The following is a 72,089-nucleotide window of genomic DNA, read 5'->3' as shown; positions in this document are numbered from 1 at the left end:
ATCTAAAAAGGATAACCTTTTTAATGTTTCACTATTTTTATTTTTATGAAATTTCACTGAGGAGGATGGTCCTCCACTTCCTCCCCTAGGAACCTCCACTGGTCAAACAATAGCTTATTAGGTATTGTTTCATTATGCAGACAACGCAGTCTAGCCTACTAGCCTATTTATATTATACATTGAAACTCGGACTCCACGCTGTCAGGGCTATCTGTCTCATCACTCCGAGGCGTATCAGTGTTCACAGAATGGGGGTTGCTTTCATGAGCACCGCTTGATCTCTGGCAGTCATTAGCTTTGTTTTCTGGGAGAGGAGGAGGGGGAGAAGGAGGGCCAGCACTCTCACTAGAGGAACCAAAGACTTTTATAACTAACCCAATATCAACCACAGCCTGTCATTTCCAATTGGAACAAATGACTCATAGTGGGCAGAATAAACAAAGAGGGGGGCAGAGCCAAGCACGAACTAGCGAGATCCTATTGGCACCTATTCTTTGAAATGTGCGTGTGCAGTAACTCAATTCGCCCTTGCACACCTTCTAAACAACGTCATTTCTTTTTTCTTTGGCAAAGGGTTAAATCTATTAAACTTAGTCCACTCTGTTCGTAACAGATTCTTGCTTTGGGAACAGAAAACTGTATTGAGATCAAATATTTCATTGATATGTACATTTGCATAATATTGTCCATTGTCCATCTTGCTCTGTCTTCTCCTACTGTTGGCCACTAGTCTTTTTTTTTCTCTTACTGTCGGCCATCAGATAAAGCTTTTTTGCTGCATTTTTGTGCACCACTTGGCAGTGGCATGTATTAATGAATGCCAAGGGAAGCCAGGCTTCACAAAAAAATGTGCCAAGAATTTTTTTAAATAAAAATTATGTAATTCATCTTTCATCTCTCAGTGTTTCATACATTTCCTTGAATTCGCAAGAGTCTGAATGTATCTCATCGGAAAAAGCATCTGAGCTAAAAAACAACAGCGCCCATCTGTCTCAGTATGAGTATCTGTCTCACTGCAAGGGAAGGCAGCGAGCATTTGGCCTCCCTTGGTAAAAAAAATCAAAATAAATAATAGCAAATCAGCTGTGAATGGTCCTGGCACATCAATTTAAAAAAATGGGAAGGAAAGCCAGTTTGGATTTGGCTTCAGACCAATCACATCAGAAGCCAAACGTAACTGACAGAAGAAAAAAACTTGAATTGTTGCATCTCGTTGTGTCGTTGTCCTCCAGTAGCTAGCTAGCTAGCTAAAATAATCCCTTTCCTAAATTAAACATGGATGGCGATAGGGATTTGGACTTGTGGTTTTACTTAATTTTCCACACTGACCAATGATTTAAACGGAGAACCAACCATAAATTCATACATTGTGCCCTTGGCCTGAGAGGATAGAAGTTCAACATGTAGCTACAGTAGATGTAGTATACTAATTTTAACTAGTTGGACTGGCAATTCGTTGCCCATGAAGAAAGTTAGGCCAGCGAGCAAGCATTTTAGTCAGGTAGCCAAGGACAACTAAAACTAAAAGCGAGGACTGTATGACAGAGTCAAAGACCGTTTAGGGAACATGAAAGAGGAGGATGGCATTGGCGTTTCTCTACATGTAGGGTGAGTCAACATGTTTGGCTTCCCAGGTAATTTTACCCACGCACTGCCACTGCCACTTGAACTTATCTTTTGTTTATCACTCTCCATCTGAGTACGACCTGATTCACGTAAAAAAAAAAATACTTGACACCCAATTGGTGAGGAGGCCGAGGCCTGATGACGCTGGTGCCGCTGAGAAATTGGCTAATTCGAGGCATGAAAACTATATTGCCTGTCTGACTCACCTACTACCACGTAGACTGGACAACACAAACCCTAGTCTTGCTACATGTGGAAATGAAAAAGGAGGATTACTGTCAAAATTATTCATTTAAAAAAGTCATAGAATTTAGACATAGGTGTGAGATGACGGGCGCATGGGCCCCCGGAGTTCGTGGGCCCCCAGCCTTACGTGGGCTGCCGAGGTTTCCCCTATGCCAGTGGTCACACCCTTATGTTGAAGAGGAGTGCCATTAATGAAGACAGTCTGGTACATACAGGCCCATAAAGTTATCAAATTAAATCATCAGAAACATGTAGAACTTTATATCAAATTTGTTTAATTAATAAATATCACATTTACTATAGAATGTGCAGGTTTTCCTTGCAGAACTGCTCGTGGACTAATCTACAATTACAACATGTAAACAAATATCTTATGTTACAAAGCTGTTCATTTTACTCCAAAGAACAATTACTATATTTTGATTAACTTCACTGTTAACAGATTTGTTTATTAAAATTCCATATGCCACATTCCAAACATTAAACCAATTTGGCAAATTACAAGTTCAATACAGTTGATATGATTAAATTCTCAGTTTGTATAGTTTACTGAACATTTCACCTATCACCCAACCTACCTGGCAAAGTAAATACAATATAGCAAGTAAAACACTGGAATGGTAGATGTGTAGTGGAAGAAAGTGCAAAGTAGAAATAGAAAGAATGGGGTGCAAAGGAGCAAAATAAATAAATACAGTAGGGGAAGGGATAGTTGTTTGGGCTAAATTATAGATGGGCTATGTACAGGTGCAGTGATCTGTGAGCTGCTCTGACAGATGGTGCTTAAAGCTAGTGAGGGAGATAAGTGTTTCCAGTTTCAGAGATTTTTGTAGTTCGTTCCAGTCATTGGCAGCAGAGAACTGAAAGGAAAGACGACCAAAGGAGGAATTGGCTTTGGGGGTGACCAGAGAGATATACCTGCTGGAGCGCGTGCTACAGGTGGGTGCTGCTACGGTGACCAGTGAGCTGAGATAAGGGGGGACTTTACCTAGCAGGGTCTTGTAGATGACCTGGAGCCAGTGGGTTTGGCGACGAGTATGAAGCGAGGGCCAACCAACGAGAGCGTACAGGTCGCAGTGGTGGGTAGTATATGGGGCTTTGGTGACAAAACGGATGGCACTGTGATAGACTGCGTCCAGTTTATTGAGTAGGATATTGGAGGCTATTTTGTAAATGACATCGCCGAAGTCGCGGATCGGTAGGATGGTCAGTTTTACGAGGGTATGTTTGGCAGCATGAGTGAAGGATGCTTTGTTGCGAAATAGGAAGCCAATTCTAGATTTAACTTTGGATTGGAGATGTTTGATGTGAGTCTGGAAGGAGAGCTTACAGTCTAACCAGACACCTAGGTATTTGTAGTTGTCCACATATTCTAAGTAAGAACCGTCCAGAGTAGTGATGCTGGACGGGCTGGCAGGTGCGGGCAGCGATCGATTGAAGAGCATGCATTTAGTTTTACTTGTATTTAAGAGCAGTTGGAGGCCATGGAAGGAGAGTTGTATGGCATTGAAGCTCGTCTGGAGGGATGTCTCCTGCACTCCCCTGCAGAGTTCTCTCAGTCACACATTTCTCAGAGGGTCTCTTTATAAGAGGCAAAGAGAGAGAACTAGAAAACAACAGTGGAACAATATTAAACCTCATAATGTATATATATTGTTAATCTGTAGTCTAGGACCCTATAAATGTAAGGAGCGAGGGGTCTTATAACCCCTCCCCTTCTATTAATACAACATAAGCATAATCAATTATTCTAATACATCAATCATTTGGTACAGCCCCAATCATGACCCCTAGGTGAACTCCTGACACGGTCATCAGCTAACCTCTTGCTCGAAAATCTCTTATTTTTCTCCATATTCCCATAATCCTACCGCAAGCCCTGAACCTTTTCACCTGGATCATCGCAGCTAGCTAGCTGCAATCCGAGTTGCTACTCCTGGCTAACGTCTCTGTCCCGAAGTAAGCACCAATTAGCCTGGAGCTAGCCCATGCTAGGCCCATCTCCCGGCTTGCTGAAGAGGTCCATCAGCCACTCCTTGTGCTACAATACCTATTTTGCCAATTGGCCTGGACCCCTTTCACTACACGAAGCCCTGCTAATCCATCACGACTGGACTACCGACGTAATCTACCCAAGGGTTCTTTTTGTAACAGGCCCCTCTGTTGCGACGTCCCCTGAATGACCATCTACTAGCTTGCTAGCCGCGGCCCGCTAGCTGTCTAGAGCATATCGGACTGTTAGCTGAATAGGTCCATTGGCCAAATTCTTGGGCCACTATACCTATTTTGCCAATTGGACTGGGAACCTTTACTACACGGAACCCTACTAATCCATCACGGCTGGCCTGCAAGAGGAGGCTCCGCACGAGGAGGCTACAACAGACTTCCATCGCGACGTACCTCTAAGGCACTTCTGCTAGCTTGCTAGGCCTGCTAGCTGTCGGAATCGCTGTTTAACCACTCACTATGATCACTCGGCTACGCATGCCTCTCCCTAATGTCAATATACCTTGTCCATTGTTGTTCTGGTTAGTGATTATTGTCTTATTTCACTGTAGAGCCTCTAGCCCTGCTCAATATAACTTAGCTAACCCTTCAGTTCCACCTCCCACACCTGGTTTAAATGATGTTTCTAGAGACAATATCTCTCTCATCGTCACTCTATGCCTAGGTTTACCTCCACTGTATTCACATCCCACCATACCTTTGTCTGTACATTATGCCTTGAATCTATTCTATCGATCCCAGAAACCTGCTCCTTTTACTCTCTGTTCCGAACATACCAGACGACCAGTTCTAATAGCCTTTAGCCGTACCCTTATCCTACTCCTCCTCCGTTCCTCTGGTGATGTAGAGGTTAATCCAGGCCCAGCAGTGCCCAACTCCACTCCTATTCCCCAGGCGCTCTCATTTGTTGACTTCTGTAACCGTAAAAGCCTTGGTTTCATGCATGTTATCATTAGAAGCCTCCTCCCCAAGTTTGTTTTATTCACTGCCTTAGCACCCTCTACCAACCCGGATGTCCAAGCCATGTCTGAATCCTGGCTTAGGAAGACCACCAAAAACTCTGATATTTCCATCCCTAATTACAACATTTTCCAACAAGATATAACTGCCAAAGGGGGCGGAGTGGCAATCTACTGCATAGATAGCCTGCAGAGTTCTGTCATACTATCCAGGTCTGTGCCCAAACAATTCGAGCTTCTACTTCTAAAAATCCACCTTTCCAGACCAAATCTCTCACCGTTGCCGCTTGCTATAGACCACCCTCTGCCCCCAGCTGCGCCCTGGCCACCATATGTGAATTGATGGCCCCCATCTATCTTCAGAGCTCGTGCTGCTCGGTGACCTAAACTGGGACATGCTTAACACCCCGGCCATCCTACAATCTAAGCTTGATGCCCTCAATCTCACACAAATTATCATTGAACCTACCAGTTACAACCCCAAATCCATAAACACGGGCACCCTCATAGATATCATCCTAACCAACTCGCCCTCCAAATACATCTCTGCTGTCTTCAACCAAGATCTCAGCGATCACTGTCTCATTGCCTGCATCTGTAATGGGTCTGCAGTCAAACGACCACCCCTCATCACTGTCAAACGCTCCCTAAAACACTTTAGCAAGCAGGACTTTCTAATCGACCTGGCCAGGGTATCCTGGAAGGATGTTGATCTCATCCAATCAGTAGAGGATGCCTGCTTATTCTTTAAAAGTGCCTTCCTCACCATCTTAAATAAGCATGCCCCATTAAAAAATGTAGAACCAGGAACAGATATAGCCCTTGGTTCAATCCAGACCTGACTGCCCTTGACCAGCACAAAAACATCCTGTGGCGTACTGCATTAGCATCAAATAGCCCCCGTGATATGCCACTTTTCAGGGAAGTTAGGAACCAATATACACAAGCACTAAGGAAAGCTAAGGCTAGCTTTTTCAAACAGAAATTTGCATCCTGTAGCACAAACTCAAAAATGTTCTGGGACACTGTAAAGTCCATGGAGAATAAGAGCACCTCCTCCCAGCTGCCCAATGCACTGAGGCTAGGAAACACTGTCACCACCGATAAATCCATGATAATTGAGAATTTCAATAAGAATTTTTCTAACGCTGGCCATGCTTTCCACCTGGCTACCCCTACCCCGGTCAACTTGCCCTGCACCCCCCACAGCAACTTGCCCAAGCCTCCCCAATTCTCCTTCACCCAAATCCAGATAACTGATGTTCTGAAAGAGCTGCAAAATCTGGACCCCTACAAATCAGCCGGGCTAGACAATCTGGACCTTCTCTTTCTAAAATGATCTGCCGAAATTGTTGCAACCCCAATTACTAGTCTGTTCAACCTCTCTTTTGTGTCATCTAACATCCCCAAAGATTGGAAAGCTGCCACGGTCATCCCCCTCTACAGTGGGAGACACTCTAGACCCAAACTCCTACAGACTCATATCTATCCTACCCTGCCTTTCTAAGGTCTTTGAAAGCCAAGTTAACAAACAGATTACCAACCATTTTGAATCCCACCGTACCTTCTCCGCTATGCAATCTGGCTTCCGTTCTGGTCATGGGTGCACCTCAACCACGCTCAAGGTCCTAAACGACATCATAACTGCCATCGATAAGAGACAATACTGTGCAGCCATATTCATAGGCCTGGCCAAGGCTTTCGACCCTGTCAATCACCACATTCTTATCGGCACACTCAACAGCCTTGGTTTCTCTAATGACTGCCTCGCCTGGTTCACCAACTACTTCTCTGATAGAGTTCAGTGTGTCAAATCGGAGGGCCTAATGTCCGGACCTCTGGCAGTCTCTATGGGGGTGCCACAAGGTTCAATTCTCGGGCCGACTCTCTTCTCTGTATACATCAATGATGTCGCTCTTGCTGCTGGTGATTCTCTGTTCCACCTCTATGCAGATGACACAATTCTGTATACTTCTGGCCCTTCTTTGGACACTGTGTTAACTAACCTCCAGGTTCAGTGCCATACAACTCTCCTTCCGTGGCCACCAACTGCTCTTAAATGCAAGTAAAACTAAACGCATGCTCTTCAACCGATCGCTGCCCACACCTGCCCGCCCGCCCAGCATCACTACTCTGGACGGTTCTGACCTAGAATATGGATGCAACTACAAATACCTAAGTGTCTGGTTAGACTGTAAACTCTCCTTCCAGACCCACATTAAACATCTCCAATCCAAAATTAAATCTAGAATCGGCTTCCTATTTCGCAACAAAGCATCCTTCTCTCATGCTGCCAAACATACCATCGTAAAACTGACTATCGGCGATGATTCGGTGATGTCATTTACAAAATAGCCTCCAACACTCTACTCAACAAATTGGATGCAGTCTATCACAGTGCCATCCGTTTTGTCACCAAAACCCCATATACTACCCACCACTGCAACCTGTACTCTCTCGTTGGCTAGCCCTCGCTTCATACTCGTCACCAAACCCACTGGCTCCAGGTCATCTGCAAGTCGTTGCTAGGTAAAGCCCCACTTTATCTCAGTTCACTGGTCACCATAGCAGCACCGACCCGCAGCACACACTCCAGCAGGTATATTTCAATGGTCACCCCCAAAGCCAATTCTTCCTTTGGCTGCCTTTCCTTCCAGTTCTCTGCTGCCAATGACTGGAACGAACTGCAAAAATCGCTGAAGCTGGAGACTCTAATCTCCCTCACTAACTTCAAGCGCCAGCTGTCAGAGCAGCTCACAGATCACTGCACCTGTACATAGCCCATCTGTAAATAGCCCATCCAACTACCTCATCCCCATACTGTATTTATTTATTTATATTGCTCCTTTGCACCCTAGTATCTCTACTTGCACATTCATCTTCTGCACATCTATCACTCCAGTGTTTAATTGCTATATTGTTATTACCTCGCCACTATGGCCTATTTTATTGCCTTACCTCCCTTATCTTACCTCATTTGCACACACTGTATATATACTTTTTTTTCTACTGTATTATTGACTGTATGTTTGTTTAGTCCATGTGTAACTCTGTGTTGTTGTATGTGTCGAACTGCTTTGCTTTATCTTGGCCAGGTCGCAGTTGTAAATAAGAACTTGTTCTCAACTAGCCTACCTGGTTAAATAAAGATGAAATAAAAAATAAAATAAAAAAACGTATTCTCCACTCTCTGGCAGCTCTGTAAAGACCATTGATATATTAGACTCTGGTGTTTCACTTGATGCTGTATCAGAGCATTGTCTTGTGTCAGATTGTGTCACTTCTATGCGACGCTCGTCCCTCAATCAATCCGTCTTGTAGGATGTGGAACTCATATTAAAATTCAAATATTGCGCATCCACCATTCAAATCACGAAAACATAGTTTAACTTTTTTTATTACAAAAGTTGTGACAGTGATTTAATAGTTTGTCATTGTGAGAAATTAAAAACAAAGCGTTGGCTATCTCCTGCAAAAACTATATGTAAGGACATTGGCCTCCAGTGCAGTGACTTCAAGTTGACCAGCTGCTTACTTTACTGTTGTAAACATTAGCGAGCTAATTTACTGACATAGCTCTACCTTGCTTTGTTGGGTCAGCTGATCACAACGGCTGAGTAGGGACAGGAAGCTACTCAATGACTCACGGCAGAACAGCTGCTTCATGAAAACTCTGAATAATTGTAGAATTAGCACTACTACAGTAGCTTGGTAGTTAGCAGGCTTTTGTTGAAAGCATTCAACATTGTGTGTGCAGCACTAAGCAGGTAGCTGGTTGGTTTGCAGCATCATTTCACTGACTGGCTCAGCTAGCACGAGCAGGCTGCTAATGTTGGACACCTTATTATTGATTTATTTTTTACCCTTATTTTACCAGGTAAGTTGACTGAGAACACATTCTCATTTACAGCAAAAACCTGGGGAATAGTTACAGGGGAGAGGAGGGGGGATGAATGAGCCAATTGTAAGCTGGGGATGATTAGGTGGCCATGATGGTAGGAAGGCCAGATTGGGAATTTTGACAGGACACAAGGGTTAAATGGGTGTCCTGACTCTCTGTGGTCACTAAAGATCCCATGGAACTTATCATAAGAGTAGGGATGTTAAAACTTCTTCAGTATTGGTGGGTCCCCTGCGGGACAGTTGAGCTAATGTAGGCTAATGCAATTAGCATGAGGTTGTAAGTAACAAGACAATTTCCCAGGACGTAGACATATCTGATATTGGCAGAAAGCTTAAATTCTTGTTAACGTCCCATTCGAAAGACAGACCCCTACACAGGGCATTGTCCCCAATCACTGCCCTGGGGATTTATTTATTTTTTTTAACCCAGGAAATGGTGTCTCTTACGAGCCCTCCAACACCACTTTCAGCAGCATCTGGTCTCCCATCCAGAGGCTGACCAGGACCAACTCTGCTTAGTTTCAGAAGGAAGCCAGCAGTGGGATGCATGGTGGTATGCTGCTGGCCTATTTATGTTAGCTTTATTGTCAAACTTGAGAAATACTGCTTTTTGAAGCGCACAAATCCTTAGTGAGAAAAAATTGCAAAATGACAGACTGGTTGTTTTATCTTTAATTCAGACTTTTATGAGGCAGAAATGGGAGGATGTCACCTAGATATTATTTTTGAATGTTAGACAGCACATTGTAGCTGAACTACAGTACTTTTGATCAATCCCATTACCCTTTGTGAGATACAAGACAGATCAGTGCAGGCAGAATTGACGCTCTATCTAATGTTTTTGTCCATTAAAATACACCAAATTCATCAGAAATACAGTGTAGACATTGTTAATGTTGTAAATGACTATTGTAGCTGGAAACGTCAGATCCTTTATGGAATATCTCCATCGGCGTACAGAGGGCCATTATCAGCAACCATCACTCCTGTGTTCCAATGGCACGTTGTGTTAGCTAATCCAAGTTTATCGTTTTTAAAGGCTAATTGATCATTAGAAAACCCTTTTGCAATTATGTTACCACAGATGAAAACTGTTGTCCTGATTAAAGAAGCAATGAAACTAGCCTTCTTTAGACTAGTTGAGTATCTGGAGCATCAGCATTTGTGTGTTCGATTACTGTCTAAAATAGCTAGAAACAAAGAACTTTCTTCTGAATCTCATCAGTCTATTCTTGTTCTGAGAAATGAAGGCTATTCCATGTGAGAATTTGCCAAGAAACTGAAGATCTCCTTGAACTTTCATTGCACACACCTGGCCCCTATTCCCACTGATTGTATTTGTATATATGTGCCATTTGTTCACCATGGTGGTGTCGATTATTGTTACTATGTCCGTTGGTTGTGTGAGTACCTGTGCTGTGTGTTTTGGGCTTTCGTGCCCTTGTGGATTGAGCAGATGATTACGGGTCTCGTCCCGTGTGTTAATCATTGTGCGCTTGTGTTATTTTTTTCGAGGTATTCCTCACACTTTTGTTTGTGTTTCAACCCTGTGTTTTGTTACGTGTTTGTTTTTTTTTCATCCCCATGCCTATTTCACAGCACGCCGTAATTTGGGCTGAATCAAACCCCTATTGTGCATTCCTGCCCGTCTCCCGAATCCTTGTTACCAACGTGGCAGAATAATCGACCATTGAGGGAGACAGCGGGAATGACCCGTCCGACGACGCTTCGACTGGTCCATCTGGCGCCGCCGCAACTTCGGCAGCTGCAACTGGGTCGTCCGACATCGCCACAACGGGTCCGTCCGACGACGCAACTTCGGCAGCTGCAACTGTGTCGTCCGACGCCGCCAAAACCGGGCTGTCCGATGACGACGCAACTTCGGCAGCTGCATCGGGTCCTGATCGACCTGCACTGTGTTCCTGTGTTCGTCCTCGAGGACAGTTTCGTTGCCATTACACGGCACGCCGTAATTTGGGCTGAATATAACCCCAATTACGCATTCCTGCGCCTGTCTCCCGAATCATTCATGCCAACGTGACATGTGGAATTAAAAATGTGCCCCTAAGTGTAAGTTGATTTAGCATTAAGAATGTAATTGATGGTTTAATAGTATATGCTGTATTTTTGTGTCTGAAGAAAAAATACTCAACCAGACATCAAAATGATAAATACTGAATATGCACAGCAATCCACTCACCATTATTTCTAATCATTACAAACATACACACATTAACAAAAGCTTACTTTCTTCCCCATAGACCTGGATGACTAGTAAATTCTCGCCTGTTGACTTCACTTGATCTGGTAGAAGGTTATCTCTGGTGTACACAGCTGTAGGTGCCGTAGGCTTCTTTTGTAACATCCTGCATGGTGAAACTGGTGTCATCTTCACCTTTCTCCAGAACTGTCATTCTTAACCCAACTCCATTCTTGCAAAGGTAAACCTGAACCTCGACCCAGTGTTGTTCCAGGCCGACAGTGCTACATTTAAAATCTATATTACCCCCTTCTCTCACCATGAATGTTGGGACAAAGAGCCTCACAGGGTAGGTAAGGGAAGGTTTTGAGGGAAACGTTTACATACAGTAGTATGATTTGATGTTTTCTTATTTTTCTTACAATTTTTATCCTGTTTTAGCATATAAAAAATGCTTGGAAAGATCAGAGGTTGGACCTAAGCAAGTGTTTAAATACTTCCCTACACATCAGAATACACAATAATGAATAACTTCCAAGAATAAGTGGAATCCATTGTTGATATTGTCCAAAAATGTTTTGCATGTCAGCAATGACGTGTTGAAGATATGTAACTTTCAAAATACTGAAATCTGGCCTGTATGATGCATTTTGTATCAGATGCTGCATTTGATGCAAAATATATCATATGGGCCAGATATCCGTATTTTTAAAGTTACATATCTTGAAAACTTGATTGATGACGTGCAAAACATGTTGGGACTACATTAACAATGGACTAATAAAACAAATACCAAAATATAGTTTTTGGGCAGAGTTTTACATCAATATACAAAAAAAAACATACTCTTGAATCTTAAGATGCATTATAAACTGGGTGGTTTCAGCCCTGAATGCTCATTGGCTGAGAGGCCGTGATATATCAGACCGTATACTACGGGTATGACAAAACATGAAATTACATTGGTAACAACTTTAAAATAGAAATAAGTCACCTCGGGGGTTTGTGATATGGCTATATGGTATCTATAAGAACAGCCGTAAGCTGTGGTATATTGGACATAAACCACACCCCCTCGTGCCTTATTTCTTAATTATACCAATAAACAAACTATACATTCTTAAGCATTCTGTCAATATATTCTGAATTAATTCCTTCATAGTGAATGTCACTACCCCATAGCATCAGGTAATGTTACATCAAACTTATAGCAATTAATGCTAAAAACAGTACTATAAATAACCATTGAGCAGAGTAACATTGGTTATTGATTGTAGGTTACTCATTCATTTCCCACATTTTTCTGACAAAAGGCTGGCCCTGTAAAGCTAATTTGCACCTTGGGGTCACCGTCATATTGTACCATTGGACCAGGTTGGCAGATTACAGTACATACTGCAGTAGTCCTTTTTAGCTTCAGTGCCTGTGAAAATGAAACAAAGTCTATTGTTTCAATATCTCTTGTTGTACAACATTAGTATGGAGACGATAATAGACTATTATTAGGCTTACCTCAAGTATCTTCCTTGGGCATTCGCTGCTTGGCTCTTTTCTCTACAATATATTAACACATATTTTAGCATGTTAATAACTTTTTGCCAAAAGACATATAAAAGCCTATTGACAATTTATATTCCACTAAAATATAATAGCATAATCCCTTGTTTTAGGTTAAATTGTAAGGATGCCATGTGTGAGGAGTACAGTAAAACAAAAACTTCAAGAGCAGTTATTAGCTCCTGAAATTATAATGAGTTATGCATGTCTCATAATGCGTTGTACACTGAGTATACCTAACATTATTGTCACGGCTGTCAAAAGGAGCGGACCAAGGTGCAGCGTGTTTGTAGTTCCACATTTTATTAAATCCGTGAAACTTTGCAATACACAAATAAGTGAAAATGACAAAACAACAAACCGTGACGCAGAGAGAAACAAAACACTACTAAAAATATAATAACCCACAAAAAGCCCTACTTAAATATGATCTCCAATCAGAGGTAACGAGGACCAGCTGCCTCCAATTGGAGATCAACCCAAACAACCCCAACATAGAAATAGAAAAACTAGAACTTAAACATAGAAATAGAAAAACACAAAACACCCCCTGTCACACCCTGACCTACTCTACTATAGAAAATGACTTCTTACTAGGGTCAGGACGTGACAATTATGGACACCTTCCTAATATTGAGTTGCCCCCCCGTTTGCCCTCAGAACAGCCTCAATTCGTCGGGGCATGCACTCTACAAGGTGTCGAAAGCTTTCCACAGGGATGCTGGCCCATGTTGACTCGAATGCTTCCCACAGTTATCAAGTTGGTTGGGTGTCCATTGGGTGGTGGACCATTCTTGATACAAACTGTTGAACGTGGAAAACCCCAGCAGCGTTGCAGCTCTTGACACAAACCAGAGCGCCTGGCACCTACTACCAAACCCCATTCAAAGGCTCTTAAATCTTTTAAATCACCCTCTGAATGGCACACATACACATCCATGTCTCAAGGCTTAAAAAACTTCTTTAACCAGTCTCCTCCCCTTCATTCAACTAGGCAGGTCAGTTAAGAACAAATTCTTATTTACAATGACGGCCTACCCCAGCCAAAACCAGACAACACTGGGCCAATTGTGTACCTCCCTATGGGACTCCCAATGACAGCTGGATGTGATGCAGGATGGATTTGAACCAGATACTACAGTGACCCCTCTTGCATTGAAATGCAGTATTAGACCACTGCGCCACTCGGGAGCCCCATCTACACTGATTGAAGTGGATTTAACAAGTGACATCAATAAGGGATCATAGCTTTCACCTGGATTCACCTGGTCAGTCGCTGTCATGGAAAGCTGTTCTTAATGTTTTGTACACTCAGTGTACGTGTGTTTGTAATGCATTATGAAGAGAGTATTCACAGGAAGGGTTAACAAAAGTTGTTATCTGTCAGTAGATCACTACTGTATGTCATCCAGAAAAGAGACATTAATCATCATAATTACCTCTTTCTGAACAGTAGGAACTAACAGCCACCACAGTCAGTAGAAGTATGACCACAACAGCTGAACTTATCAGTCGGATTACATTGACCAGTATCACACCATGTGCAGCCTCTGAAATAGAGACCAAATGTAGATAGAACTTACTCTGTCTAAATGATGATGCATCTATCTAAGTGTATCCATGTGGTCAATGACATGGAATAAACCCCCCTCCATCTGCCACACCCTAAAACTTCCCCTATAACATCAATAAGGACAAATCTTACTTCAACGGAAGGATAAAGTATATCATCGGCCAGAGGAGTAGTCAATGTTAACCAGAGGAGGCTGGTGAGAGGAGCTATAGGAGTACAAGCTCGTTGTAATGGCTAGAATGCCATAGACGGAACAGAGTCAAACGTGTTTTCCATATGTTTGATCCATTCATTCCAACCCTGCTTTTACAATGAGCCCATCCTCCTATAGCTCTTCCCACCTGCTGCTGTTACTGTGACTGTGTAGAAATAATGGGAGATTTACGAAACAGGCAGTAATACAAATAGATAAACATACAACTATTAGTAGTTGACTGACTGCATACTGAGTACGTACTGTATGTATGGATCATTTTGAGACCATGTGCTTACTCTAATCTGCATTTGTAAAGATACTCCCATATCATAAGAAAGATGGAACCCATGATGTGACATGGAGCCTTTTGTGATTCTCTAGGCCTATCTGACACAATAAAAGACTGAGGAGGAAGGTAGGTATCATCGTGTACAGTTTTTAAGTATGAATATCTGGGAAACAATAAGGGCCTATTAGAAGTGTCTTTGATCATGAGAGTTTACGTCACAGAGATCCAATGATCCACTTCGCCCTGCTTATATTAAAGACACACATAGTCAAATGTCTTAGTTCATTTCATCTAGTAGTTATTTAATAATTACCTAGTTGTTACTTCTTTTTGATTCACCATAACAAGCACCGGTACTGAGGTATTACCTTTGAGTTCTCTCCCATGAGTACCACACACCTGTCGTGTCTTTGGGGTACCATTAAACTGAAGACATGTTTATCAATTAACTCCCTGTAAATTATCACGCGATTAAACTGATTAATCGTTTAATTGTAATTAACTAGGAGATCGGGGCACCAAGGAGAATATTCAGATTACAAAGCTATAATTTTCCTAATATAACTTTCCTCTACTATAATATTATATTCTATTATAGTATAGGCCGATTATCTTCTGGTTTAAATGGTGTAATTTACCTCGTGTTCAGTCTCATTCCAAACGTCGTAAATTGTTGTATCTGCACGAACCCAGTCTTTACTAAAATCATCCATACATCAATTGTCTTAAAATCATTTATTTACTACACTAAGTAATTAACAGAAAACATACAAACAGTAATTATCGTCGCAAAGGATTGATAGAGGAATGTGCCCTAATGGCTAACAGGCATGGCTGGTCTGTTAGACAATGGGTCATAAACGGTCAGCTGAGAAGTTACACAGAGTTCATTAATATTAACAATTGACAATTGAAGGCTCACTCATTCGGGAACAATTGCAATCAATATATATTTACGCTCAATGTGTCGTCGTGATCCTTGTTCGAGCGTCGTTCTGATGGAGAGTTCTCTCTCTCTCTCTCTCTCGGTTTTAATGGATCTTTCAAAGCGACATTCATTAATGTCGTTATAGAATGGATGTTTCGTTGGTCTTCGCGTTCGATGATATAATTTACTTAGCTGCAGACTAATAATTAATATCAAAGACTTGTTCTTATTCTGTCGGTATCAATAGTCTAAAAGTTAACCACGTGGTATAGTTCACTTTCAGTAGAGGAATTGGATGGTAAAACCTATTGGCCATGGAGTGGAGGCCTGGTCTAAAGAAATGTAAATCAGGGTGTGTTTTATAGTGACCATAGAACAGGCTTGTCAAATGACGCCTGGTCCTGTCTGTGTCCCTGGGGGGCGGGCCGATGACTGAGTTAACCTGTTTGGGATAGGGGGCAGTATTTTCACGTCCGGATAAAAAACGTACCCGATTTAATCTGGTTACCACTCCTACCCAGTAACTAGTATATGCATATACTTATTACATATGGATAGAAAACACCCTAAAATTTCTAAAACTGTTTGAATGGTGTCTGTGAGTATAACAGAACTCATTTGGCAGGCAAAAATCTGAGAAGGTTTCATGCAGGAAGTGGCCTGTCTGACAAGGTGTTGTTGTTCTTGCTTCTGTTTATTGAAGAGTCAGGATCTTAGCTGTAACGTGACATTTCCCATGGCTCCAATAGGCTCTCAGAGCCCGGGAAAAACCTGAACGATGACGAGGCAGCCTCAGGCTGAAACACATTATCGCCTTTTCCAAGTGGCCCATCAGAGGACAATGGAATTAGGCGCGTGCCCGATTCGACCCAGTGATATATTTTCCTTCGGCTGTTTATCTAATTGCAGATTCCCGGTCGGAATATTATCGCTTTTTTACGAGAATAATGCCATAAAAATTGATTTTAAACAGCGGTTGACATGCTTCGAAGTACGGTAATGAAATATTTAGAAATCTTTTGTCACGAAATGCGCCGTGCACGCGACCGTTATTTACCATTGGGATAGTGTCTGGGACGCACGAACAAAACGTCGCTGTTGGAACATAACTATGGATGATTTTGGACCAAACCTACATTTGTTATTGAAGTAGAAGTCCTGGGAGTGCATTCTGACGAAGAACAGGAAAGGTAAGACCATTTTTCTTATAGTAAATCTGATATTGGTGAGTGCTAAACCTGCTGGGTGTCTAAATAGCTAGCCCTGTGATGCCGGGATATGTACTTAGAATATTGCAAAATGTGCTTTCACCGAAAAGCTATTTTAAAATCGGACATATCGAGTGCATAGAGGAGTAATGTATCTATAATTCTTAAAATAATTGTTATGCTTTTTGTGAACGTTTATCGTGAGTAATTTAGTAAATTCGCCCGGAAGTTTGCGGGGGGTATGCTAGTTCTGAACGTCACATGCTAATGTAAAAAGCTGTTTTTTGATATAAATATGAACTTGATTGAACAAAACATGCATGTATTGTATAACATAATGTCCTAGGTGTGTCATCTGATGAAGATCATCAAAGGTTAGTGCTGCATTTAGCTGTCTTCTGGGTTTTTGTGACATTATATGCTAGCTTGAAAAATGGGTGTCTGATTATTTCTGGCTGGGTAGTCTGCTGACATAATCTAATGTTTTGCTTTCGTTGTAAAGCCTTTTTGAAATCGGACAGTGTGGTTAGATTAACGAGAGTCTTGTCTTTAAATAGCTGTAAAATAGTCATATGTTTGAGAAATTGAAGTAATAGGATTTTTAAGGTATTTGAAAATCGCGCCACAGGCTTCAACTGGCTGTTACGTAGGTGGGACGAATTCGTCCCGCCTAGCCCATAGAGGTTAAACTTGGTACAGAAATACAATTCTATCACATTAACATCAGTACATAGCATCTCAATGTATTACAAAAGCTTTATCCTTATTAATACATTTTATACAACCATTATGATGCAAGTCTCAAGCTGAGGCTATTATATAAACAGTTTTATGGTAATATGGCTATATTGTCTCTTCTGAGTATCACAAAATTGTACCAAGCGGACCAGTTCGTAGCTGGATTCTTCACCAATCTTCCATACCTTCTCCAGAACACAAATGTCGCTTGGCTCCCCAATTCTGTGAGTTGGAAGAATTTCCTGTGTCTCTCTATGGGCCATGTGGCCAGAGACTCTCCTGGAATTTTAGAGTTTTTACAACCCTTTCACACAGGGCCTGGGTTGGGGGGAAGGTAGGTTGGGGGATGGTACGAAGGGGAGGGGGTCAACTGTCCTCCCTGTACCAAAAGAGGCCAACGTCATGACACACCTTTCTGATGAACACCAGGTAATACATTGAGTGAGATGGCTGGACGCAGCATGACTGCTTTTTATAACCTACGTGATTGTTTACACACACATAATCAGTAGAAAAGAGATCATGAAAATAATATACTGCTCAAAAAAATAAAGGGAACACTTAAACAACACAATGTAACTCCAAGTCAATCACACTTCTGTGAAATCAAATTGTCCACTTAGGAAGCAACACTGATTGACAATAAATTTCACATGCTGTTGTGCAAATGGAATAGACAACAGGTGGAAATTATAGGCAATAAGCAAGACACCCCCAATAAAGGAGTGGTTCTGCAGGTGATCACAGACCACTTCTCAGTTCCTATGCTTCCTGGCTGATGTTTTGGTCACTTTTGAATGCTGGCGGTGCTTTCACTCTAGTGGTAGCATGAGACGGAGTCTACAACCCACACAAGTGGCTCAGGTAGTGCAGCTCATCCAGGATGGCACATCAATGCGAGCTGTGGCAAGAAGGTTTGCTGTGTCTGTCAGCGTAGTGTCCAGAGCATGGAGGCGCTACCAGGAGACAGGCCAGTACATCAGGAGACGTGGAGGAGGCCGTAGGAGGGCAACAACCCAGCAGCAGGACCGCTACCTCCGCCTTTGTGCAAGGAGGAGCAGGAGGAGCACTGCCAGAGCCCTGCAAAATGACCTCCAGCAGGCCACAAATGTGCATGGGTCTGCTCAAACGGTCAGAAACAGACTCCATGAGGGTGGTATGAGGGCCCGACGACCACAGGTGGGAGTTGTGCTTACAGCCCAACACCGTGCAGGACGTTTGGCATTTGCCAGAGAACACCAAGAGTGGCAAATTCGCCACTGGCGCCCTGTGCTCTTCACAGATGAAAGCAGGTTCACACTGAGCACGTGACAGACGTGACAGAGTCTGGAGACACCGTGGAGAACGTTCTGCTGCCTGCAACATCCTCCAGCATGACCGGTTTGGCGGTGGGTCAGTCATGGTGTGGGGTGGCATTTCTTTGGGGGGCCGCACAGCCCTCCATGTGCTCGCCAGAGGTAGCCTGACTGCCATTAGGTACCGAGATGAGATCCTCAGACCCCTTGTGAGACCATATGCTGGTGCGGTTGGCCCTGAGTTCCTCCTAATGCAAGACAATGCTAGACCTCATGTGGCTGGAGTGTGTCAGCAGTTCCTGCAAGAGGAAGGCATTGATGCTATGGACTGGCCCGCCCGTTCCCCAGACCTGAATCCAATTGAGCACATCTGGGACAACATGTCTCGCTCCATCCACCAACGCCACGTTGCACCACAGACTGTCCAGGAGTTGGCGGATGCTTTAGTCCAGGTCTGGAAGGAGATCCCTCAGGAGACCATCCGCCACCTCATCAGGAGCATGCCCAGGCGTTGTAGGGAGGTCATACAGGCACGTGGAGGCCACACACACTACTGAGCCTCATTTTGACTTGTTTTAAGGACATTACATCAAAGTTGGATCAGCCTGTAGTGTGGTTTTCCACTTTAATTTTGAGTGTGACTCCAAATCCAGACCTCCATGGGTTGATAAATTGGATTTCCATTGATTATTTTTGTGTGATTTTGTTGTCAGCACATTCAACTATGTAAAGAAAAAAGTATTTAATAAGATTATTTCTTTCATTCAGATCTAGGATGTGTTGTTTAAGTGTTCCCTTTATTTTTTGAGCAGTGTATATTACAATGGCTATTCATCTTTAAGAGAGAACCTGCGTGCATGCATATATTGTGATGAATTTAACAAAAGCAAAATGTATGGTAAATGCTCGCTAATTCAGCAGCATTTAGGAAGCTGTGACTTGGACAATTTCTATAATATGATGTTCTGATTACAATACAACCCAAAGATGTAATGTATTTGTTCAATCAATGACTATGAGTTACTACTTTATCATCTTCTTTGACTAGTTCTCTGCCACCTTGATAACTGTATCATTACAGTTAGAGACTAGAGGCTGTGGGATTCTGTAACAGGTGTCGTAATGATCAGACCAAAACGCAGCGGGAACATGTATACTCATCTTCTTTTTAATGTGAAGAAGGAAAAACAAACAAATCACGTATACAAAACAAACGAACGACACTAACAGTCCTATCAGGTGCTCAGACACTAAACAGGAGACAACTACCCACCAATACCATAGAAAAAACACCCCTCTTAAATATGACCTTCAATTAGAAGCAACGAGGAGCAGCTGCTTCCAATTGAAGGTCAACCCCATTAACTAAACATAGACATAGAACGACTAGAACTAACATAGAAATAAACTAACAAGAACATAGCCCAAAAACCCCGGAACACTCTAAACAAACACCCCTCTACATAATAACATAACCCAACAAACCCCGAACCACATAAAACAAACACCCCCTGCCACGTCCTGACCAAACTACAATAACAAATAACCCCTTTACTGGTCAGAACGTGACAGATTCATATGTAGTGACTAATGGTGTAGGTTGGTATCTACTTATTTTTTTCAACAACATTCGATCTTTGAGTCTGTTTTAACAAGGGCTTTGGAAGTGATGGGAAGTGACTGTAAGGAACGATGCTGGAGATGAGAAGCCGGTACAAGGAGTGAACATTCAATTAACAACGGACGTGGAACAGGACAGGACAGCGTCTGGACAGGAACACACAATGACATTAATGCTGACACAGGGATCTAACCAAAGAAACAGACAGATATAGGAGTGGCAATCAACAAGGTAATGGAGTCCAGGTGAGTCCAATGATGCGCAGCTGCGCGTAATGATGGTGACAGGTGTGCGTAAGGAAGGCAGTCTGGCGCCCTTGAGAGCCAGAGGGGGAGAGCGGGAGCAGGCGTGACAGTGTTACATTAGACCTTTTTGCAATGTGTCACACACAGTCTTCCTATTAACTTTCAAATGTGGGGTTCCAAACTCCACAGGCCTATGATACTGCGCTTATAAAAAGCTCACACAAACACATTTATAATGAGTAGAAACATGTCCAACAATGGTATCCAACAATGGTACTGTAGTTTGTAGTACTCTAGAAAATGTTTTCTACCCTTTCAAAACTCTCATTCAAGTTCCACTACTTCACAAAATGAAGACCACAAAAATAGGCAATCATATCAACTGGAGTTTGCAAGAGAGCATATGTAACGTCTCTATTTAGTTGTATGTCTTATGACTATACGAAGGGAGGTCGGGCCTTTGATTTCCTTTGAACTTTACTGAAAACATTGCAGGGATCCATACATTGTTATTTACTAGCTCAGTAGCTCGACTAGTGCATGAGTAAAACATGAAATAGAATGCTGAGTGTATCAGTTCTCAACATAATGAAAATGACAATAATGTGGACTTAACAATAATGTTCACTACATTAAACTACAGCATGCAAGGAGTGAGTAGACTAGACAGATATTGTACGCTTGCACAATGCAAGATAAACAGTCCACATGTATGGCTTGACAAAAGATTGCAGCTTGGTGGTATTAAATGTACTGACAACATCCTGTCTATGTGTGTGGTCTGGTACACGGCCTCTGCTTAAGGCCCTTCAGTTGCTGCATCTGAGAACAAAAACCACAGAAAACGTCAGGTCCATATTTTCATTGTGACTTTACATGTAGATGGAAGCTATGTGTGGAGAGACCCCAAGTCTTATTTATATTCCTGTGTTCATCATTATACATTTTAACTTCAGTGCTTTGCTGTAAACAGCATTGCGTGTGAAATACTGTGAGACAGAGCTCATGGCTAAAAATAGGAATGGCCTCTTACACCTCTCATGATCAGAAATAACACCCCCAATAGAGAAACTTATAACTTACTACCTGACTTTCATGAAAATCCCAAAACTATACCAAAGTTCCCTGTGTCCCATATTTCAAGACGTTGTTTGGACAGTAGTAACTAACAGCCACTACAGTCAGTAGAAGTACGACCACAATAGTTGAACTTATCAATCGAACCCCATCGACAAGTCTCACATGTGCAGCCTCCGAAATACAGAGTAGATGGATGAATTCCCATTTTTTTGTCAATTCTTTGTCAATTCTTTGTCAATTCTTTTGGTCTCTTGACCTCTTCCTTTCATATAGTGACTATGAATAAAAAGTGTTTTCAAAAGTTTTAAGCTATACATTCTCACCATTAGCCTGAAGAAAGGCTCAATTATTTCCATATAATTTCCTGTCTGTATTTTCCAGGGGTTTTGATTGCAGAACAAGCACAGAACTGTAGTTGCCTGTGTCATTGTTAATAACTCTTTCAATCGTAAAAGTTGCCTCCATCCGATTAACATTAAACTCCTCCATCTGAACAGCAGTGCCGTTCTTGCAGCGGTACGAGTGACTGGGGGGGGTCTAATAATAGTACTTTGGAAATCCAAAGCTATTTATACTTACATATGCAATAGATGGGAACTTCACCCAAAAAGAGTAACGTTTGGAAAGCTGATTTTTGTGGACGTGTTCTTGACTGCTCTCTCCTGTGCCAGTGGCTTTTCATAGGAAATCGGCACGACATGTACATTTGAAGTTGGAAGTTTACATACACTTAGGTTGGAGTCATTAAAACTAGTCTTTCAACCACTCCACAAATTTCTTGTTAACAAACTATATTTTTGGCAAGTCGGTTAGGACATCTACTTTGTGCATGACACACGTAATTGTTCCAACAATTGTTTACAGACAGATTATTTCACTTATAATTCATTGTATCACAATTCCAGTGGGTCAGAAGTTTACATACAGTAAGTTGACTGTGCCTTTAAACAGCTAGGAAAATTCCAGAAAATGATGTCATGGCTTTAGAAGCTTCTGATTTCCAAACGCCTGAAGGTACCACGTTCATCTGTACAAACAATAGTACGCAAGTAAAAACACCATGGGACCACGCAGCCGTCATACCGTTCAGGAAGAAGACGCATTCTGTCTCCAAGAGATGAACGTACTTTGGTGTGAAAAGTGCAAATCAATCCCAGAACAACAGCAAAGGACCTTGTGAAGATGCTGGAGGAAACAGGTACAAAAGTATCTTTATCCACAGTAAAACGAGTCCTCTATCGACATAACCTGAAAGGCCGCTCAGCAAGGAAGAAGCCACTGCTCTAAAACAGCCATAAAAAAGCCAGACTACGCTTTGCAACTGCACATGGGGACAAAGGTCGTACTTTTTGGAGAAATGTTCACTGGTCTGATGAAACAAAAATATAACTATTTGGCCATAATGACCATTGTTATGTTTGGAGGAAAAAGGGGGAGACTTGCAAGCCGAAGAACACCATCCCAACTGTGAAGCACGGGGGTGGCAGCATCCTGTTGTGGGATGCTTTGCTGCAAGAGGGACTGGTGCACTTCACAAAATAGATGGAATCATGAAGAGGGAAAATTATGTGGATATATTGAAGCAACATCTCCAGACATCAGTCAGGAAGTTAAAGCTTGGTTGCAAATGAGTCTTCCAAATGGACAATGACCCCAAGCATACTTCCAAAGCTGTGGCAAAAATGGCTTAAGGACAACAAAGTCAAGGTATTGGAGTGCCCATCACAAAGCCCTTACCTCAATCCTATAGAACATTTGTGGGCAGAACTGAAAAAGTGTGTGCGAGCAAGGAGGCCTACAAACCTGACTCAGCTCTGTCTGGAGGAATGGGCCAAAATTCACCCAACTTATTGTGGGAAGCTTGTGGAAGGCTACCCGAAATGTTTGACCCACGTTAAACAATTTAAAGGCAATGCTACCAAATACTAATTGAGTGTATGTAAACTTCTGACCCTCTGGGAATGTGATGAAAGAAATAAAATCTGATATAAATAATTCTCTCTACTATTATTCTGACATTTCACATTCTTAAAATAAAGTGGTGAACCTAACTGACCTAAGACAGGGAATTTTTTACTAGGATTAAATGTCAGGAATTGTGAAAAACTGAGTTTAAATGTATTTGGCTAAGGTGTATGTAAACTTCCGACTTCAACTGTATTGTATCCATATGTTCAATATTTCTAGCAACGATAACATATCCAGAGAGTAAAAAGATCCTTACCCATCACCTGAATGGAAAGTTAATTATCTCCTTTTCCTTGTGCTTCAGAGAGTGGATATTGGGTTTTAGAGAACACACAGCTGTAACTGCCACTCTGTTGGCTTTTCATGGTGAAAAGGGTATCATGTTTCACATTTGTCCACATATACGGCAACCCCATCCAAACACAAGTACACATGTACCACTTTTGATTCATCCTTGCGCGTAAATGTACTACATTTTACTACTAGTTCACTGTACTCCATTATTCTTGTTTCTGTCCCATAGATCTTGCTGGAAAAATGTCCTTAACTAATATTTGAAAAAAGGAAAAGTAGTTGGCACATAAAACATTCATGTGCAGTATTTTTGTGTTCCCCCCAAAAAATCCCAGTGGCTGGATGTGTCAAGCTTATAGAGACATACCCCAAGATATTTGCAACTGTAATTGCTGCAAAAGGTGGCCCTACAAAGTATTGGGGGGTGCAAATAGTCTGGGTAGCCATTTGATTAGCTGTTCAGGAGTCTTATTGCTTGGGGGTAGAAGCTGTTTAGAAGCCTCTTGGACCTAGACTTGGTGCTCCGGTACTGCTTGCCATGCGGTAGCAGAGAGAACAGTCTATGACTAGGGTGGATGAAGTCTGACAATTTATAGGGCGTCCCACTGACACTGCCTGGTATAAAGGTCCTGGATGGCAGGAAGCTTGCTCCCGGTGATGTACTGGGCCGTACAGACGGAAGAACAAATCAATAGGCGAATATAACAGCCAATCACAACACTGGTGGGTAAGTAATACTGTGAAACACTATCATTCCACTATTACTACAGATATATTATGAATATTGTCTGAAATTAAAATACAAAAATTCAACAACAACAAAAAACCTGTGTTGCACCTTTAAATTCGAATTCAATCTTCAAAAATGTCAAAAACATACTAGAACTTTTTTGGTTAACGATAACAACGTTAATGAAACAACATTGACATACCTTTTGTTTGGGCAATGGCCTCTTGACAAGGAATAAATTGCAAAACGTGAAACAAATTGAAAGTTAATATTGTTACAAAAATATGATAAAAGAGGTTAATTATTTGAAATGTACTCACACAGGATAAAGATGAACATGAGCATGGTGTTAAAGTTTTGTTGAAACATTAGATAACTCTCTCTACCCTAAAAGTATCTTTAATTGTGTGACTTTCTGGTCTGCAGGACTCAAAACACAGACAGCAGGAAGATTTATAATTAAATATACAATATTTATTACTTGCCTGCCACCATACATTCTTTTAACAAAATTAATTAAATTATGTACAGTTTATTGAACATTTTACCCACCACCCCACCCACAAAACCATAGGCCTGATTGATATCGACAACAACCTAGTCTGGTAGGTTCAATCAACATTCTTTAAAATTCAATTATAATTGTGTCATGAGTGAGGAGCACAGGGAAATGTAGGCCTACTGTAGATTACGTGTAAGAATTATCAAGAAAATAGTATTGTAATTCTGTCAGTGCATCACTAGTGTACTGTATGTCATCCAGGAAACAGATCATTATATGTTTGGACAGTAGTAACTAACATACATTACAGACAAAAGAAGTATCACCACAACAACTGAACTTATCAATCGGATAACATTGACCAGTCTCACATCACGTGCAGCCACTTCATGGACCTCTTGATGAACCTCTTCTGAAGTACAGAACAGAGAGACGTACGTATTTACACGGAACTTGCCATATAGTCAATATTAACAATTGATTATCCATCCATATACAACACAAAGTAGGTCCTACCTTCTCCATCCTTGTAGACCTGAATGATGACTAGATTCACACCTGTTGCGTTCACTTGACTGAGTTTTAGTTTTTCTATGGCGTACACACAGCTGTAGATGCCTGAGTCCTCTCGTTCAACATCCTTGATGGTGAAAATGGTGTCATCTTCACCTTTCTCCAGCTCTCTTACTCTCATTCCACTTCCATTCTTGCAAAGGTAAACATAGACCTTGCTCAACGGTTTCCTGGTGCCTGTAGTGCTGCACTTCACATCAACAGTCTTTCCTTCTCTCATGTGGGTACTAGCTCCAAAGAGCTTTGCTGGGTAGATATCAGCTTCATCATTGAAGAGTGAAAAATACAATTTATGAATAAAAATGTAAGTTTCACAAGTTCTAATGTTTACAATGAATCTTCTCAGACATTAGCTAATAAAATGACAGATTTGACAATTTGTGTTTTAGAATTCAATTATGTAAGTGTACCTGTCTCTGCCAACTTAACCAGTAAAGCTGAATTTGGAAACAAATAGAGATAACAGTTGGTACAACCAGGTTGAATATTGAAAATAAAATTAGACCAAATGTATGCTTTACCTTGATCAATACTGTGAAAATACTCACATATTATGAATAAGATAGGACTCATGGTGTGATCTTCAGCCTGTTGTAATGTTTTCACACATAACATACTGTGTCTATAACCTTGTAGCTATGTGAATTATGGGAAACTGTATAGGACCCAATTAGAAGCGTCTAACCTTGATGCAAAGTTTCATCACAGAGCTTTGGCCTAGTCCTAGTCCTAGGCAGCTCATTTTGAAGAAACACATCAGTACTCTGACCTCATCTTCATTGTTTATGGTGTGCACATCAGCAACATTGAAATGTGTATGATACAGTGTAATTAATGATTAGCCTTGCAGTGCCAGTCTAATTTCCTGATATAATTGTCCGTAGGTTATGGTTGGACTATGTCTATATGGTACATCAGTGGATATGCAAATGTAAATCCATACGTTAATATATGTATTATTTATCACTGGGCCGTCTAGTCGCATAAAAGTAAAAAACAAAAAACTGTCTGTAAGATTCACAAATTTAAGAATGGCTTATTTAAAACTACAATGTATCCTTGCATGTTTTAGAGGGGGACTGTAGAATGGGACAGCCTTACATTATTGGTTAGACCAAGTGAGCCCACAGTCTTCCTTGTTATCAAGGGTGATATTCTAAACTGCTGTGCCAACTGAAACTGTGCCTATAAGACGATTGCATTTGTTTTCAGTTCCAATAAAGAAGTATACCACATTCCCAGTTTGAGAACATTAAAAAATATTTTTTATGAGGGAGAATGCAATAGTATATCCAGCAATAATACTTAATGTGGTACTTCTAAATGACTCCAACATTTTTTTATTACTTCCACTGAAGATATAACACAATGCACCACAAATGTCAGGTCACAAAACAATTTGGCATCATCGTCAACTTGAACATGCAGGGAGTAGTCCAACAGAAGACACGCATTGAATACACAGTACATAAAATACATGATTATAGATACTGTAAACCATGAAGTACACATGCAGTACTGCTTTGAAATAATGCAGATCTAATAATGATTAAGGCATGTATTGATGATGTCTTTTCTTCTTGCATGACTTGGCATACACAACTTCTGTATATGGGCCTTGATTTGCTGCATCTGTGGATGAAAAGTCCCCAACATATTATATCTGGTCCGACAAATCCTTCATCACATTAGATGACAGCTGTGTGTTCATTCTTATATCCGAAATGTTTCAGTTTTCAGGATATTGTAGGATCCAAGATGAGCTGGGACAATGACATTAAGACAATGATTAAATAGGTTTATCACAGAAGCAATGCTAAATTGGAGAGTGTACACCACAAGATACTCTGAGAAGAAGGTCTCAAGTCTGTATTCTCTGCACAGAGGAAATATACCCAGATCATGATGTAAACCATTCTTATCTTGGTTTGCTTTATGTGAAGTACAAAGAATAGCAAGAATGTGACTGAATGCATCTGTGGTTTCCTATGCAAACTACTTACATGTCTAACCATCAGAAATTACACCATTGACATAGAAAGTGAGACAACATATTTTCCATGGTCAGATAGATACCGTGAAACAAAACCTGACTCGTTCTGCCTGACGTATGGAAATCCCCCAAAATACACCTAACTTACTATTATTACTATTTCTAAATATTGAACTCACCTCGAATACGTGCTATAACGCGTTTAATTTTCCGTGTTTCAACCTGAAATATAAAATTACAATAGGTGTGGAAAAGTAAAAGAGGAAGAAATTGAGTGTAGACTTGTAAGCCTTTATGACCAAGAGTCAACATAATCATTAGTTATCATTAGTCAAAGCTAATTTGGAACTCACAGCTCACCAGAATGTCTTGGTACGTGGCATCCACTGTTTCGGAGATAAGAAGATGGAAGTTAAATATATATAATTAAAACATGTTATTTAGCAAAAGAAATCGCCCAAGGCCCTGAAGTCTGTTAGATCACCATTCACCCAGTACTGTACATGTCACAATATAATCATTGCATTTCTATGGAGCTTCATAATATCTAAGCATTTCTCACCCATGTCATGGTTTGTATCAATCTCATCACCTGATTAGAAGATGTTGTTAAGATGTTAATTATTTTCACTCAAGGCGTGTGTAACGCCCTGGCCAGAGAGAGGGGTTTTTTGTTCTTTATTTTGGTTAGGCCAGGGTGTTACATTGGGTGGGCGTTCTATGTTCCTTTTTCTATGTTTTGGTATTTCTTTGTTTTGGGCCGTGTGTGGCTCCCAATCAGGCACAGCTGAAGCTCGTTGTTGCTGATTGGGAGTCACACATAAGGAGCATGTTTTTCCTTTGGGTTTTGTGGGTAATTGTTTCTGTTTAGAGTATTTTCCTAACAGGACTGTTTGCTGTCGTTTTTGTTCAGTTTGTAGTGTTCTCTTGCTTTTTTGAATTAAAATTCTAATGATGAACACATCCTCTGCTGCACCTTGGTTCCCTCTTACAGACAGCCGTTACAGAATTACCCACCAACAACGGACCAAGCAGCAGAGGAAGGAGCAGCACAAGGAGAGGCACCAGGAGAAAAGCTATCTGGAGTCATGGACTTGGGAGGAAATCCTGGACGGGAAAGGACCATGGACTCAAGCTGGGGATTATCGCCGCCCACAGTGGGAGATCGAGGCGGCGAGAGCTGAGAGGCGCTGGTATGAGGAGAGGGAGCGCAACGGACACGGGAGGCAGCCCCACAATTTTTTTTGGGGGGGGGGCACACGGGGAGATTGGCGGAGTCAGGTGGTAGACCTAAGCCAACTCCCCGTGCTTACCGGAAGCAGCGTGGTACTGGTAAGACACCGTGTTATGCTGTGGAGCGCACGGTGTCCCCAGTGCGCGTTCAAAGCCCGGTGCGCTACATACCAGCCCCCCGCAAGTGCCATGCGAGTGCAGGCATCGAGCCAGGGCGGATGGTGCCAGCTCAGCGCGTCTGGTCTCCAGTGCGCCTCCTCGGTCCAGGTTATCCTGCGCCGGCGTTGCGCACTGTGTCTCCAGAGCGCTGGGAGGGTCCAGTTCGCCCAATGCCTGCTCTCCGCCCGTGCCGGGCCAAAGTGGGCATTCAGCCTGGAGTGTGGGTAAAGAGTGTCCGTACCAGAACTCCAGTGCTCCCCCACAGCCCGGTTTATCCTGTGCCTCCTCCTCGGACCAGGCCTCCAGTGGGTCTCCCCATCCTGGTCCATCCTGTGCCACCTCCCAGGACCAGGCCTCCAGTGGGTCTCCCCATCCTGGTCCATCCTGTGCCACCTCCCAGGACCAGGCCTCCAGTGGGTCTCCCCATCCTGGTCCATCCTGTGCCACCTCCCAGGACCAGGCCTTCAGTGGGTCTCCCCATCCTGGTCCATCCTGTGCCACCTCCCAGGACTAGGCCTCCAGTGGGTCTCCCCATCCTGGTCCGTCCTGTGCCACCTCCCAGGACCAGGCCTCCAGTGGCTCTCACCTGTCCAGAGCAGTCAAAGCTGCCCGCCAGTCAACAGTCGCCAGAGCTGCCCGCCAGTCAACAGTCGTCAGAGCTGCCAGCCAGTCAACAGTCGTCAGAGCTGCCCGCCAGTCAACAGTCGTCAGAGCTGCCCGCCAGTCAACAGTCGCCAGAGAGGTCAGACTGCGCTGAACTGCCGGAGTGGCCAGACTGCGCTGAACTGCCAGAGTGGCCAGGCTGCCCTGAACTGCCGGAGTGGCCAGGCTGCCCTGAACTGCCGGAGTGGCCAGGCTGCCCTGAACTGCCGGAGTGGCCAGGCTGCCCTGAACTGCCAGAGTGGCCAGGCTGCCCTGAACTGCCAGAGTGGCCAGGCTGCCCTGAACTGCCAGAGTGGCCAGGCTGCCCTGAACTGCCAGAGTGGCCAGGCTGCCCTGAACTGCCAGAGTGGCCAGGCTGCCCTGAACTGCCAGAGTGGCCAGGCTGCCCTGAACTGCCAGAGTGGCCAGGCTGCCCTGAACTGCCAGAGTGGCCAGGCTGCCCTGAACTGCCAGAGTGGCCAGGCTGCCCTGAACTGCCAGAGTGGCCAGGCTGCCCTGAACTGCCAGAGTGGCCAGGCTGCCCTGAACTGCCAGAGTGGCCAGGCTGCCCTGAACTGCCAGAGTGGCCAGGCTGCCCTGAACTGCCAGAGTGGCCAGGCTGCCCTGAACTGCCGGGCGCTGCCAGGGACGCCCGCCAGCCGGGCGCTGCCAGGGACGCCCGCCAGCCGGGCGCAGCCAGGGACGCCCGCCAGCCGGGCGCTGCCAGGGACGCCCGCCAGCCGGGCGCTGCCAGGGACGCCCGCCAGCCGGGCGCTGCCAGGGACGCCAGCCGGGCGCAGCCAGGGACGCCCGCCAGCCGGGCGCAGCCAGGGACGCCCGCCAGCCGGGCGCAGCCAGGGACGCCCGCCAGCCGGGCGCAGCCAGGGACGCCCGCCAGCCGGGCGCAGCCAGGGACGCCCGCCAGCCGGGCGCTGCCAGGGACGCCCGCCAGCCGGGCGCAGCCAGGGACGCCAGCCGGGCGCAGCCAGGGACGCCCGCCCGCCGGGCGCTGCCAGGGACGCCCGCCAGCCGGGCGCTGCCAGGGACGCCCGCCAGCCGGGCGCTGCCAGGGACGCCCGCCAGCCGGGCGCTGCCAGGGACGCCCGCCAGCCGGGCGCAGCCAGGGACGCCCGCCAGCCGGGCGCAGCCAGGGACGCCCGCCAGCCGGGCGCAGCCAGGGACGCCCGCCAGCCGGGCGCAGCCAGGGTCGCCCGCCAGCCGGGCGCAACCATCGCCGCCCGCCAGCCGGGCGCAGCCAGGGTCGCCCGCCAGCCGGGCGCAACCATCGCCGGCCGCCAGCCGGGCGCAACCAGGGTCGCCCGCCAGCCGGGCGCAGTCAGCGTCGCCCACCAGACCTTCGGCGCGGCCAGGTGCGCCACCTAAGAGGGCGACGCCAAGGGTGGAGCAGAGGCCACGTCCCGCACCTGAGCCGCCGCCGTAAGAAGGCCCACCCGGACCCTCCCCTTCAGAGTCAGGTTTTGCGGCCGGAGTCCGCACCTTTGGGGGGGGGGTACTGTAACGCCCTGGCCAGAGAGAGGGGTTTTTTGTTCTTTATTTTGGTTAGGCCAGGGTGTTACATTGGGTGGGCGTTCTATGTTCCTTTTTCTATGTTTTGGTATTTCTTTGTTTTGGGCCAATCAGGCACAGCTGAAGCTCGTTGTTGCTGATTGGGAGTCACACATAAGGAGCATGTTTTTCCTTTGGGTTTTGTGGGTAATTGTTTCTGTTTAGAGTATTTTCCTAACAGGACTGTTTGCTGTCGTTTTTGTTCAGTTTGTAGTGTTCTCTTGCTTTTTTGAATAAAAATTCTAATGATGAACACATCCTCTGCTGCACCTTGGTTCCCTCTTCCAGACAGCCGTTACAGCGTGGCATATTATTTCAGTCATGACCATTTACCCAGTATCAGAAAAACATACCTATTCAAAATTTTTATTACCATTATTATGATCATTTTTTTTTACTTCATTATCTAATCATTTCTCACCCAAATGTTGGTATGTTGTATCACATGTTTGGGAGGTTAGAAGATGAAATATCTCATTTTCTTATTAAAGCAATGTATTTAAATAACCTTTTTTTATTCAAGATGCTAAAAATATCTATATATTTTTTTTAATTACATTTACCCAGTATTGCAAATGTAAGAATGAAAAAACATACCTATTTTTAATTTACATCATAATTAGTAAATGTTTGTGCAGCATCATATTGTCTAAACATTTCCCACCAACATCCTGGGACTCCACCCCACCTGTTTGGGGGGATACGAAGACTACAACTATATTTTAAAATAAGAAATATAGACTCCTGTTTTAACACAAGGCACTGAAACTAATTTCATGACCATTTACTTAGTATCAGCATGGTTAGTATTTTAAAACACACTTACATTTCATTTAAAGCATAGTTAATGCAGCTAACCATTATCCAAACGAAATAAATATTATCTTACCGACCACACTGTCATAGGCAAATTCATCACTGACAAATAAACAAGATACAGTTTATTATACATTGGTTGTGATTACTAGATTGTCATATTCCGTTAAATATTAATCTTATTCATATACACCTTTATATAGAAGCAGCACACTTTGCATTATTGCTTTTGTACTTAAGTAATTTAACACCTTTGTGTTTCTCCATTGCTTCATTACAGTATAAATACAGAATGTAGTCTGTGACATTTATATTCAAAGAAACTAATACAAATAGATACAAAGAAAGAATTTTCATTTCATAAAATAAAATGTCAAATATACATGATTTTCCTACCTGGATTCTTCTTCCACATTTGACGTTACGTCTAAGGCAAAGCAATATCCCAGAATGGGAAATAAATGTTCATTAATAGAACAATAGTTTTATCGGAGAGCTTAAAAAACACACGTACCATCACCCTCCCCAGTCATTGGCACAAAAATGAAATGTTACATTATTGGTTAACCTCAAGCTAACTATGATAACAATGACATTAGAAAAGCTCCAGATAGTTCCTTCAATCCAGAAATGGAATGTATTAGTTTGATAAACATGATTCTATATGAAGTAGACCTGTAAATCCAGAGTAAAGTCCATGTTAAATGGCCTGACCTTGTTTAATGAACAGCCACCATGTGCCCACTATCAGAGATAAGATCAGAAGAAAACAGACGCAAAACACAACCGGTGTGATTAAATGACTCCGGGACACTGGAAAGCAAAACAGGTATGTTGTTATACATCTCATTTCTATAGTAACAATGTACTGCAACCATGAACCATCAACAATGATTTTCTAATAACAAAACTAGTTATGTATGTAGTGACTATATTATTTAAATATGTAAGTATTTAGAGAAACACCATACGTTCTTACCATCAACCTGTAGAAATACTGCATTATTTCCATATAATGTTCTGTCTTTATCTGTGAGGGTTTTTGATTGCAGGTCAAGCACACAACTGTAGTTGCCAGTGTCACTCTTTAAAAAACGTTCAATCGTAAACGTTGCCTCCATGCTCTTTACGTCAAACACCTGGATCTGAACAACAGAGCCATATTTGCAGAGGTAAGAGTGAACTAAGTCACTGGTCTTTTTTGTTTGAAAACTGGGGTCTGAAATAGTACACTTAAACTCCACACCTTCTCCCTTTCTCACAGTTCTTGAGCCTGCAAGTGATATGTCTGCAGGGAGTATACGGTCTGTATGAGCAGGAAGAGACAGGAATCATGTAAGGTGTAAAATACATTTGCAGCCACATTGAAATGGATAGTATATCCATATACACTGAGTGTACAAAACATTAAGGACACATGCTCTTTCCATGACATAGACTGACCAGGTGAATCCAGGTGAAAGCTATGATCCCTCATTGATGTCACTTGTTAAATCCACTTCAATCAGTGTAGATGAAAGGGAGGAGACAGGATAAAGAAGTATTTTTAAGCCTTGTGACAATTCAGACATGGATTGTGTATGTGTGCCATTCAGAGGGTGAATGGGAAGACAAAATATTTAAGAGCCTTTGAAAGGGTTATGGTTGTAGGTGCCAGGTACACCGGTTTGAGTGCGTCAAGAACTGCAACACTGCTGGGTTTTTCACACTAAACAGTTTCCCATGTGTATCAAGAATGGTGCACCACCCAAAGGACATCCAGGCAACTTGACACAACTGTGGGAAGCATTGGAGTCAATATGGGCCAGCATCCCTGTGGAATGTTTCGACACCTTGTAGAGTCCATGCCCAGACGAATTGAGACTGTTCTGAGTGCAAAGGTGGGTGCAAATCAATATTAGGAAGGTGTTCCTAATGTTTTGTACACTCAGTGTGTGTCAAATAATGTCTAACAGCAATGACCTAACCAGACAGTAAAAAGATCCTTACCCATCACCTGGATGAAAAGATAATTATCTCCTTTTCCCTGCACTTCAGAATATGGATACTGGGTTTTAGAGAACACACAGCTGTAATTGCCAGTCTGTTGGCCAGTAACACTTTTCATGGTGAAAAAGGTGTCTTCTTGTATAGTTCTCTTCTGTTCCACTGCAACCCCGTTAATGCACAAGTAAACATATGCCACTTTGTCTTCCTTGCGCCCATGTGTACTACATTTTACCACTAGGTCACTTCCCTCCATGATTGTTCCTGTAGTAGTCCAATAGATCTTTGCTGGAAAAATCTTCTTGGCTAATATTTAAGAAAATAAAAAGTATTTGGCCCATCAAATATCTGCAATATGTAAATCGTTTATGTGTAGAGTATCATATTGTAATTATCTAAACGAGAATTCAATCATCTTCAATAATGAATGGACTTTGACCTGCCTGTGTTTTGAACCATGGCCTCTCTTGACAAGGCACCTTAGAAGAGAAAATACATTCAAAAGATACAACATAGACCAATTTAAATAGCAAAATGTGAAATACATTTGAATTCAATTAAACTAAATCAATATCAGGTTAATTTTCATAAATATACTCACACAGGATGAGGATGAAAATGATCATTGTGTTCAAGTCTTGTTGAAACACTTGTTGGTTGACTCCTTCTACCTTGTGTCATGACGTTGCCCTGTTGGTGAGGTTTATGACACCCATAAATACCTTTCCCCCTTTTCTCTCTCTACTCTACAGATTGGACTCTTAGAAAGCCCTTGTTAACATAGAGTGTCACGGCTGTCTAGGACCAGTGGAGATGTGGAATCAGGAGCAGGAGACAGAGGGCCGGAGCAACTGTGTTTTAATAATAATAATAATAACACGCAATAGCCGTAGGGCACAGGGCGCGTGGCGAAGTCCGCCAGGACAAAACACCTTCCCAAAATAAGCGCACTGAAAAGGAAAAAGCGCACGGGGCGCAGCCTGGCAATATAATAGATAAGAACAGTTTTCCAATCGCAACTGTCCTGAGTGGACAATAAACAATCCCGCACGAGAACCCCAACTGAAAATACACCCTAAATAACCCCCCACTAATGACAAACACAAAACAGGTGCGAGATACAGACAAAAACAAAAGACACAGAAACAACGATCGGTGGCAGCTAATAGGCCGGCGACGACGACCGCCAAGCGCCGCCCGACCGAGGAGGGGCGCCACCTTCGTTAGATACTGTGACATAGAGAGAGTCTGGTAACATCAAAAGGGTGGGGAACGGAACCATATTTTGGTAATCCAACCAGTTGAAAATATCTGTTGGTATTTAAAGAATATGATGTGAGATCAGTTGTCGTCTGAGACATTATTACTAATGATAGGACGACACAAACTGTATCTTGGAAAGTCTACACATTATAGTTATCAGATTCACATGGAATTGTTGTGCAATTTAAATGTTTAAATATGAAACTATTTGTGAAAAGATTAAATGTAATTTTAGATTCTAAATGAGAGAATTGTTTTCATAACTATGTTCACTCAGTGGCCCCGCCCATGTGAACAGACATTGGTTGTGAATGACGTGAGGACTGCTGGCTAATATCAACTACAGAACTAAGCCAACCTCAGCGTGAGCTCTGGTTGCGAATGGTTGAACGACTACAACCTAAAGAAATTAACATTGTGTTCCCGATGACGTGAGGACTGATGTCCATACGTTTAGAAGGGCGAATTTCAACGTGGAGATGAATATTGACACGCTGGAAGGATGAATTTCGACTATACCAGCCAGAATATAGCATGAGCTTAAAGTATGGCAACTTGGTATGAACTTTGAACTCTTATTCACTAAAGAAGTGATACATACTAGACATTGCGTTAGCAGCAGCAGCTGTAAACGTGGGCTAGGAAAGGACGGACAATCTCTTCAGAAAGACAGTGTACTACAATGTATCCGTTCTACCACACAATGACGGTACTACAACGTATTCGTTCTACCACAAGACATATTCTTCAAAGGACAAGGGAGATCTCTGCTGGGCAACCCAGCCTTCCACCGACGACCAATCAATCGAAGCGCAGCTCAGAGTAAATATTTCTTGCATTTTTCTTTTCCAAATGGGCGGTTATTTAGAATGCATAAGATTCTGTATTTACGATAGCATAGCTTCATGAGGTCCGATAGATACCCAATCCTTTTGTTCCTTAGTCTTCCAGTGCTTTCATTCAAACCCAGCCCCCTTTCTTTGTGTAACCAGCCGTCATATCGGTTCCGTCCACTAGGGACGTTTTCTTGTATGACATAATTAGTAATCAATGTATGATCCATTCTGTGTGATTATTTAGTAAATAAATAATTAACCCAAAATGTGTATTGCTGATTCAACTTGTTAGCCAGGGTTCGTGAAGATAACCAAGAATTTTATGATTTTCAGATGAGACTGAAAAAGGTGACGATTAATAATTGACTGCTATTGATATAAAAGATTACCAGGTCTTTAAGAGTTTATTTGGAAGACAACAGCTCTATAGACATTCTTCCGTGGTGCCCCGATTTCCTAGTTAATAACATTTACATGATTAGTTTAATCAGGTAATATTAATTGCAGAGAAATGATTTTATAAAATAGCATGTCATATCACTTAATCCGGAATGGACCTGAAACTAGATGGGGATCTTTTTATTTGAGACATCTTAACTGAGAATAGTGAATACGAATGATGTCATTTCCTGTATTTGTAGGACTGTAGCAGCTACAAGATATGTTTGCACCACAGACCTGGAGGATGATATGTATTATTTAACATTGACCATGCATAACTAAAAAGATCAACAGGTGCATGGAATCAATGATCTCAACTTGCTCTCTTCTCAAGTTTCTCATGCTTTCTTCTCAAATGAAAGTATGCGAAATAATATCATACGGACAAAAACAATGGGACGATTCTTACGTGTGACCGACAGAGACAGAACGCGGGTCACCTGCATGCAATGCAACTCTTCAGGTCTTAGACAAGGTTACTCATCACACGAGTGTGGTCATGGAACCATCTCTGTTCCATAAATGCACTCAACCCCCCCTCAACTTTCAGTCTTTAATACTGTGTCTGTTACAGATCTCCCCCTCAGATAACTAGTTCACTTAAATGAGCCCTGGGGGAGCTTTAATTCAATTAATCAGCAGGGGGAATGTTATCAGAAGTGATGGAGTACTACAGTATGTGACTGTGCTTCCTGGCTAACATCCAGTTAAGATTCACAGTGACAACCTGATCACAGTTTACTGACTACAACATACAGCCACAGAAACAACATCCAGAGATTCCATGTCCGCCTAAATGTAGGATTGAAACGCTCCCCAAAATCCTCTTTCAAAAATATCACTCTCTATCATAGATACCACAGGCCACAGATATATATAACTCCTACCTGTGAATTTCCTCCTCTTGTACACCAAACTGTTTTTTGAATGATGGTACAACATAACAAGAGATCTCAACCACATCCTCCTTATTAACAGAGAGTATAAGTAGTGTCAAGTTAAAGCAGGAGAAATGCCCTTTGGCATAGCAGTAGGATGGCGAGATGAAGACCGTAGCCCAGGCCCCAGACTAATGATGTACTTCATCACCAGGTCTCCATATTGATTATGATCCAATAAAGCTGAAGGGGGCCCGGGATGGGCTAGAGAGGCAGGGATGGGAGACAGGCTGGGAGGCAGCGAGGATGTAACAGGGTTATACCCAACCTCTACATGGCCTTGCTGCTACTGATAATCACATCGACATCCTGCCTGCCAGCTGGACCTCCAAACTCAATTTTCACAAGGGAGAGAAATATCGATTTGGGAATGCAATGAGTTTACAGGTAGGTTAGCATGTGTTCACTTCTCTTCAGAAGTCACTTCATCCAATGACCATGGATCATGGCAGACAGATGTTTCTGCTGAAAGAGCCTTTGGAGAGCCATTTTCAAAGTCGTCCAAATGGAGTGCTTCGCCAGACCAAATTAAAAATGGAAAATGAAGACACAAAATCTTGTGTCTTTGATTGCAGACATATGGCAGTGACCACTGGATCATATTGCGGTCACTTGTAGTAGCAGATAATAACCACATGGTGTCACCCCTCACAACACAATGAAAAGCATTTCAGGTTGCTTTCAGAGTTTTTCCACATTCACCCATCTGGTGTAATAAAGTTACCCATCCTGCATCATAGCCATTTAATGTTCACCAGTTTGTGATTTCTATGAATAGCTTATCCGTATATTATGTGACACTGTGGTTCATTGAAATCTTAATGAGCATTAGAATCAGATTGGAATGGTACTGTATAGCTGTAAATAAGAACATACAGTATGTTTATAGAAGACATGAATATTTCACAAATAAACAATGTCAAAATGACTCACTGATGTTCAACATTTGAAAACATGATATGAATTCAATAAGCTGTGACATTGACTTGAGATACTTGTGTACTTTTGGAAAGCCCCTTTAAGCAGTCATTGCTATGTACATGTTTGGGATCCTTTGGTCCAATAGATGTTCCTTTAGCCACGGTCCTTTTGTTGACGATAGTGTGGTTCTTTATGCCAGTCATAATCAAGTGACACTATGATGAAGTCATTTACACAGAGCAAACATAAGGGCATGGGTAGGCAGCAGTACAGAGTTATATGTTGCCATGGTTTCAGAGTCTGGTCCTCAGCAACTAAGGGATCACTACTACACCACACTTTAGCAATCAGAAACGTATCTACATACTGAGACGTGACATGGAACAGCTGGCAGCAGCTTGCCTTCCTCCATAATCTGGTTCCCTTCCGTTCACAGTATTGGTTCATCTCAGCTTCTTTGGTCTGCATCACTGGGTGATACACAAAATGACTGTATATGTATGATTTAAAACACTCAGTCACTGTGTAATTGCTGTGTGTATGAGTGGGTCACATATCGAACAATAGGAGGGGCTGGATAAAGAGCCCAGCGGTCCCCAGGATACACACCAAGATGAACACCCACAGGAATATCCTGTCGATCACCATGGCAACGTACTTCCAGTCATCCTGGACCTGAAAGACAGTTGTCAGAGACACTAAATGGTAGAAATAGACCTTGAATATTTTCTTAGCTATTGTAAATGATATACATGTGATACGTCCCGACTTACCTCCTTGGCTTCGTTCTGTATTCTCATGTTTTCGGCGATGTACTTGACACTTTCCATGGCCTCCCTGACCTCCGGTGAGAAGTGAGGGGACAGGGTCATCAGCCTGCCATCCAGAGACTCTGAGCTGGAGCAGGAGCTTCCACCGCCTCCACAGACCCCCCCAATCCCAGCAGCCCCTCCTCCACTGAAGGTCCCGATGCTCCCCACCCTGCCAGCCCCTCCTCCCGTCTCAGTGGGCAGCTTGGTGGACCTCTGGCGCCAGCAGCAGTTGCAGCAGCCCTCGCAACACAGGAAGCTGGAGCCCGCATTGACCGAGTCACCACCACCACCAAGGCTAAGGTTATTGAGGTTGGTGAGCTCCGTGCTGATGAAGAGGCGCTGTCGCTGGGCCAGGCTTGGGAGCACACTGGCAGCCACGGTGGAGACCAGGGCCTGGGGCTTCTGCTGCCCCTGCAGGGTGCCTGTGGTGTGGACCACACAGGGCCGCGAGGCTGGGGGCATCAGCTGCTGAACCACCCCCCCAGGCTCAGGCAGCCTCTCAGGGTCCCTCTCCGGCCGGGTCATGAACATCACCCTGGGTAGAAGCCCCAGGAAGACACTGCGCACCCAGTACGGCATGGTGTGGGTCTTGGGCGTGCGGTAGTGCACATTCAGCACGAACACAGTGATGACGATGGAGAGGGTGACAAAGATCATGGTGAAGAGGAGGTACTCCCCGATGAGGGGGATGACCAGCGACGTAGACGGGATGGTTTCAGTAATGACCAGGAGAAACACAGTGAGAGAGAGGAGGACGGAGATACATAGAGTGATCTTCTCCCCACAGTCAGAAGGCAGGTAGAAGACCAGCACAGTGAGAAAGGAGATGAGCAGACAGGGGATGATCATGTTGATGGTGTAGAAGAGAGGCAGCCGTCTGATGAACAGGGAGTAGGTGATGTCTGTGTAGATCTCCTCACAGCAGTTGTACTTGATGTCGTGTTTGTAACCCGGGGCGTTGATGATCGTCCACTCGCCGCTCTCCCAGAAGTCATGGAGGTTGATGGAGGAGCCAATCAGAACTAGGTCTATCTTGGCCTTGTCGTACGTCCAGGAGCCAAACTTCATGGTGCAGTTCTGGTAGTCGAAGGGGAAGTAGGTGACGTCGATCTTGCAAGAGCTCTTGAAGATGGCCGGAGGGATCCAGGTCACATCCCCGTTGTAGCGAAGCAGGGCCTTGGTCTTATCGTCCACCTGGAAATCTCCTACTGCACTGTGGCACAGAGAGAGAGGGAAGGGGGGAGGAGACAGAGAGAGAGAGAGACAGAGAGAGAGACAGAGAGAGAGACAGAGAGAGACAGAGAGAGACAGAGAGAGACAGACAGAGAGACAACAGGGAAGGAGGAGGGTGGATGACTCATTGAAGATTACACTGGAAGGATGTAATATAAACAACGGACTATTGTCCCTCAGCTAAATGAATCAGAAAGAAGCCCTGAGGCTCCATCATTTGATAACACTGTCTGATAGACTTTACATGCACGCCATTATAAAGAATCAACAGTATATGAGGGCCTTACATAAGAAATGAGTGTCATGTCCTGGTTTTGGATCATCAACTCTGTCATTTCAATGTCAAAGAAGAAATCCTTGAACTCAGTTATGCACGGTACATATTATTATTGCAATTGCATGTTTAACTCACTTATTGTACAGCACGATATCTGGCTTCCATATCCTGCTGGAAGGCACTCGAATGAACTCCACTCCTCCAAAGTTTTTGGGATCCCACCTCAGTTTGTAGTCATTCCAGATCTGAAGAGGTAGTAGGTTGTCTCATATCATTAGACAAAACTCTTTTATAAAACCCACACACATTTCAAATTCTACGTTCAATATTTTTGATCCATTGACAGTTAACGGATGGCCACGTTTTTTAAAACCAAATATCCACAACCCTCATTCATCTTATACATGACCATCTGTTTGTCAACATACCTAGTATAAGGGATCGTGTGTATATGGTAACAACCCAGTCACATGTCAATACAGCCGAGCCAATCACAAGAGGGTTGTGAAGAACCACTTAATCAAAAAACGTGGCCATCCGTTAACTGAATGGTTAATTAGATGAAAGAGTTATGTCTTTCTCATGACCTAAGAGGGAGAATATATAAGTGACACAGTCCTACAACACGGAGGTTGTGTCTCCCCTGAGACTTGACCCATGACCTCCAGGTCTAAAGCTACTGTTTCATCTAACTAACCATTCAATTAACGGATGGCCACGTTTTTCAATTAAGTGGTTCTTCAAAACCCTCTTGTGATTGGCTCGGCTGTATTGACATGTGACTGGGTTGTTACCATATACACACGGTCCCTTATACTAGGTATGTTGACAAACAGATGGTCATGTATGAGATGAATGAGGGTTAAGCACAGATGTGGATATTTGGTTCAGATTTTTATAGATCTGGAAACCAGTTCTGGTTCATTTCCCTCAGAATGAGCTCATCTCAACGTGTATCACGACAATATCAGCAGCACCAGGTGGGGTCAACCATGTGACAAAACCAGCAAGCCATGCAACAGTACAGTCCCTTGTATTCTCTGTAGCCCTACACCATGTGATCATATACTGTGCCTTATCTCTGGATAGAAATGTAACCCAGTCATGGCATATTATCTCTGGATAGAAATGTAACCCAGTCATAGCATATCATCTCTGGATAGAAATGTAACCCAGTCATGGCATATTATCTCTGGATAGAAATGTAACCCAGTCATGGCATATTATCTCTGGATAGAAATGTAACCCAGTCATGGCATATTATCTCTGGATAGAAATGTAACCCAGTCATGGCATATTATCTCTGGATAGAAATGTAACCCAGTCATGGCATATTATCTCTGGATAGAAATGTAACCCAGTCATAGCATATCTTCTCTGCATATCATCTCTGGATAGAAATGTAACCCAGTCATAGCATATCATCTCTGCATATCATCTCTGGATAGAAATGTAACCCAGTCATAGCAGGGTAAAGGCATTGCTCATAACTCTGTGTCAGAAGGTTAATATCCAGAGGGTTAAAAGCATTTTCCTGATGAATAATGTAAGATATGATTATGGCCTCCAGGAATCATGTATGATAGTTTCTTTAACTAGGCAGGCCAGTTAAGAACAAATTCTTATTTACAATAACGGCCTACCTCGGCCAAACCCTAACCCAGATGACACTGGGCCAATTGTGCGCCACCCTATGGGACTCCCAATCACAGCCAGTTGTGATACAGCCTGTTGTGATACAGCCTGGAATTGAACCAGGGTCTGTAGTGACACCTCTAGCACTGGGATGCAGTGCCTTAGACCGCTGTGCCACTCGGGAGCCCAGTAGGTCAGGTAGATGTAGTGGAGTGATTTGTTTAAACAGTAATTCATATACACATACAGTAGGAGATGGATGAAGATTGCACTTACATGTCTCAGCCACAGGTTTGTCTCCATAATCTGGTTAACTTCATCCTGAGAAACAGAAAAGAAGAATTTACTCTCAGAAGGACAAGTTGACCAGAGGCAAAATGCGGGGGTTCATGAACTGTAGGAATATTTCAGAGTTAGAAAGGGGGCACGCTGTCAGGAGCAATCATCTTCCTTACAGGATGGCAGGGTGAACAGAGCGTTCTGTCCTGGGACTAACCCTGGCTGGAGTTACACAGGGAGGAGGAGAGGAACACCTGGGTCCTCCAGCCCAGAAGCATGCCATACACTATAAGACGGCTTCAACCTCTAGGCCCTCGGGCTGCAGGCTGTCTCTCACGATGTGCTAGTTAGGGCCTGACACTGTCTCAGCTCAGGTGAAAGGGAAGAGTATGGAAAAAGAAAAAATTTGAGAAAGAAGGAGAGAGAGGGAGATTCTCAATTTGGCAAAAGTCTGTCCTTTCCTCGACTCCTCTGTCCTCCTCCCCTCCATGACCCAGAAACCGATAAATGGTTGAGTGGTCGAGGAGAGTGTCAATTCGTTAGTAGGCGAATGGAGAAGTGTCCTCCTCTCACCGAGGATACTCATAAGTATCCTTTCGGTGGCTAGCGTGGAAGTGTTTAAGAATCTGTGACACACCCTTTGAATCAGCTGCTGTTTTTTACAAGGAGAAAAGTATGGACGCTTTTAAAAATGATACGTTACTTAAATTCTTGTCTATAAAAGGTTTTCTACAGCCAGCTTAATTCATTTTTGGCACTTTACACATTTATTTTTGGGATTCCACCCCTGTAAACATCATTTTCCTGAGTGGAGAAGGAGAGTCTCATTTCATTCAAGCGCATTTGTTTCCAAGTTTCCTCTCCTCACCTCCGCTCCTCAATTACCTTTGTGGACGGAGGGGAGGAGGCGAACAAAAACAATTTAGATTTTCCCAGACAGACAGCGACAGACAGACAAACCAACAGACTGACAGACAGACAGAACCCAGCTCATAACATTAACCATTCATGTGTCCTGATGAGCTCCCAGGAGACACTGCAGGTGTTGGCTCTAAGACGAGGAACACTGCTGCAGGTCGATACAGTACAGGTGGTTCTAGGGTTGTAGAACTAGGCCAGCCATGTATGTCCCTCCAGGCAGACTGAGAAACCATTATTTAAATGAGAGATTATGTCTGAGCCACCTGGAAGAATGGGCGTTTTAAATAAGCTAATAGTCCAGCTATAAGCAGGCTGAAGTATCCCAGTTGTAGAGGGGTTGGAGGAGCGTGAGGCGTGGGGAGGAAATAATGGTCATCCATCAAAACAGGAAGCTCTTCTGTGCTGTTAAATGAGCTGAGGTCAGGGAAATATGAGAAATACTCTATCTCTGTGTCATGTTCAGAAAAGAGAGGTTCTGGATTGGAGCCCAGTTCCTCCAAAGGAAAGCTCAACAAAGGATATTTACTGAAATGGAATAGACTCATGGTGGCCGTGTTTTATTCAACATTTAACGAGAACCTGCTCACAATGTGGAACCATAATAAACACAGATCATGACAAGACATGGATAGGTGCTCCTGAACTGAATGTACCTAGCTTCTATCTGTCACAGTAATCACACAGGTTATTCCAATGCTAGTTGTAAAGGCCTGATGTAGCACAAAGTGGCCCAAATGGGTTGTTTTTTTATGTTATGAAGTATACACAGGGAGTAAATTCCTGAGTGATTTTATGTGGCAATACCCAGCATATCAAGATCCCTGTTTCATAAGGGGCCAGACAGTATTGTGGTATAATAATACATCTGTTCATTTGTGAATGATGCCCTTCTTCCCTCCCCTTTTAAGTGTAATTAAAGTAATCCACTCTGGGGCAGTTTGATGCTGGCGAAACAGCTGCCGCTCTCCTCGTCAAATCCCCTCACAGCGAGCCCCGGCCAAAACCAGGCATTAAAACCAAGGGCACTCATGCGAAGTGGCAGTGATTGAGCAAAGGGGCTGCCTGCTCAGAGATGGAAGGAGTGAGAGAATCAGAGCTGACATTTCTCATCTTCTCTTGACCAATCATACACCCACGCAGCCATTCACTGTGACAGGCTCCGTTGGGTCCAGGCTCAGGCTGATATCCTCCACTGGCCCCAGCACAGCAGCACAGCAGAGGCACTGAGGATGCAGTCACCATCTCTCTCTCTCTCTCTCTCTCTCTCTCTCTCTCTCTCTCTCTCTCTCCGCACGCGCGCGCGCGCGCACACACACACACTCTCTCTCTCAAACACACACGCTGTCACACACACACACACACACACACACACACACACACACACACACACACACACACACACACACACACACACACACACACACACACACACACACACACACACACACACACACACACACACACACACACACACACACACTCACCACTTTGACCAGCTGGGACATGGACACCTCAAACTGCACGATAACTGGGTCAGACACATTCTCCACTGGGCGGATGTATTGATTGTAGCTGGAAAATATCACTGAGAACAACCTGTGTTCTGCCTCAGAGCAGGAGCCTCCTGAATAAGAGAGGTGGGGATGGAGCGTTAGACACAGACAACTTCAAGGTAAAGCACTTGTAGCCTATGATGTAGTGGACAAGTCCATCTTTCAGTATTCTTGTTGTAGAGTAGACTGATCCTGAGTGACTAATTATTTTGGCCTAATTTTGTGTTCTCTATTTTCTAACTATATACTATATTTTCGTCCCTGAGTCAATTCAACAGGTAGGTTAGTTTACTCGTTTCAGTTGGACTGTTTTCCCCCGCTTAGATTGCCAAGCAGGGAGATTGGCATTATTTTCTTTGAAGTTCAGATGTCATACAGTAGCCTAATACAACTGACTCAGTTGGACAGTAGGCTACCTTGGAATCACAGAAATCACAGATCTGAGTGACCGAAGATTTATTTATTGTATTCTTACATCAAATGTCAGCAACATGCTTTGTTTTTGCAATAAACTAAATAAATGTACAACCATTTATTAACGGTTCATATACAATGAATGGCACGTACAGTTTAAAATAAAATAAAAATAGGTGCGACAAATATCTGGGAATTGTTTATAACATTGACGTCTTTGCTGAAAGTATTAGGCTATAGCCCAAAAAGAACGAAACATCAGTTCTCCTGATTTTGAGGTTCACTAAATACATGAGTAAACCACACAAATCAGATATTTAAACTGTCTACTTCTTAATGACATCCACGACAACAAATGTAAATAAACAATAGGCCTATAACTACAATATAACATTTAATTTATATTAATTGTGGGCTTTCTAAGGGTTCCAAGTATAGGCTATCCATGCAAGAATTTTCAGTTTTATCATTGTCATTATTGGCCAGCATTATGTTCGGTATCTGATATTGCTTAAATTGAATACAGTATGATTGCATTAAAGCAACAAGTAGAGGGTTCATATCAAGGTAAACTGTACGCTACTCACCCGACAAAATTGAAAAAATTAAGAAAAAATGGGCGTTCATTGTTAAGGATTGCAGAAAATGAATCCTCAATCTATCAGGACACCGAGGCAAAAGAAGAGAGAAAGTGGGAAGTGGGATGAAAGCGCGCGGTGCCGACAAGCTGCTACAGACGCTGGGAAGCAAACTGCGCGCGGGTTGAGGGACGGATGCAGGAGAGGGGGGGATGCGAAATCAGTGTAGTCAATCATAACGTCGCAACTTTAACCCCCACAGCCGGGTAGTTTCAGGAATTGGAGTCACCTCGCCACGACTGCTTTCACAGTCGACGTTTGTATATACTGTATGTATCACTAATAACGAACGTCATGTATTTGATTTCTGGCCTAGGCCTATAGGCATACCAGTAGGTATAGTACTATAGTAGGTATAGCACTATAAACATCAACTCAACAGAGTCGATAACTGATCGTTCAGTTCTATTTGGGTGGGGCTAGGAGACTATGGAGGGTATGAGGACGTTACTGGAGTTCCGTTTACAAATTCAAACGAAATTCGTTGTTGACATTGAATCAATGATTCGTTCAGATGTATGAACGTGGCTGAAAATACCTGGCTGACTTGGTGTAGACTTGTATAATGTAAAGTGGCACACTATGTGAGTGTTAGAACTGAGGGAAAAAGTATGGTATCTGGGGTTTCAAAGGCAAGACCGCTTCAATTCACGCGAAGCAAGAGTTCATGATGATGGACAGAGGTATACTGTTGCACCATTCAGTCATCGACGACTTGTGGTAACTGGTAACGGTTTACGTGCATGATACAATATACTATTGTTCTTCAAGTCACAATGAACAGAAGTAGAGCCAGGAAAAAGGTTAAACAGCAGCGTTATGATAAAACACTTACAATGCATCAATTTGTTTTACAGTGTGTGCAAGGTATTCAAGCAAAATCGCATCAACGGAAAAATATAATAGTTCCAAGAGAGGTCATCCACTGAGTGTGAAAGATGCTCTCAACTGCACTCACACCACACTAAAGCTCACACAAAGCCCAGGCCAGGCACCCCAACCCCCTCTTGACAAGCAGCCTTCACATACCTCATATCAGAGCTAGCCTTCCATTAACCCTTTTCATTTATTACTTTGGATGCAGCTTCAAACTATCAATCCACTTTCATTAAGAGTAGGAATCGTGCCCATTACCAAGGTCTCTCCTAAGGTATGACATAAATAATAATGGCCTGCTGCTGTAAATAAATTCTGAGGACTGTGTTAGCATGTTACATCTGTGCTTATCGAGCTGATAGAACAGAAGACCTGTGCTGTTATGTTATGTTATTGTCATGCCAGTGTGGCTGTATAGATAAAGCATTATTTAAAATTATTTGAACATTATTATTGTAATTCCACCCCCAAAATTCAGACAAAACAAAAAACAGAAACATTAACATCAAGACATAGGTGTAGTACTATAAACATTGGCAAGACAGACCAACAAAGATGATAAAGATCCCATTTAGTAAAGAGGCTACTCTTTCATAGAGGTGTAAGCATATTAGAAGGGTACAATCTTTCATCATATTAAGTTAAAAGCACCCAGCTTGCACATTTCCTAGAAGTCAGTGCGGTATTCCTAAACTCCCCAGTAGGCAGGCTGATGTTTAGACTGTCAGTGTAATCACATATCATCAGTTGAGGTAGGAGATTCACATGATTAATGAGTCAGGAACAGAGCTGCTTTGCCTTGTCATTAGCAGCTGATGTGACAGAAAGTCAGTGATAAACAGGGTTCTGGCGATTGATCAAAGGAGAGAGTGATACCTATAGCAAGAGAGTCAGTGCAATTTCAATGGATGTGATGCCAGAGTGGGCATTAAAACGTGGCCAGTAGATGGCACAATATGTAACTTCTTGTGTGGCTGTTTCACTATTAGGATCACTGCCTTTATGTTTCTGTTCATGGATAAATCAGGAAACTTAGACATAACAAAATAAACAGTACAAATATATTTTTTAAACTGGAACTGTTTATTGCATTAAAATAATACATCTGTGGGGAATATCCCCAGTAATTCACAGGTGATAGACTTGTAACTCATACACCAACTCATTTTATATATGGGGTGTATCAGTTAGGAGGCCTCTTTATAACACCCTAGCTTGAGTCATAATGTTCTGAGCTACATGATTTTGCCCAATATCCATCTTATCAATGTGACCTAATATAACTGAGTCAAGCTATTTTATTTTATCACACTGGACATCATTTCATTTAGTACCCCATCACTTTAGACTTTATTGGAAATTTAATCAAACTCACTGACCTTTTTATACATTTATAGATTTTTTTTCATGACACATTACATTTCAACAACAGGGTGATATAACATGGAGAGAAATCGGGAGTCAAATGATATCTGACATATCTCTGTATTATGTGGGTTATTACTCCACCCGGGTAATGTTTGTACTTTCAGTCTGGTTTTAGAGGGACATCTTTGTATCTCTGCTTCAACTACATGAAAAAAGTAAACTCTTCCTTGTACCAAATTGCCATGTTAGGACCAGGTAAGAGAAACAGAAAGAGATACAGAGACGTGTATTGCTGTAGGCCACATGGCGTTGGTTGATGTTCTATGACCCTTATTTCTATGTATGACCCCCATACTTCTTGGGGATGGGTTCAGGTACGGGGTGTGTCTGAGCTGGGCTGCTGGATGGGGACTATTGAATGCTGAAATAGAGGCTGGAGGAAGAGACCCAGGGTTCCAGTCACACACACTATTATAAAGATCCACAGGAACATACGGTCCACCACCATTGCCACATACTTCCAGTCCTCAATCACCTGGGAACACACAGAGAACACAGTATGGTCACATTACTGTCATGTTCATACAGTAACACCTGCGGCATGCAGAAATTGGGTATGGAGTACAATATGTGATTGATGAGTTTAAAAGTGATGCAAATGTAATATAAGATGAAGAAACAAAGAGAAAGCACCAGTGTAAATATTACTGAGCCAGACCTTGTAGCAGCTACTGACCCTTTCACCCCTCTCCTCTGCTGTCCTCGGCAGTTTTTGAAGGCCGACATTTTTCAAGCCTGGTTATTTCACTTTTACATTGATTTATTTATGAAAACAATCTATTACAACAGTCTGGGTTATTTTACTGGATTGTATTCTCAACTACCTCACATCCCAGTATTCTTCATTCCTGGCCTTTGAGGATCACAGCGTGTGCAGGCTTTTGTCCTAGCCCAGCACTTACAAAACTGGTCCAGCTGATCAAGGCCATGATCATTAGTGGAGCCAGGTGCTAAAGTACTAAGCTGTACACACTACGTCTCTGCAGGACCAAGGATAAAAAACACTGCTTTGAGTCCTAACTCCAGCTCATTTCACAACACTAACCCCATTGACATGGTCATGGTTCACTTACATTCTGGTTATCATCGTCCCCCATCATGTGATCAGCCACGAAGCGGACCCCGTCCACTGCCTCCTGGACATCTCCCCCCCAGTCTGGGCTGCCTCTCTGGCGGAGGTCCTGGGAGGAGGGGAAGCTGTTGGGCAGGAACTCAGTGGAGCAGGCCTCCCCCTTCCTGAAGGTGTGGGTGTACCCCAGCGGAGCTGTGACTTTGTTGTAAAAGTGTCCCGGGGAGGAGAAGGCTGAGGCAGAGGAGGAAGACATGGCAGCAGTGGTGGCTGTTTTGGACATGGCGGTGGCAGGGTAGCCCAGGTCCGCCAGGATGGACCTGCGAGCTCGGAGTTGTCTCTGTTGGCGCAGCCGCTGGCGGGCAGAGTTATTCTGCGGGCGTCTCATGAAGAGCAGATGGGGCAGCTTGTTGAGGAACACTACCTTGACCCAGGAGGGCATGGTGTGTGTGCTGGGGGAGCGGTGGTGCACGTTGAGCACACACACACTGGTGATGATGGAGAAGGTCACCAGCACCATGGTGAACATTAGGTACTTCCCGATCAGAGGCACGTCCAGCGAGGTGGGAGGGACGATCTTGGAGATCAGGAGGAGGAACACAGTGAGGGCCAGGAGGACTGAGATACACAGAGTCATCTTCTCCCCACAGTCAGACGGCAGGTAGAAGACCAGAATGGCCAGAGAGGTGATCAGGACACAGGGGATGATTAGGTTGATGGTGTAGAACAGCGGCTTCCTCTTGATGATGAAGTCATAGGTGAGGTCCACGTAGGTAGGATCCAGAGGGTTAACCGTCCGCCTGCCCGGCAGGGCCAAGATGTCCCATTCCCCACTGGGAGTGAAGTCGTCCATGCTGGCCACCCCTGACTTCAGGACCAAATCGAGCTCGGTGTGGTCATAGGTCCACGACCGGAACTTGAGCGTGCAGTTCTGCTGGTCAAAGGGGAAGTGCTTGACCTCGATCTTGCAGGCACTCTTATAAATGGCCGGAGGGAGCCAGAAGATGCTGCCATTGAACTGGACAATGGCATTGGTGAAGACTGTTACCTCATAGGTTCCATCCGCACTATGGAGAGAGTGATGAGGGAGGTAGGGGGAGAGGACTCCATTACAGAAACGTATTATGTCTTTATGAGAAAATTTGATTTTCATGATCTGTAAATTACATGAGAAAATGTGTTCATCATTTGGAAAATGTATCGGGACAATGAATAATGCTTACTTACTTGTTATAGAGCACAATATCAGGTAGCCAGATGTGTCTGGAAGGAATACGTAGCTTGTCAATGCCATCATATTGAGAAGGGTCCCATGATAGCCTATAGTCATCCCAGTGCTGGAGAGACAGGGGGTTACATATTTAACATTTTAGTCATTTAGCAGACTTAGATGAGCAATTAGGGTTAAGTGCCTTGTTCAAGGGCACATAGAGAGATGTTTCACCTAGTCAGCTCGGGGATTCCAACCAGCGACCTTTCGGTTACTGGCCCAACGCTCTTAACTGATAGGCTACCCTCACTGTTCTGACTGTTGCACTCAGTCACATAAGGACTCTCTCCCAACACCAGATGCAATTACACACTTAATTATCATTGAAATGAAAAGTGGTGAATGGTGTGGGCACAATTATCAGTCTGTTCTGTTCCGGATTGTCTGAGTCAGAGGCATGGTTCTGCTTTAATTCAGGTTCAGCGACAAGGACACGAGCTGGAGACGGACGAGGGGACAGACTGAGTAATGAATGTTTAATAGGATAGGACCATAATCTTCACGCTTACCTGTGTGAGCCAAACATTGGTGGTCATAATCTGCTCTCTCTCATTCTGGAAAGGAAAAAGACAGTGTTAGCTTCATTTAGAAACAGACTATTTACTATACGATACACAAAGCATGTTTAATGACAAAACTCAGACTCCAGCACACATTCCTCTAGTGCACATGCTTGATTTAGAAGAGAGTAAAAGTGAGAGATGGGTTTCCACGCTGAATAAATTCCCTACACATGGGGTCAATTGTTAAGATAAATGATACCCTCGCCTGGAACACATCTGCCATCTGAGCGCCGTTGGACCTGTTGATAAATCCACAGAGCGCTTGCATCAACTCTGAACAGCAAGTAAAACGAACACCCCTAAAAAGGAGTGGGCAGCAGAGTGGGCAAACCTCCAATGTACGCAGCAGCACAATGCTTTAAAACAAATATATCACACTTCTCATACCATTACACTTTACAGGACATTCAAAATTCAATTACCAAAGAAGAGGAGGACAATAAGAGGCCATAAACAGAGGATGCATGTGTCCTGCTGTTATTCTCTGGGCCATGCCAGGGCAGAAAGGAAGGGAGGGAGGGACCCTGTAAATCAGTGTGAGACTCCAACGTCCTCTCCTGCGGCAGCTTTACAGCTCCTTCTAACGCAATGTGCTGAAGTTTCAATCTGGACATGACAGAGATGGAGAGCATAGCACTGCCAGATCCATACTATACCCATGCTGTCATTAGGGCCAGGGCCTTTCAGTAGAATTTGTGTAAGTAATTAACATGGTTGCCACTGGCTCCTCTGAGCTCTGCTCTCCTTTTCTGTTTTCTCATCTTTGCTCTCTCCTCTCCGTCTCAGGGCCTCTAACTGGCTCTATGGAATGGTTATCATGAGACTCACCACACTGATGAGTTGGGCCAGGGACACCTGTAGTTTGACAGTGACCCGCTCTGTCCTGTTCACAGCTGGGCGGATCAGCTTGTTGTAGCGATCCTTTCCCAGCAGACAGTTCATCAGACGTTCCTCTGAGTCCGCACAACTGCCACCTATGGATAGAGTCAACAGTGATTTGGAGATAGTTTCGGCAAATAGTCACAGTTGTTACCTTTATTGCAATTGTGTTATAACAATGACAAAACTAGATTACTGTGCGATAAAAAAATACCCACTGGCTGTATCTGTTGTGTTTAGTCACTGGTTTTATAGCTGGACTGTCACGCCTGTGTTTTTATGTTGTTTCATGGAGCATGTTTTATAGCCCAGCGTGGACTGGATGAAAACTGTGTTGCTGACTCTGCAGTGTTTCATTCTTTCAGCTCCCCAACCCAGGACAAAGAGGAGCAGAACAAAACACCTACTGTGACACTTCCTGGTTTTTATACCCTTGTACCTGGAGGTGTTTAATAGCGTTCCAAAAAAACCCAGCATACTAAAGTGGAGAATGCATGTCTGATAGGGCTTGGACTTTGTTAAATATACTGCTCAAAAAAATAAAGGGAACACTTAAACAACACATCCTAGATCTGAATGAAAGAAATAATCTTATTAAATACTTTTTTCTTTACATAGTTGAATGTGCTGACAACAAAATCACACAAAAATAATCAATAGAAATCCAATTTATCAACCCATGGAGGTCTGGATTTGGAGTCACACTCAAAATTAAAGTGGAAAACCACACTACAGGCTGATCCAACTTTGATGTAATGTCCTTAAAACAAGTCAAAAATGAGGCTCAGTAGTGTGTGTGGCCTCCACGTGCCTGTATGACCTCCCTACAACGCCTGGGCATGCTCCTGATGAGGTGGCGGATGGTCTCCTGAGGGATCTCCTTCCAGACCTGGACTAAAGCATCCGCCAACTCCTGGACAGTCTGTGGTGCAACGTGGCGTTGGTGGATGGAGCGAGACATGATGTCCCAGATGTGCTCAATTGGATTCAGGTCTGGGGAACGGGCGGGCCAGTCCATAGCATCAATGCCTTCCTCTTGCAGGAACTGCTGACACACTCCAGCCACATGAGGTCTAGCATTGTCTTGCATTAGGAGGAACCCAGGGCCAACCGCACCAGCATATGGTCTCACAAGGGGTCTGAGGATCTCATCTCGGTACCTAATGGCAGTCAGGCTACCTCTGGCGAGCACATGGAGGGCAGTGCGGCCCCCCAAAGAAATGCCACCCCACACCATGACTGACCCACCGCCAAACCGGTCATGCTGGAGGATGTTGCAGGCAGCAGAACGTTCTCCACGGCGTCTCCAGACTCTGTCACGTCTGTCACGTGCTCAGTGTGAACCTGCTTTCATCTGTGAAGAGCATAGGGCGCCAGTGGCGAATTTGCCAATCTTGGTGTTCTCTGGCAAATGCCAAACGTCCTGCACGGTGTTGGGCTGTAAGCACAACCCCCACCTGTGGACGTCGGGCCCTCATACCACCCTCATGGAGTCTGTTTCTGACCGTTTGAGCAGACACAGGCACATTTGTGGCCTGCTGGAGGTCATTTTGCAGGGCTCTGGCAGTGCTTCTCCTGCTCCTCCTTGCACAAAGGCGGAGGTAGCGGTCCTGCTGCTGGGTTGTTGCCCTCCTACGGCCTCCTCCACGTCTCCTGATGTACTGGCCTGTCTCCTGGTAGCGCCTCCATGCTCTGGACACTACGCTGATAGACACAGCAAACCTTCTTGCCACAGCTCGCATTGATGTGCCATCCTGGATGAGCTGCACTACCTGAGCCACTTGTGTGGGTTGTAGACTCCGTCTCATTCTACCACTAGAGTGAAAGCACCGCCAGCATTCAAAAGTGACCAAAACATCAGCCAGGAAGCATAGGAACTGAGAAGTGGTCTGTGGTCCCCACCTGTAGAACCACTCCTTTATTGGGGGTGTCTTGCTAATTGCCTATAATTTCCATCTGTTGTCTATTCCATTTGCACAACAGCATGTGAAATTTATTGTCAATCAGTGTTGCTTCCTAAGTGGACAGTTTGATTTCACAGAAGTGTGATTGACTTGGAGTTACATTGTGTTGTTTAAGTGTTCCCTTTATTTTTTTGAGCAGTGTATATAGTAAAAAAATATATGAGGGCCTTGGAGCTATCTGCGGAATAATTAACATCCGGGAAATGGGAGGGGAGATGTCTCTGCAGAGTGTTAATGATTCTGCATGTGGCAGAGCCAGAGCCTAAAGCCACATGATCAGCCTTTTGTCTTATGTGAGCTCCAGCCATGAATACCATCAAATGAACCAAACCAACACACCCTCTGCTCCTTGATAAACAATGCGCAAGTCAGTTTACACCCCCCCCCCTCCCCGAGGGAGGAAGGACAGGGAGGCGTAGATGATAAAACGCTCTCTCTTCCACCAACAACCCTCTCTTCCCCCACCAGCCCTGCTCTATAGTGAGTAATGCTCTGTCATACAGTAGCAGAGAGTAGCTGAGTAGCCCAGTCAGGAGAAATTGTTTTGGAGAAAAATGCTTAGTCAAATGCCCTGGAGTAATCTTTACAATAGCTTCTAAGACTGTTGCAATGAAAAATATTACTTTGAAGATTCATGATTTGGTATTTGGTATTTTATTAGGATCCCCATTAGCTGTTGCGATAGCAGCAGCTACTCTTCCTGGGGTCCACACAAAACATGAAACATGAAATAATACTGAACATTAATAGACAAGAACAGCTCAAGGACAGAACTACATACATTTAAAATGTTACATTGTCTACATATCATTACATACAAACAATATCTAGCTCAAATAGGGGAGAGGCGTTGTTTTTTTTAAACCAAATTTGCTGTTTACTTGAGCAATCTTTGATGGAAGGGAGTTCCATGCAATAATGGCTCTATATAATACTGTACATTTTCTTCAATTTGTTCTGGATTTGGGGACCGTGAAAAGACCCCTGGTGGCATGTCTGGTAGGGTAAGTATGTGTGTCAGTGCTGTGTGTAAATTGACTATGCAAACAATTTGGAATTTTCTAAATTGTTTCTTATAAAAACAAGAAGTGATGCAGTCGGACTCTCCTCTACTTTTAGCCAAGGGAGACTGGCATGCATAGTATTGATTCACATTTATGGACGATGGTAGCTAAAAATAAGATACATGTTTTGACTAAAGATCCCTTCCCGATAGTGTATTATCAGACAGGCCCATGTGCCAGTTTGTGCCAGGCAATTACCACAAATCCTAATTATCGAGGTATAGCTTCATGTAGAGAGAGTTGAGAGTGTCCAACAGGACTCCCTCATAGACTGGTGAATGTTTCCATGGCTACCCTATCATCAGTCACTTGGCTGGACTCCCATCAAACACAATGGGTCCTCTACAAGACAGATGGCATGTTGTCAAAGCCCTGGGAGGCTGCTGTCAAACATCCACACTCCTTACCCAGAGGTGAAGGACACTGGCCAGTGGGAGAGCAGGCAATTCAAACTAGTAATCACTACCTGTTGAGAAGGGCTATTACACTGTGTGTGTGTGTGTGTGTGTGTGTGTGTGTGTGTGTGTGTGTGTGTGTGTGGTGTGTGTGTGTGTGTGGTGTGGTGTGTGTGGGCACGTGTGTGTATGTATCAACTGGGTTTTGAAAGGGGAGACAGGCTATAGGGAGGTCAGAGACCTGGCGGTGTGGTGCCAGGACAACAACCTCTCCCTCAATGTGAGCAAGACAAAGGAGCTGATCGTGGACTACAGGAAAAGGAGGGCTGAACAGGCCCCCATTAACATCGACAGGGCTGTAGTGGAGCGGGTCGAGAGTTTCAAGTTCCTTAGTGTCCACATCACCAACGAACTATCATGCTTCAAACACACCAAGACAGTCATGAAGAGGGCACAACACCACCTTTTCCCCCTCAGGAGACTGAAAAGATTTGGCATGGGTTCCCAGATCCTCAAAAAGTTCTACAACTGCAGAATCGAGAGCATCCTGACCGGTTGCATCACCGCCTGGTATGGTAACTGCTCAGCATCTGACCGTAAGGCGCTACAGAGGGTAGTGCATATGGCCCAGTACATCACTGGGGCCAAGCTTCCTGCCATCCAAGACCTATACACTAAGGGGTGTCAGAGGAAGGTCCAAAAAATTATCAAAGATTCCAGTCACCCTAGTCATAGACTGTTCTCTCTGCTAACGCACGGCAAGTGGTACCGGAGCGCCAAGTCTAGGACCAAAAGGCTCCTGAACAGCTTCTACACCCAAGCCATAAGACTGCTGAACAATTAATCAAATGGCTATTTACATTGACACTGTTTATTATCTATGCACAGTCCCTTTATCCCTACCTACATGTACAAATTACCTTGACTAACCAGTACCCCCGCACATTGACTCAGTACCGGTATCCCCTGTATATAGCCTCGTTATTGTTATTCTTATTGTGTTACTTTTTTTCTTTTTCTTAACTCCATTTCTTGAACTGCTTTTTGTTGGTAAAGGGCTTGTAAGTAAGCATTTCACGGTAAGGTGTTGTACACCTGTTGTATTCGGCGCATGTGACAAATAACATTTGATTTGATTTGAATGTACATGCCTTTTAATGGCAACACTTTAAAAGTGTGGCATTGACATTATCTTGATTGGCAGCAGAGGGCAGCGGTGTTAATACAGTGACTGAATCAGCAATGGTTGACTTTTAAAAAGGTCACTCTGCTCTATGCTCCAAAATACTTCATTCTCAAAAATTGCATCTATGACGAGATTGGGAAGTGCATAATAACCCTGTCTTTTGACCCAATAGAAACAGCAGGCAAAAAACATCCTGTCATCTGGATTTCAGTAAAGGCCCTCAGGACATGCCAGAGGTCCTACTGATTACAGAACACTGTGCAATTTATCTGTATGGTTAGAATATTACTGCCAGGTTCTCCATGCTGAGCACAGACAGACTATGTAGCCTGGTCACCAGCCAGATCTGTGTGCTTTAGCCAGTTCCCCTGGCTTTATTTTCAGGCCATACATGTTATAACAACGTACCAACAAGACAGAGTGGACAAATAAAAAGTGTCAAATTCGCTTGCAAGAAGGTGCTATAAATGGCCAGTGTACTGTATAGGCAAAATGTGATATATGATCCTTTACTCTCCCAGTGACTTCCCTCTCTTCCTGAGAAGGGCCAGTCTGAGCTCCTTCATCAGAGTTATTGTGGTAGTCATGCCCATTTGATGCCCATTTGTTGGAAACCTTTTAACCAAACTCCTCCTCCAACCACAGCACAGTGAATACACACAACATGTTTTCTATGATAATACCCAGAATGCCCTTATGACTGATTGTAAAGGCTACTCAGTCATAATAGGTTTGACATTTCCCTTATGACTGATTGTAAAGGCTACTGAAACATAATAGGTTTGACATTTCCCACATTTTGTTATGTTACAGCCTTATTCTTTCTTTCCTCATAAATCTACAAAAAAAAAATCTGTACTTTGTTGAAGAACCTTTGGCAGAGATTACAGCATCGAGTCTTGGGCATGACGCTACAAGCTTGGCACACCAGTATTTGGGGAGTTTCTCCCATTCTTCTCTGCAAATCTAGTCAAGCTTTGTCAGGTTGGATGGGGAGTGTTGCTGCACAGCTATTTTCAGGTCTTTCCAGAGATGTTCGATCGTTGTCTTGGCTGTGTGCTTAGGGTCATTGTATTGTTGGAAGGTGAACCTTCGCTCCAGTCTGAGGTCCTGAGCGACCTGGAACAGGTTTTCATCAAGGATCTCTCTGTACCTTGCTCCGTTCATCTTTGCCTCGATCCTGACTAGTCTCCCAGTCCCTGCCATTGAAAAACATTCCCACAGCATGATGCTGCCACCACCATGCTTCAACGTAGGGATGGTGCCAGGTTTACTCCAGACGTGACGCTTGGCATTCAGGACAAAGAGTTCAATCTTGGTGGTTCCAAACTTCTTCCATTTAAAAATGATGGAGGCCACTGTGTTCTTGAGGACCTTCAATGCTGCAGAAATGTTTTGGTACCATTCCCCAGATCTGTACCTCAACACAGTCCTGTCTCGGAGCTCTACGGACAATTCCTTTGACCTCATGGCTTGATTTTTGCTCTGACATGGACTTTCAATTGTGGGATCTTATATAGACAGGTGTGTGCCTTTCCAAATCATGTACAATCAATTGAATTTACCACAGGTGGACTCCAAATCAATCAAACATCTCAAGGATGATCAATGGAAACAGGATGCACCTGAGGTCAATATCTGGTGTCATAGCAAAGGGTCTGAATACTTATGTAAATTAGTTATTTATCAGTTTAACAGATTTGCAAAAATGACTAAAAACCTGTTTTCACTTTGTCATTATGGAGTATTGTGTGTAGATTGCTGAGAATTGTATTTATTTTATCAAGGCTGTAACGTAATAAGGCTGTAATGTAACAAAATGTGGGAAAAGTCAAGGGGTCTGAATGCTTTCCGAAGGCACTGTATATACAAAAGTATGTGGACACCCCTTCAAATGAGTGGATTTGGCTATTTCAGCCACACCCATTGCTGACAGGTGTATAAAATCAAGCACACCGCCATGCAATCTCCATGACAAACATTGGCAGTAGAATGGCCTTACTGAAGAGCTCAGTGACTTTCAACGTGGCACCGTCATAGGATGCCACCTTTCCAACAAGTCAGTTTGTCAAATTTCTGCCCTGCTAGAGCTGCACCGGTCAACTGTAACTGTGGTTATTGTGAAGTGGAAACGTCTAAGAGCAACAACGGATCAGCCAAGAAGTAGTAGGCCACACAAGCTCACAGAACGGGACCGCCAAGTGCTGAAGCACATAGCGCGTAAAATCGTCTTTCCTCGGTTGCAACACTCACTACCAAGTTCCAAACTTCCTCTGGAAGCAACATCAGCACAATAACTGTTCACTGGGAACTTCATAAAATTGGTTTCCATGGCTGAGCAGCCACACACAAGCCTAGGATCACCATGCGCAATGCCAAGCATCGGCTGGAGTGGTGTAAAGCTTGCCACCAGTGGAAACGCGTTCTCTGGAGTGATGAATCACACTTCACCATCTGGTAGTCCAATAAACAAATCTGGGTTGGCGGATGCAAAGAGAAAACTACCTGCTTGAATGCATAGTGCCAACTGTAAAGTTTGGTGGAGGAGGAATAATCATTTCTGGGGCTGTTTTTCATGGTTCGGGCTAGGCCCCTTAGTTCCAGTGAAGGGAAATCTTAATACTACAGCATACAATGACATGCTAGACAATTCTGTGGTTCCAACTTTGTGGAAACAGTTTGGGGAAGATCCTTTCCTGTTTCAGCATGACAATGCCCCTGTGCGCTAACTAACAATTTAGCATTTTAGTTAATTAGCAAGTTTTCAACTACTTTTAGCTACTTATCATATTTGCTAACCCTTCCCCTAACCCGTAACATTAACCCAGCTAATATTAGCATTAGCCACAACAAATTAGAATTCTTAACATATCATATGTTTTGAAGACTCGTAAAATTTTGTACATTTGCAAATTCATAACATATCATACAAACTGTAATTAATAACATATTTATTTAACCAAGTAAGTTGACTGAGAACACATTCTCATTTACAGCAATGACCTGGGGAATAGTTTCAGGAGAGAGATGAATGAGCCAATTGTAAGCTGGGGATGATTAGGCAGCCATGATGGTATGAGGGCCAGATTGGGAATTTAGCCAGGACACCGGGGTTAACACCCCTACAATAAGTGCAATGGGATCTTTAATGACCTCAGAGAGTCAGGACACCCGTTTAACATCCCATCCAAAAGCCAGCACCCTACACAGGGCAGTGTCACTGCCCTGGGGCATTGGGATATTTTTTTAGACCAGAGGAAAGAGTGCCTCCTACTGGCCCTCCAACACCACTTCGAGCAGCATCTGGTCTCCCATCCAGGGACTGACCAGGACTAAACCTGCTTAGCTTCAGAAACAAGCCAGCAGTGTGATGCAGGGTGCTATGCTGCTGGCATAATATCATGTGAAAAGGTTGATGGATATCCACAAAATAATACATGCCATACCAAACATAACATATCATACTAAATGGAGTGTGTCGGATTTAAGTAAATAATATGAAATGCTTTTAGGCCAGGTTGGCTGACTAGCCTGTGAATGTGCTTCACTGCTTGTCCTCCTATGTGCGACCTAATAAAGAGTAACACAAATATGGTGTTATTCTCTTGACCATATTGTATCTAATTGATTTAAGACATATGATTGTTGAAATGAAGGCATCAATACATGTTGAACTATGTTCCTCTCTGATAATAAAAAAATAATAATTATGCACTCATGGAAACTTGGCTAACATGAAATTAAATAATGTATTACATGCACTGTAGGTGAATTACAAAAGTGAATTTCCTTTCTGAAGATGTACAATTATAACAACAACATCAGCAAGAACAACAACCCATTGCAAAGAGAATATTTTTCAACTGAACTGACAATGCAATCGAAATTCACATACATTAAATACTTACATTTTATAAAAGTGGAAAGGAAAGTGAGGAGAGTGAGAGTCCGAGTCATTTTGACAGTGCCACGATATCCATCCGTGTCCTCATTCAGGAAGCCTAATAAGAATAGGATCTAACGTGCTTACCGAGCATTCCCAACTCCTAAAAAGCTCCATACATGCGCGCCTGTCCGGCTCTACAAATAACGACACCCGCATTAGTTAGAACAAATATGTACTGAAAACTGTGTGTCTGTATCAGATCGAGATTTGCAGGTGAATTGGGATAGAAACGAGACCCTTTCCACAACCTACACCGTTCCACCTTCCTCACTCGTTGCGCATCGCTCTCACACACAAAATGATCTCCTGAGCGCAAATCTTGCATAGACTAATTGGTATTTCCATCCTTCCATCATTGTTGATATTTAGTCATATGAGCTGTTATAGGTTGTAAGCAGGTTTCTGTGGTACTACTTAGGCTATAAACAATAACATTTATGACAATAAAAAGGATTTGTTTTCTTGATTTATTAACCAACAACAAAATCTATCAAATCTATATTAATTTGACCATATGTTACCATAGTGACGGTTGAATCTAGGCCACTATATGCATGCTACAGTATTACAAAAATATATATAATACATTATTATTTTCCCAATATCAACCCTGCCACATGGATAAATTGCCAAAACACCAATATAGGTCACATGATACCCTAAGTTACCCTACATGAGGATTTCTCACTTAAATGATAATCAAGTATACTGGAGCCTTTATTAAACGTTTTATTAGTGTCCATATTGTGTTAGATGACCAGAAGAGTGTCTGTCCCCTCATCAGATCGAAGGAGTGTGATTATGTATCTCTCGCTCCCTCTCTCCCTCGCTGTACAAGCCTATAGCCCACCTTCCTCTTTCAGTTACACTACACACTCCCTAATCCAACACTGACACAGAAGCTGACATCTCAGTTCAGTTGCTTCTACGTCTGAATGCTCTGACCAGATAACCACAACTAATTCAACTTGTTTGTTTCCTGCCACACGTCTTCTCTGGCTATCATGGTGGATGTGTAATGAGTTGGGTGATTCAGTAACGTCACACAGGTTTGGTGAGGACGTTTGCAATATCCAGTGAGTGATATGTTGGGTGATAAACAACCCTGTGTTTCTTGATGGGACAGATTTACAGTAGTGGTCCCAAGTCAGTCCAATGGCAGAGCAATTTCAGCCCAGCAGATTTACCATCTGCCCACTGCTTAACCCCTCATTATTATGCCCAATGAAGGAGCTGTATCGGACAGAGAGAGCAAGTCCTCATTGTAATGAACAACAAACACACTGCATCTAACTTCCTGGTATTGTTTTCCTTTTAAGGTTGCCTTGATTGTATTATTGTTGATGATATCTGGAAATGTGCATGTTGCTAGCCCCAATTCTAATTTGTGTTCTGATATCTGTTTCACTGATTTCTGCTCTTGTAAAAGACAGGGTTTTCTGCAAGCTTATTACCTAAAAGCTTATTACCAAAAATGGATCAATTGAAAGTGTGGGTTCACAGCTCCAATCCAGATGTGTTGGTCATTACTGAGACGTGATTAAGAAAGAGTGTTTTGAATACTGATGGTAACCTTTCTGGCTATAACCTTTTTTCGGCAAGACAGATCTTTCAAAGGTGGGGAGTGGCAATCTTTACCAAGGATCACCTTCAGTGCTCGGTTGTCTCCACCAAGTCTGTCCCCAAAGAATTTGATGTGCTGGTTTTAAGCATTAAACTTTCAAATAGCTCTTTGTTGACTGTTGCTGGATGTTATCGTCCTCCATCAGCCCCGGCCTGTACCCTTCCAGCCCTAAGCGCTCTCCTGGCCCCTTACACTCAGTCTGAATTTGTCCTGCTAGGTGACCTAAAGTGGGATATGCTTAAATCCCCTGACCAAGTCCTAAAGCAATGGGACTCCCTAAATCTTTCTCAGATTATTACCAATCCCACAAGGTATGACTCCAAACACCCAGAAAAGGCTACTCTCCTTTGTTATCCTCACAAATAATCCTGATAGGTGCCAGTCTGGTATTTTCTGTAATGACCTTAGTGATCACTGTTTTACAGCCTGTGTTCCTAATGGCTGCTCAGTGAAACGTCCTGTCCTGATTTGTCATAGACGCTTGCTAAAAAACTGTAATAAGCAAGCCTTCGTTCATGACCTGGGGCCTCATTTATAAACGTTGCATAGGCACAAAAGAAGGCTTACGCCACTTTCTAAGCAAACTTTGGGATTTATAAAAAATTCAAATAAAAAAAACTTGATGGGAGAATGTGCGGTCCTCCTTGGACACTTTGACCCATACGTACGCACATAAACTGGAGAAATGAGAAACTGCGACTCAGATGGCAGAAGGATGAAACTCGAGAAACGCTTTGAAATTGATACCATTGTGTAAAATAAATCTAAATATTAGCTCTCACTGTCACGACTTCTACTGAAGTTGATGCCCCTCCTTGTTCGGGTGGTGTTCGGCGGTCGACGTCACCGGCCTTCTAGCCACCATTGATCAGTTTTTCATTTTCCATTGGTTTTGTCTGGTCTCTTTACACACCTGTTTCATATCCCAGTAATTATATGTTGTGTATTTAACCCCCTGATTCCCCTCATTTCTCTGTCGGTGATTGTTTGTTTGTTATGTACGTGTTGTTTCTATATCGGTGTGTGACGGGTTATTGTTTTACCCAGATTCTTTTCTACGTTGGTTTTGGAAATAAATATTCCATTTTTAAACCACTCTGTTTTCTCCTGCGCTTGACTTCCCTGCCACCTACATACACGGACTATGACACTCACGTATTATATATGAAGAGTTCCCTGGAGTGCACACAAAAAATACATGATTTAGGATAAATACAAACAGAGATCTGCTTTTGCAAAAGAACCCCTCAAATGTATTCTCATAAATGATAAGGTGAACAGTAGGACAAATTACGTTTAAACTGATGCCGTTTTCGATGCCTCAGTCGGGCAGATAGGAGTGCACAGTTTCATATATTGTTATCACATGTTCGTTGCGCAGAACTGTCAATGTGATAATGGCCCTGTCATTGTCAGTTACAATCAGGGTAATCACCACACCTGAAGGTACGCAATTGGGTAGCTTTGACGATCAAATGGGTGGGTATAAAAAGACATGCAATTACAATGCATAATGACGCACAATGGCTGCTTTGGCACTGTTGGAAGATTTGGCGAATTTCTGAGAGGGTCCGACCTTCTGAATTTTCAGAGACCAGCAACATTTACTGGCCAATGACGATGAGTGGCTTATGAGCCGGTTTCCGATTACCAAGACCTTTTGGCCTCCACTTTTATGTCGGACCACTTTTTTTTCTGAGAGGGTCAGACCTTCTGAGCCAGCAGCTTTCACAGCGTCCGCCTCATGCTGCCACTCTAACGCCTTTTGGCATTTGTAAGGTCCGCCAAACAATATCTTTGTTCTTGCTACAAGAACTTCCAAATTTCTTTTTTTAGCTTTTCTGTTGGGATTTGCAGTCATTGTTCAGTTGATTGTGATTTATAAAGTGAAACCGGCGTGGGACGTGCATGCGCACTATGTTATAAATCAGAATACGTCCATATGCGTGAATCCTCCACACAGCTTTATAAATGAGGCCCTTGGCCTCTGTAAATTGGTATAGAATCAGCTTGATCCCCTCTGTGGAAGAAGATTGGACCTAATGTTTTGATATCTTCAGTGATATTGTTAACAAACACGCCTCCATAAAGAAAATGAGAATTAAAAACAGGTTCAGCCCCTGGTTCGACTGTGATCTTGCAGAGTTACTCCACCTCAAGAATTGCATTTGGTGAAAGTCTTGGCACAAGCATACTCAGTGAGAAATAAGTGCACTCAGGCTATCCAGAAGGACAGTTAGTTAATTTAAGGAGCATTTCTCTCTCTCTGGGTCAAAACCCAAGAAGTTCTTGAAAATGGTCAAAGACCTGGAGAATAAACCCTCCTCCTCGCAGCTGCCCGTGTCCCTTAAAGTTGATGATGTGGTTGTTACTGACAAGAAGCACATGGCTGAGCTCTTTAATCACCACTTCATTAAGTCAGGATTCCTATTTAACTCAGCCATGCCTCCTTGCCCATCCAACATTTCCACATCTCCCACCCCCTAATGCGACTAGCCCCGATGCTCATCCCTCTTTTTCACCTGCCCTGCTACAAAGTTTCTCCCTGCAGGTGGTTACTGAGTCCGAGGTGCTAAAGGAGCTCCTTAAACTTGACACCAAAAAAACATCTGGGTCAGATGGTTTAGACCCTTTCTTCTTTAAGGTTGCTGCCCCTATAATTGCTAAGCCTATCTCTGACCTTTTTAACCTGTCTCTCCTCTTTGGGGAGTTTCCCATTGCTTGGAAGGCAGCCACGGTTAGTCCTTTATTTAAAGGGGGAGATCAAGCTGATCCTAACTGTTATAGACCTATTTCTATTTTGCCCTGTTTATCAAAAGTGTTGGAAAAACTTTCTTGATGTCTATAGTATTCTATCTGGTATGCAATCTGGTTTCCGCTCAGGTTATGGATGTGTCACTGCAACCTTAAAGGTCCTTAATGTTACAATTGCCCTTGATTCTAAGCAATGTTGTGCTGCTATTTTTATTGACTTGGCCAAAGGTTTTGATACGATAGACCATTCCATTCTTGTGGGCCGGCTAAGGAGTATTGGTGTCTCTGTGGGGTCTTTGGCCTGGTTTGCTAACTACCTCTCTCAGAGTGCAGTGTATAAAGTCAGAACATCTGCTCTCAGCCACTGCCTGTCAACAATGGTGTACCCCAAGGCTCAATCCTAGGCCCCACGCTCTTCTAAATTTACATCAACAACATAGTTCAAGCAGTAGGAAGCTCTCTCATCCATTTATATGCAGATGATACAGTCTTATACTCAACTGGCCCCTCCCCGGATTTTGTGTTAAATGCTCTACAACAAAGCTTAGTTAGTGTCCAACAAGCTTTCTCTGCCCTTAACCTTGTTCTGAACACCACCAAAACAAAGGTCAGGTGGTTTGGTAAGAAGAATGCTCCTCTCCCCACAGGTGTGATTAATTCCTCTGAGGGTTTAGAGCTTGAGGTAGTCACCTCATACAAGCACTTGGGTATGGCTAGACAGTACACTGTCCTGCTCTCAGCACATATCAAAGATGCAGGCTAAAGTTCAAATCAAATCAAATGTATTTATATAGCCTTTCTTACATCAGCTGATATCTCAAACTGCTGTACAGAAACCCAGCCAAAAACCCCAAACAGCAAGCAATGCAGGTGTAGAAGCACGTGGCTAGGAAAAACTCCCTAGAAAGGCCAAAACCTAGGAAGAAACCTAGAGAGGAACCAGGCTATGAGGGGTGGCCAGTCCTCTTCTGGCTGTGCCGGGTGGAGATTATAACAGCACATGGCCTAGATGTTCAAATGTTCATAAATGACCAGCATTGTCAAATATTAATAATCATAGTAGTTGTCGAGGGTGCAACAAGTCAGTAACACAAGAGTAAGTGTCAGTTGGCTTTTTCATAGCCGATCTTTGAGAGTATCTCCACCGCTCCTGCTGTCTCTAGAGAGTTGAAAACAGCAGGTCTGGGACAGGTAGCACGTCCGGTGAATAGGTCAGGGTTCCAGCAGGTCTGGGACAACAGGTCTGGGACAGGTAGCACGTCCGGTGAACAGGTCTGGGTTCCAAAGCTGCAGGCAGAACAGTTGGAACTGGAGCAGCAGCACGGCCAGGTGAACTGGGGACAGCAAGGAGTCATCAAGCCAGGTAGTCCTGAGGCATGGTCCTAGGGCTCAGGTCCTCCGAGAGAGAGAAAGAAAGAAAGAGAAAGAGAGAATAAGAGAGAGCATATTTAAATTCACACAGGACACCGGAAAAGACAAGAGAAATACTCCAGATGTGACAGACTAACCCTAGCCCCCAACACATAAACTACTGCAGCATAAATACTGGAGGCTGAGACAGGAGGGGTCAGGAGACACTGTGGCCCCATCCGATGAAACCCCCGGACAGGGCCAAACAGGTAGGATATAACCCCACCCACTTTGCCAAAGCACAGCCTCCACACCACTGGAGGGATATCTCCAACCACCAACATACCATCCCGGGACAAGGCCGAGTATAGCCCACAAAGATCTCCGCCACGGCACAGCCCAAGGGCGGGCGCCAACCCAGACAGGAAGACCACGTCAGTGACTCAACCCACTCAAGTGACGCACCCCTCCCAGGGACGGCATGGAAGAACACCAGTAAGCCAGTGACTCAGCCCCCGTAATAGGGGTAGAGGCAGAGAATCCCAGTGGAAAGAGGGGAAACCGGCCAGGCAGAGACAGCAAGGGCGGTTCGTTGCTCCAGCCTTTCCGTTCACCTTCACAACCCTGGGCCAGACTACACATAATCATAGGACCTACTGAAGAGATATGTCTTCAGTAAAGACTTAAAGGTTGAGACTGAGTCTGCGTCTCTCACATGGGTAGGCAGACTATTCCATAAAAATGGAGCTCTATAGGAGAAAGCCCTGCCTCCAGCTGTTTGCTTAGAAATTCTAGGAACAATTAGGAGGCCCGCGTCCTGTGACCGTAGCGTACCTGTAGGTATGTACGGCAGGACCAAATCAGAAAGATAGGTAGGAGCAAGCACATGTAATGCTTTGTAGGTTAGCAGTAAAACCTTGAAATCAGCCCTTGCCTTAACAGGAAGCCAGTGTAGGGAGGCTAGCGCTGGAGTAATATGATCAAATTTTTTGGTTCTAGTCAGGATTCTAGCAGCCGTACTTAGCACTAACTGAAGTTTATTTAGTGCTTTATCCGGGTATCCGGAAAGTAGAGCATTGCAGTAGTCCAACCTAGAAGTAACAAAGGCATGGATTAATTTTTCTGCGTCATTTTTGGACAGAAAGTTTCTGATTTATTCAATGTTACGTAGATGGAAAAAAGCTGTGCTTGAAACAGTCTTGATATGTTCTTCAAAAGAGAGATCAGGGTCCAGAGTAACGCCGAGGTCCTTCACAGTTTTATTTGAGACGACTGTACAACCATCCAGATTAATTGTCAGATTCAACAGAAGATCTCTTTGTTTCTTGGGACCTAGAACAAGCATCTCTGTTTTGTCCGAGTTTAAGAGTAGAAAGTTTGCAGCCATCCACTTCCTTATGTCTGAGACACAGGCTTCTAGCGAGGGCAATTTTGGGGCTTCACCATGTTTCATTGAAATGTACAGCTGTGTGTCATCCGCATAGCAGTGAAATTTAACATTATGTTTTCGAATGACATCCCCAAGAGGTAAAATATATAGTGAAAACAATAGTGGTCCTAAAATGGAACCTTGAGGAACACCGAAATTTACAGTTGATTTGTCAGAGGACAAACCATTCACAGAGACAAACTGATATCTTTCCGACAGATAAGACCTAAACCAGGCCAGAACTTGTCCATGTAGACCAATTTGGGTTTCCAATCTCTCCAAAAGAATGTGGTGATCGATGGTATCAAAAGCAGCACTAAGATCTAGGAGCACGAGGACAGACGCAGAACCTCGGTCTGACGTCATTAAAAGGTCATTTACCACCTTCACAAGTGCAGTCTCAGTGCTATGATGGGGTCTAAAACCAGACTGAAGCGTTTTGTGTACATTGTTTGTCTTCAGGAAGGCCGTGAGTTGCTGCGCAACAGCTTTTTCTAAAATGTTTGAGAGGAATGGAAGATTCGATATAGGCCGATAGTTTTTTATAATTTCTGGGTCAAGATTTGGCTTTTTCAAGAGAGGCATTATTACTGCCACTTATAGTGAGTTTGGTACACATCCGGTGGAAAGAGAGACGTTTATTATGTTCAACATAGGAGGGCCAAGCACAGAAAGCAGCTCTTTCAGTAGTTTAGTTGGAATAGGGTCCAGTATGCAGCTTGAAGGTTTAGAGGCCATGATTATTTTCATCATTGTGTCAAGAGATATAGTACTAAAACACTTTAGTGTCTCCCTTGATCCTAGGTCCTGGCAGGGTTGTGCAGATTCAGGACAACGGAGCTTTGGAGGAATACGCAGATTTAAAGAGGAGTCCGTAATTTGCTTTCTAATGATCATGATCTTTTCCTCAAAGAAGTTCATGAATTCATCACTGCTGAAGTGAGAGCCATCCTCTCTTGGTGAATGCTGCTTTTTAGTTAACTTTGCGACAGTATCAAAAATACATTTCAGATTGTTCTTATTTTCCTCAATTAAGTTGGAAAAATAGGATGATCGAGCAGCAGTGAGGGCTCTTCGATACTGCACGGTACTGTCTTTCCAAGATGTTCGGAAGACTTCCAGTTTGGTGTGGCGCCATTTCTGTTCCAATTTTCTGGAAGCTTGCTTCAGAGCTCGTGTATTTTCTGTATACCAGGGAGCTAGTTTCTTATGACAAATGTTTTTAGTTTTTAGGGGTGCAACTGCATCTAGGGTATTGCGTAAGGTTAAATTGAGTTCCTCGGTTAGGTGGTTAACTGATTTTTGTCCTCTGACGTCCTTGGGTAGGCAGAGGGAGTCTGGAAGGGCATCAAGGAATCTTTGGGTTGTCTGAGAATTTATAGCACAACTTTTAATGCTTCTTGGTTGGGGTCTGAGCAGATTATCTGTTGCGATTGCGAACGTATTAAAATGGTGGTCCGATAGTCCAGGATTATGAGGAAAAACATTAAGATCCACAACATTTATTCCATGGGACAAAACTAGGTCCAGAGTATGACTGTGGCAGTGAGTAGGTCCAGAGACATGTTGGACAAAACCCACTGAGTCGATGATAGCTCCGAAAGCCTTTTGAGTGGGTCTGTGGACTTTTCCATGTGAATATTAAAGTCACCAAAAATTAGAATATTATCTGCGATGACTACAAGGTCCGATAGAAATTCAGGGAACTAAGTGAGGAACGCTGCATATGGCCCAGGAGGCCTGTAAACAGTAGCTATAAAAAGTGATTGAGTAGGCTGCATAGATTTCATGACTAGAAGCTCAAAAGACGAAAACGTCGTTGTTGTTTTTTTGGGGGTAAATTTAAATTTGCTATCATAAATGTTAGCAACTCCTCCGCCTTTGCGGGATGCGCAGGGGATATGGTCACTAGTGTAACCAGGGGGTGAGGCCTCATTTAACACAGTAAATTCATCAGGCTTAAGCCATGTTTCAGTCAGGCCAATCACATCAAGATTATGATCAGTGATTAGTTCATTGACTATAACTGCCTTTGAAGTGAGGGATCTAACATTAAGTAGTCCTATTTTGAGATGTGAGGTATCACAATCTCTTTCAATAATGGCAGGGATGGAGGAGGTCTTTATACTAGTGAGATTGCTAAAGCGAACACCGCCATCTTTAGTTTTGCCCAACCTAGATTGAGGCACAGACACGGTCTCAATTGGGATAGCTGAGCTGACTACACTGACTGTGCTAGTGGCAGACTCCACTAAGCTGGCAGGCTGGCTAACAGCCTGCTGCCTGGCCTGCACCCTATTTCATTGTGGAGCTAGAGGAGTTAGAGCCCTGTCTATGTTCGTAGATAAGATGAGAGCACCCCTCCAGCTAGGATGGAGTCTGTCACTCCTCAACAGGCCAGGCTTGGTCCTGTTTGTGGGTGAGTCCCAGAAAGAGGGCCAATTATTTACAAATTCTATCTTTTGGGAGGGGCAGAATACAGTTTTCAACCAGCGATTGAGTTGTGAGACTCTGCTGTAGACCTCATCACTCCCCCTAACTGGGAGGGGGCCAGAGACAATTAATCGATGCTGACACATCTTTCTAGCTGATTTACACGCTGAAGCTATGTTGCGCTTGGTGACCTCTGACTGTTTCATCCTAACATCGTTGGTGCCGACGTGGATAACAATATCTCTATACTCTCTACACTCGCCAGTTTTAGCTTTAGCCAGCACCATCTTTAGATTAGCCTTAACGTCGGTAGCCCTGCATCCTGGTAAACAGTGTATGATCGCTGGATGATTCGTTTTTAGTCTAATACTGCGGGTAATGGAGTCGCCAATGACTAGGGTTTTCAATTTGTCAGAGCTAATGGTGAGAGGCTTCGGCGTCTCAGACCCCACAACGGGAGGAGCAGAGACCAGAGAAGTTTCGGCCTCCGACTCTGTCGGCTGAATGAGCGACACCGGTTGAGCATTCCTACAGCGTTTCCCTCCAGAAGCCATGAGAAAGTTGTCCGGCTGCGGGGACCGTGCGAGGGGGTTTATACTAACGTTACTATCTGTACATACTGGTGGCACAGACGCTGTTTCATCCTTTCCTACACTAAAATTACCCTTGCCTAACGATTGCGTCTGAAGCTGGGCTTGCAGCACAGCTATCCTCGCCGTAAGTCGATCATTCTCCTGTATATTATAAGTACAACGACTGCAATTAGAAGGCATCATGTTAATGTTACTTAGCTTCGGCTGTTTGAAGTCCTGACGAACCATGTCCAGATAAAACCTCCGGGGTGAAAAAGTTGAATGAAAAAAGTTGAGTGAGGGAAAAACTAAAAATATACGGTAATGAAAAAGTAAAAACCGTGAAGTAGTCAGGTAGCAAAGTAAGATCGGCAACAAAACGCACAGCAGCACGTAAACAAGTCTGCAAGTTAAATCTAGAATTGGTTTCCTCTATCGTAATCGCCCCTCTTTCACCCCAGCTGCCAAACAAACCCTGATTCAGATGCACATTCTACCCATGCTAGATTATGGAGACATTATTTATAGATCGGCAGGTAAGGGTGCTCTTCAGCGGCTAGATGTTCTTTACCATTCGGCCATCAGATTTGCCACCAATGCTCCTTATAGGACACATCACTGCACTCTATACTCTTCTGTAAACTGGTCATCTCTGTATACCCATTGCAAGACCCACTGGTTGTTGCTTATTTATAAAACCCTCTTAGGCCTCACTCCCCCGTCTGAAATATCTATTGCAGCCCTCATCCTCCACATACAACACCCGTTCTGCCAGTCACATTCTGTTAAAGGTTCCCAAAGCACACACATCCCTGGGTCGCTCGACTTTTCAGTTCTCTGCAGCTAGCGACTGGAACGAGCTGCAACAAACACTCAAACTGGACTGTTTTATCCCAATCGCTTCATTCAAAGACTCAATCATGGACACTCTTACTGACAGTTGTGGCTGCTTTGCGTAATGTATTGTTGTCTCTACCTTCTTGTGCTGTTGTC

The 72,089-nt window shown here is 43.5% G+C and overlaps 2 protein-coding genes and 1 long non-coding RNA gene across 3 annotated transcripts; 1 reads left to right on the top strand and 2 right to left on the bottom strand.

Annotated features, from left to right (window-relative positions):
* Positions 1-26,973: 26,973 nt before the first annotated feature.
* LOC106562133 (neuronal acetylcholine receptor subunit alpha-3) lies at positions 26,974-46,408 on the bottom strand. Its single transcript, XM_014126763.3, has 13 exons — positions 46,244-46,408; positions 45,174-45,313; positions 42,766-42,810; positions 40,990-41,099; positions 39,306-40,557; positions 34,735-39,207; positions 34,137-34,612; positions 33,127-33,453; positions 32,544-32,960; positions 32,221-32,249; positions 28,092-28,117; positions 27,911-27,953; positions 26,974-27,370 (listed from the first exon to the last, which is right to left on the bottom strand). Exons 1-6 carry the CDS (start codon positions 46,281-46,283, stop codon positions 39,082-39,084), a joined length of 1,713 nt encoding a protein of 570 aa, XP_013982238.1. The 5' UTR covers positions 46,284-46,408; the 3' UTR covers positions 26,974-27,370; positions 27,911-27,953; positions 28,092-28,117; positions 32,221-32,249; positions 32,544-32,960; positions 33,127-33,453; positions 34,137-34,612; positions 34,735-39,081.
* LOC106562183 (uncharacterized) lies at positions 32,880-36,498 on the top strand. The gene is made up of 4 exons (XR_014379345.1): positions 32,880-32,976; positions 33,200-33,319; positions 33,412-34,027; positions 34,886-36,498. It is a non-coding gene; the product is annotated as an uncharacterized LOC106562183 (long non-coding RNA).
* A 1,832-nt stretch (positions 46,409-48,240) lies between the features above and the next one.
* LOC106562134 (neuronal acetylcholine receptor subunit beta-4) lies at positions 48,241-61,245 on the bottom strand. Its single transcript, XM_014126765.2, has 6 exons — positions 60,897-61,245; positions 52,329-52,474; positions 51,447-51,491; positions 50,895-51,004; positions 49,672-50,734; positions 48,241-49,073 (listed from the first exon to the last, which is right to left on the bottom strand). Exons 1-6 carry the CDS (start codon positions 60,943-60,945, stop codon positions 48,909-48,911), a joined length of 1,578 nt encoding a protein of 525 aa, XP_013982240.1. The 5' UTR covers positions 60,946-61,245; the 3' UTR covers positions 48,241-48,908.
* Between the last annotated feature and the right edge of the window lie 10,844 nt (positions 61,246-72,089).

The sequence above is a fragment of the Salmo salar genome, chromosome 11 (genome assembly GCF_965601325.2).
Source record: "Salmo salar chromosome 11, fSalSal1, whole genome shotgun sequence".
In the NCBI taxonomy this organism is placed as follows: domain Eukaryota; kingdom Metazoa; phylum Chordata; class Actinopteri; order Salmoniformes; family Salmonidae; genus Salmo; species Salmo salar.
This window is presented reverse-complemented; position numbering and strand designations above follow the sequence as displayed.

Excerpts from the sequence above, each read along its gene's own strand:
- LOC106562133 (XM_014126763.3), bottom strand. The coding sequence starts at position 46,283 with ATGAACGCCCATTTTTTCTTAATTTTTTCAATTTTGTCGG. Across the intron at positions 45,314-46,243 it reads AATTTTTTCAATTTTGTCGG|GAGGCTCCTGCTCTGAGGCA; the intron begins GTGAGTAGCGTA and ends TCTCTTATTCAG. Across the intron at positions 40,558-40,989 it reads GATATCGTGCTGTACAATAA|TGCAGTAGGAGATTTCCAGG; the intron begins GTGAGTTAAACA and ends TCTGTGCCACAG.
- LOC106562134 (XM_014126765.2), bottom strand. The coding sequence starts at position 60,945 with ATGACTCGGACTCTCACTCTCCTCACTTTCCTTTCCACTTTTATAAAA. Across the intron at positions 52,475-60,896 it reads CCTTTCCACTTTTATAAAAT|GTGGCAGTTGTGCGGACTCA; the intron begins GTAAGTATTTAA and ends CTCTATCCATAG. Across the intron at positions 49,074-49,671 it reads GGGACGATGATAACCAGAAT|GTGATTGAGGACTGGAAGTA; the intron begins GTAAGTGAACCA and ends GTGTGTTCCCAG.